Source organism: Mytilus californianus, unplaced genomic scaffold (genome assembly GCF_021869535.1).
Source record: "Mytilus californianus isolate M0D057914Y unplaced genomic scaffold, xbMytCali1.0.p SCAF_5, whole genome shotgun sequence".
Classification (NCBI taxonomy): Eukaryota; Metazoa; Mollusca; class Bivalvia; order Mytilida; family Mytilidae; genus Mytilus; species Mytilus californianus.
This window is the reverse complement of record NW_026262701.1, coordinates 117,872,371-117,944,459: the sequence shown is the minus strand read 5'-3', so window position 1 is coordinate 117,944,459 and position 72,089 is coordinate 117,872,371. Positions and strand designations below refer to the sequence as shown.

General features: G+C 32.8%; 3 protein-coding genes across 3 annotated transcripts; 2 read left to right on the top strand and 1 right to left on the bottom strand.

Moving 5' to 3' along the window:
- The first annotated feature begins 17,454 nt into the window (after window positions 1–17,454).
- Window positions 17,455–28,057, top strand: LOC127700827 (uncharacterized). The gene is made up of 11 exons (XM_052204512.1): window positions 17,455–17,490; window positions 18,891–19,020; window positions 19,301–19,443; window positions 19,641–19,745; window positions 20,495–20,621; window positions 21,175–21,728; window positions 22,401–22,556; window positions 24,118–24,289; window positions 26,534–26,636; window positions 26,928–27,073; window positions 27,809–28,057. The coding sequence occupies exons 3-11, from the start codon at window positions 19,354–19,356 to the stop codon at window positions 27,934–27,936; spliced, it is 1,581 nt and encodes a 526-aa protein (XP_052060472.1). The 5' UTR covers window positions 17,455–17,490; window positions 18,891–19,020; window positions 19,301–19,353; the 3' UTR covers window positions 27,937–28,057.
- A 5,336-nt stretch (window positions 28,058–33,393) lies between these two features.
- Window positions 33,394–40,976, top strand: LOC127700835 (testis, prostate and placenta-expressed protein-like). The gene is made up of 7 exons (XM_052204521.1): window positions 33,394–33,758; window positions 36,371–36,432; window positions 37,072–37,130; window positions 38,553–38,638; window positions 39,131–39,192; window positions 39,738–39,802; window positions 40,457–40,976. The coding sequence occupies exons 1-7, from the start codon at window positions 33,536–33,538 to the stop codon at window positions 40,518–40,520; spliced, it is 621 nt and encodes a 206-aa protein (XP_052060481.1). The 5' UTR covers window positions 33,394–33,535; the 3' UTR covers window positions 40,521–40,976.
- A 4,598-nt stretch (window positions 40,977–45,574) lies between these two features.
- Window positions 45,575–58,204, bottom strand: LOC127700830 (uncharacterized). The gene is made up of 11 exons (XM_052204516.1): window positions 58,036–58,204; window positions 55,692–55,734; window positions 55,245–55,416; window positions 54,356–54,525; window positions 53,604–53,665; window positions 53,249–53,298; window positions 50,721–50,880; window positions 49,898–49,969; window positions 49,360–49,421; window positions 47,944–48,047; window positions 45,575–45,978 (listed from the first exon to the last, which is right to left on the bottom strand). Exons 1-11 carry the CDS (start codon window positions 58,132–58,134, stop codon window positions 45,797–45,799), a joined length of 1,176 nt encoding a protein of 391 aa, XP_052060476.1. The 5' UTR covers window positions 58,135–58,204; the 3' UTR covers window positions 45,575–45,796.
- Window positions 58,205–72,089: the final 13,885 nt, after the last annotated feature.

The following is a 72,089-nucleotide window of genomic DNA, read 5'->3' as shown; positions in this document are numbered from 1 at the left end:
CGATTTAAAAAAAATTCTGATTTTACGTTTTTGGAGTATTGGGACTTTATTCATAATAAAAGGGGGGATTTTCCAGTTTTCAGACAATAACTCAAAAATGCTTCGAGCAGTTTTCATGAAACTTTGGTTGTTTGTTTATATCTATTGAAATAAGCTCCCTTCTGTATTTTATGAATTTCTGATATGACATTGCGGAGTTTAGGAACTTTCGAGATAAAAGGGTGACTGGCGTATCATGCGCTCAATTGAATATAATTTGTATAAAGCAGAGACTATGCTATAGTATTAAAGTGAATTTATTTAAACATATCTTTTGTATTCCAAGGATTGCAGTGTTGATATAAATATATACATACAATTTTATGCTGTTTTTCATTTAGGAGATTTTGGTGCATGATAAGTAAAAATCATTAGCTTAGACTTGGAATGATTTACTGTAAAAGTTGCCATTAATATTTATCAGTTAATTTGTGTGTGTTTCTGTAATTCCTGTTTGCCTCACATAAATCCATGGATCAAATTTTTTTTCAGAGTCATATACTCTAATTTGTGTTACGTATATATGTACCTAGGGGAGAAAAGATAAAAATTCTAATTAGCTTTTTAAGGACCAATTGATACAACTGACATACCAGTCAGAACTTATCAGTTCATTTCATTAGAGAGGATATTAAACAAATAAATGAATCACCTTGTGTGTACAAATTCAAATTTGATGGAATTTTAGCCCTTTTGTGAACCTTATCCTTAAAGTTGTATCTGTAAATCATTCCAGGTTTAAATGATTTTGTTTTTATTTTGTGTACGTTGCATTGTTTATGTGTGGAAACAAATGTAATATATATTCATTATATTCTTATGCATGTTTTACCGTTTTAGGTCTTTTTATACTTGTATTTAAATCATTTTATATGAGACTAGCCATATATGTTATTATTTATTGTCCAAAATAAATCTGCCCTAGAAATTGTCCCTATTTTTAGTGGACAGCCGATGATATTCTAATTAACAGCATTTTTCATATCACTTCGTCAGTTATCTCAATCTAAAAACTTGTGAATTCATGATTTGTGATTTTGTGAAAATGAAAATATCCTCAATTTATTTAATGGATTTTTTATTTTAAAAACAAAAGTGTTCAATATAGTGATAGTGTATATAAATGATTTTCACACTAACTTGAACATCTTCTTTATTGATTTCCTTTTTTCTTCAATAGGTATATGAATCAAAATATATACATGTATATGGTTTATGATAATGTATCATTGGAAAAGTAAGGAAACCCAAAGAAACAAGAAATAGTTAATGGTCCAAATTGAAGGATGTTTATATGCTTATAAAATGTTAGCTCAAAATTTCCTGACTTAAATCTACCATTTGTTTAATAAATTTCCTTAATGACTTCAAAACCTTCTTTTATTGTCCAAACTGTATATATAGATCAACCTAAACTACATCAGTAATTTCATTTATTTTGATCTTTTTGGAAAGTCATAATGTTTATAGATAAAACAGCAATACAAAAAGAACTTTATCTAGTCATTGTAAAAATTAGTTTAGATTTTTTTTCTTCTGTAAGCCATTAGACAGCTAGCTAGATTTAGAAATGCTTTTATAAAAAAAAAATTTCTTTCATTTTTTTTCGTTAGAATTAACATGTATAATATATTGATGATGCTTCCTAGGTACTGTATAGTCTTAGAATTGAGGTACACTGTATATTAACAGTGAGTTTTTAACATAAAGTCTTACATTCCATAATATTTTGCCAAATTTTCCAGTCCAAACATTCTTTCTGAAAACAAGAGATATATCCTAATTATACCCACACAATTTTTGCTTCTGGTATAATGTTTTTGACCCGTCTGTCCGTCAGTCCTGTTCTTGTCATCGCAACTCCTCTGAAACCACACAACAGAATTTCATGAAACTTAATAGATAATAAGCACATACTATGTAGATGTGCATATCGACAGGAAATTATGATTCAATTTTTTTCTAGGAGTTATGCCCCTTTGCACTGACAATGTGGGGGCGTGGGATATGTGAGCGTGCTCACAAAGGTTCTTTAATTACAAAAAAATGTATTTCTACATGAAGTTTTGAGGTTATTGAAAAATTTATCGTACTAGTCAGAACCAGTTTAAATACATTGCCCTTTTTCTCTGGATGAATGTATTGTTTTTTTCTGATGCACATTTTTTAACCACTCCCCACTCCCACTACCCTAGGTGAAATATACAATATTTTGTGTAATGCAATTATACATATTAAGCACAAATCTACAGCAATAGATGTTATAATACTATAATATGAATTTTATAAAAAAATGCAAAAAATATATTCATATAATATCAATAAGAAAGGGGTACATAGGGAAACCCTTAAAACTATTATTTTTTTATTTTGGCCTAATAAACCAGAATATTTTTTATCATAGTCTGATCAAACTGCCATAACGCTAGTGTTGAGAAAAATATAATCAAACAAGGAGAACCTAATATTCTGTACATGGAGATACAGATAACTTCAGTGTCTACAGTGGCTTGTTAAAATATATTGATTTTTCCCCTTCTATCTACCAACCAAAAGTATTTCACCAATATTTGATGAAACTGAACTTCTAATGATTATAATTTGACTTTTACATAAAAGTATTTAGTTTAAGAGTCCCACGAGTTTAACTTCTAACCATCCACTATTTAGAATTAATGACAATTGCTCAACAGAGGGTAATTTTGAATAGTAAAATGTATGTTACTTAGTATCTAAAATTGTAGGTGTTTTCTTGTCAATTAAACCCAGTTGGAAGTATTGAACGTATTATAAAATGAAAGTAAAGAAAATGATAAGTTTTAATAATACACTATTCCATATAATACTTTTTTCATGAATTTTATTTAGTTTTCATTTAAATGCTCTGAACAAGAAGTATTAACATTTTTTTCATACTATTGCAATTATAGTTAGAATTTCAGACCAGCTATTTTTTTACTTTCATTCATTCCTGCCAACTTGTAAAGAACTATTAATTTCAATTGTATCACTCACAGATCCACTGTATTAAGTATTTTAATGTAAGACTGAAGTTATTTTACATGTGAACACAGCCAGACTGTTGGTTTTAATCCATTGTTTTACTATATACTGTTGTTACTTGGATCATAATTTGTAAAGTATATTTTAATAATAATATTCTTGTAATATTAAACCATAAATCATGAAATTCTGTGTATTTCTTGAAGCAAAACAGCATCAATGGACATTTTAATAAGAGAACTTTTTTATTGGACTGAAATGCTTGGTGTAGAACTAGTATTCATACATAAGTTTAACCACACAACATGTTATATAGCTAGTCCTAACTGAAAACTTGTTATCCTCTGATTCATTTATTATATCCCTGCTTTCTGATGCTGGAGGTATCCATCCATTTTTTCGTCCTTCCTTTCCACTTTTTAGCTCACCGGGGCCCGAAGGGCCCAAGTGAGCTTATGCCATCACTTGGCGTCCGTTGTCGTCTGTCGTCGTCTGTCACTGTAAACTATTTCAAAAATCTTCTCCTCAAAAACTACTGCGCCAAATACCTTCAAACTTTAACTCAATGTTCTTTAGGGTATCTAGTTTATAAATTGTATCCGAAGTTTTGATCCATCGACAAACATGGCCGCCATTGCTAAAAATAGAACATAGGGGTCAAATGCAGTTTCTGGCTTATATCTCAAAAACTAAAGCTTTTAGAGCAAATCTGACATAGGGTTAAATTGTTCAGTTGGTTAAGATCTGAAATTTTCAGACGAATCGAACAACCCATTGTTGGGTTGCTGCCACTGAATTGGTAGTTTTAACAAAATTTTGCAGTTTTTTGTTATTATTTTGAATATTTTTATAGATATATATAAACTGTAAGCAGCAATAATGTTCAGCAAAGTAAGATCTACAAAAAAGTTAATATGACCATAATTGTCAATTGACCCCTTAAGGAGTTATTGCCCTTTAAAGACAATTTTACACAATTTGTTCATCAAGTTTGCTTACATTTAAAAATCTTCTCCTCTGAAATACAGGTGAGCGATTCAGGCTCTTGAGAGCCTCTTGTTTATGAATCTTCTTTCAAACAAAAATAAAAACTGACTGCCACTGAAATAGCCAGTAGTAGCTGGAAGTGGCTTTAAACACCAATCAATCAATCAAACTTTCAAAATTTTAATATCTATTGAGTTTTATTTAATATTTAAATCTCTTAAATTATGATTGTTGTCATACAGGGGTGATATGTCATACCAGTAAATATACCTGTATACACATTCCCTTTGATCTTTGTGTTTATAAATCACATTGTCAATAATTTATTACAGATAATAATTTTATTGACTTTTAAATACTTACTTAACATACTTTGGATTAAAATGTTATAATGTATAGAAATGGATTAAAAGTTACATCTTCATTAAACTAAAATCTATTAGTCACTTGGATATATTAGTGATTTTCACCTGAGTTAAATCATGTGTTGAAAAGGGGGGGGGGGGTCTTTATAATATTGTGGCATAGGTTAATCAACTTATAGCTAATCTTGTTGACTTTTTACTTTGATGTATAAACATTCTAAAAAATAATAGGTAAATAAAAGTGAAATAGAAATCAGATGAAATAGCAGTGGAATGGTAGAGTGCTTTCAAGTTCATTTACAGTAAACCATTACTATGTAATGAATTTACCATAGCTAGGGACAAGATAGCTTTATTAACTTGTGATGGATTTCATCTGTGTTCATTGCTTTTGATTGTTTGAATTTATTTTTTTTGGGAAATTATGTGATAATTATGGGAAATGTTACATTGTTGAGAGTGAATGTAGGGAACTTGTTATTTATTTATTAACCATTATGGCAGCTGGAATATCAGGGAAAATTAAACATAAAAAAAGGTAGGCTTATATTAAACATAAAAAAAGGTAGGCTTATACTGAACATAAAAACATTTAGGCATATATTAAACATAAAAATAGGTAGGCTTATATTTAAATATTCTAGTTATTTATATTGATTCACAGATTACCCAGGGTAGTAGCAGGAAATATAAAAACATCAAAACCATAAATGTATGACTCCCTAAATAACTATGATGAGGTCATCTATGTCAAAACAGTAGATATAAATAGATATTGATATAAATATAGAGACAAGGGTACAAGGAAGTTATAAAGTCAGACATCTTTAAATCTTGAAATGGCATTCGCAAGTTCAATACAAAAAGGTCAAATTCCAGTTGGATGTCAGTTATGTGAAGGTGGAAATAAGATTCAATGGAAATGTATCACATGTGACTTGCTTATGTGCGACAAGTGTAAGGATGGAGTTCATCTAAAGATTGCTAAGGACCATAAAATACTGAATATAAATGACATAGGAAAACCTGAAGGGCCAAAGGACACAATTATATTCAGTGATGTGAAGTGTGATGAACATCCTCACCAGGCTTGCTGTCTATTCTGTAATACTTGTAATAAGCTAATCTGTCCAAAGTGTATCACTAAAGTTCATAATGGACACGAGTTAATTGAAGAAGAAGACTATAATAAAGGCAAAGTAGAACTGAAGCATAAACAGAAAAGTGAAATTAGTTAGAAATATCCAAAGAATATACAACAGATCTGAACAATATTCACCTTATAGCAGCATGTTCTAATGGTTCTATGTGGATGGCAGATAATATCAGATCAAAGTTACAACATGTCACACTAAGGGAGAATAGAACTAAAGTTATAACAAGTTTAAACACCAAGATTTATGGAATAACAAAAACTCATTCAAATAACATTCTTGTAACAACAGATGAGACTAAACTCAAACAAATCAACACAGTGTCAGGGGAGATAACAGATTCCAGGTTTGATGTTAAACCATTGTACCCAAGAGCTATCCATGTAACCAGTGATCACAGAGTCATCATAGGAGCCAGGTCTCCAGGCAAGGCATTCCCTGCCACAGGAAGACGTGTAGTGGTGGTAATGGACCAGGAAGGAAAACAACTACAGGAATATGAACATGACAAACATAACAAACATTTATTTACCTACCCTGTACTTGTAACCTGTACCAGTAAAGGTAATATCTATGTGGTGGATTGGTTAGATATAGATTTCAGAGGTAGGGTAGTAGTGTTATCACCAGGAGGAGACATACTAGGGATTTATACTGGTCACCCTGATGTCAATACTAAGAAGGATCCATTTATACCTTCAGGAATACTAACAACACCATCAGATAATATTGTTGTTACTGATATGAACAATCATTTATTACATATACTGACTGACCAAGGAAAAAGTATTACCTACTACAATTTCCTTGATATGGGAATCACACGTCCATGCTCCCTGGCTCTGTCTACATCAGGAACTATCTATATAGGATGTGCTAGTGCTGCAGATAGTCCAGACACTACAAAAGCCAAACTTTATGAGTTAAACTATTCTGGATTCTAAAGATGTACCTTGCTTTGTCTACATAAGGAACTGTTTATATAGGATGTGTTTGGAAAGAAGAAACTAAAAAGACCGAATTTTATGAGTTGAACTTAATTCTGGATTCTAATGATTTCCCTTGTACATAAGTAACTATCAATATTGGATGTATTAATTATAGCATGAGTTTGAATAGACTGCATTGTAATGATTATAGAATTTGATTGAGAAATTAATCTAACAATGGAATATTTTGAAAAAATCGTTAGCATAATATAAAATTTCAATTGTAATAGTAGTAAATTTTGGTTTTAAACATATTATATTATAATTTTACCATGACACCAGCTATAGATAATTACTTCAGATTTCATAACCTTTAATAATTGTTTTCGTATTCATTAAATTATATTTTCATTGCTTAGACTTATTCATGATACTCTTTACATTCCAATGCATCAAGTTCACATTGAGTCTTTTAAAGTCTTAAGCTTTTAAATACTGTTACAGTCTGCAGCATCTCGTTAACAATAGCCATATTATACAGTGTATATTAAAACAAGAAAATGTGGTAGGATTGCCAATAAGACAACTCTCCACAAAAGGCCAATTGACACAAATATTAACAACTATAGATCCCCTAACTTCCTTCAACAATAAGTTAAACCCATACAGCATAGTCAGCAATAAAAAGATAATAGATAGAATACTGAAGGAAATTTCCTTTTGATAGATGACAATATTGATTGAATATATTTAATGTGGTTTGAATATGGAGTTCAATCTTTCTTTAATGTTTACTCCTATGATAAAATACCTCTCTGTAAATGTCAATGAAACTGCATTTGAATACTTTGAGCATAATAACTCATCCATTATTGATATAAATTAAAAGTAAGCATTGGGAAAGAGAACTTCATATGTTTTATTTTCAAATGTCCTATCTTAAAATATGTTTGATGTTTTGTATAAATAAAGGAGATGATGGGTATGTACTTCAATGGGACAGCAATCCAACAACAAAAATAAACCAAGTGTTCATGATGAGCAATGTGATTAAATTGACACTGAAAGTGATATTTAATGTTTAACTTTCAGAGGAATATTTGAAAGACTAATAGATAAACGTCAAATGAAAGAGCAATAACCTGTTATTTAGTATGATATGACTGTGTGACTTACTTTGCACTTGATGAAACAGTGTGTACAAGGATTCAAAGACTGCAAAAATATTTAAGTTTGCAGGAGTTTCTAAATAATATCTATCAAGGAAATTGCTATCTTAAGTTATAAAACTTATGAAGGGAAAATTGAGATCAGTATTTAAACATAAGTGATCTCTTGTCCTTGACTTTTAAACTTCAGGAAAATTGTACAAATATCTTTATAAAGGTTTAATTGAATGGGATATATTATCAAAAGAATGTCTTAGCTATTTGATGAATTTCAAATGAAGTATTTATAGTTTATTAAAGTTTTCTATGGACTACATCTTAGATTTTGAGTTATCTCCCATTATATTCATCAGATAGCATTTCTGTTATATCTTGAAAGATTTATTCGGACAAATTTACACTATTTTGTAATAAGAATTAATCATGTTGATGTTTAAAAATGTAACCTCTTGTTATGTGTTTCCGTTAATATTTTTCTTGTGACCATGAAATTAAAAGGAAAATCAATCTGTTAAAATATCTGTTTTTTAAAGACACAAAGTTTGACTACGTATTTATTTTTTATTGGTGAAGGACAAAAGGTCCATTTTTAGCTCACCGGGGCCCAAAGGGCCCCATGTGATCTTATGCCATCACTTGGCGTCCGTCGTCGTCTGTTGTCTGTCGTCGTCTGTCGTCGTAAACTATTTCAATAATCTTCTCCTCTGAAACTACTGGGCCAAATACCTTCAAACTTTTAACTAAATGTTCCTTAGGGTATCTAGTTTATAAAATGTATCTGAAGTTTTGATCCATCGACAAACATGGCCGCCATGGCTAAAAATAGAACATAGGGGTCAAATGCAGTTTTTGGCTTATATCTCAAAAACTAAAGCTTTTATAGCAAATCTGACATGGGGTAAAATTGTTCAATTGGTCAAGATCTATCAGCTCTGAAATTTTCAGACGAATCGAACAACCCATTGTTGGGTAGCTGCCACCGAATTGGTAGTTTCAACAAAATTTTGCAGTTTTTTGTTATTATTTTGAATATTATTATAGATATATATAAACTGTAAGCAACAATAATGTTCAGCAAAGTAAGATCTACAAAAAAGTTAATATGACCAAATTTGTCAATTGACCCCTTAAGGAGTTATTGCCCTTTAAAGACAATTTTACACAATTTGTTCATCAAGTTTGCTAACATTTAAAAATCTTCTCCTCTGAAATACAGGTGAGCGATCCAGGCTCTTGAGAGCCTCTTGTTCTATCAACTCCTGAATTTTGTAAAACTTTCACAGAACCTTATTCACATGATGTTCTTTTGCACCTTTAATTTCATTTCTTTATCCTAGTTAGTACTGGGGTTTACTTTGGCATGACATAGACTTTGTCATATCCACACAGTAAAGTACCGGTACACATTTGTATTCACTTCTCTTCCTAAACCCCTGATCATAATTTAATGAAACTTTCTCAGTATCTTCGCCATATAATGCCATTGTGCACATATAATATTTCCTTTTTTATCCAAATTATATATTGAATGAAATCAATATTTGCCCCTCAGTGCTCACAAGAGCTTAGACTACTATAATTCTATCAACTACAAACATATAGTATGCGGTTATCTATCTCCTTGTTTTAGATTACTCTAGTTACTATGGCTGAACCCTATAAAACTTTTACATAAGCTATCTATCTCCTTGTTTAAGATAACTATAGTTACTATGGCTGAACCCTATAAATTTTACATAAGCTATCTATCGTATTTGAAGATGTTGATGTTGACTTATTAGGAAACTTTATTTAAAAAATTGTGTTTTCCCTACATTCAGATTTAATTAAAAATTGCATTCACCAAATCTAGTGATATATTTACATAATAATTCTGCTTTTAATTATAAAAATTAGAAAGAGATTGTTCACATGAAATGTTTAGGGAATCTGAGTTTTAAGCTTTAATTTGGCATGGAACTATATTTTTATATTTGACCCCTTTTTCACCCAAATCAGATTTGTATCTAGGTTACTTATGGTGAATATCTCAATATTTAAGTCTTTTGATACTTCTAATCTTAACAAAAAGTTGAATATGTTTTATATATTTGAATGGCTAAGTTCTACTATAAAACAAGTGTACATGGACTTATTAGTGAAAGAAAATTCTTTATCATATCAAAATCTTCAGAAATGTACTGCTACTGAATTATTGTTTTCCCGTATGTTTTGACCTTAACTACCAGACATCTCTTTTGAACTTCAACCACCGCACAGTGCATTAGCGAGGAAAAAATCGTGAAGAAAGAATGTAAACAAACATGCACTGGAAGGTAAATAGTAATAATTGATTCTTTAAGAACAAATTAAATCCACCACTTCATTTAACAACTGTTATGAAAAAGTTTAATATACAAATAGGAATACATGGAAAATGTAATAAAAAATATACATAGCTCTATTAATTCACTATTTTTTACGTGCTACATGATTCTATGTTGATTGTTTATCAGTGTCACAATCTAGTAAACTTCAACAACAAACACAAAAGTTAATTAGCTTGCGATTAACAATTACTGAATGAAATCATATTTGTTGATAATATTTTATAGATTCATAATAAATGTAAGAAACGTGCATAGAGGACTTAGTTTAGTATATATGCATGAATTGGTTCAATAATTTCCTTAACATTATAACTAACAGAAACTGGTTTCATATGACTAATATTCACTGTTTTCGAACACTTATTGAGCTTGTTATATGATGTGGACGCTTATCCATTGTTGACTCTGGATGCCTATATAAAAATAAGGAGATGTACAAATGTATGATTGCCAATGTGACAACTACTGTTTATTCAGAAATTATTGCGAGGTTTTTATTAATGCGAAAAATGCGAGTGGATGAAGATCGCAATAATAAGAACTCGCATTTTGATATTTGATACTGATATCTGTATGCAGATTTTCCTGAAATCGCAATAATTTCTGAATTTACAGTATCCACCAGAGATGTGGTATGATTGCCAATGAGACAACTATCCACCAGAGATGTGGTATGATTGCTAATGAGACAACTATCCACCAGAGGTGTGGTACGATTGCTAATGAGACAACTATCCACCAGAGATGTGGTATGATTGCTAATGAGACAACTATCCACCAGAGGTGTGGTATGATTGCTAATGAGACAACTATCCACCAGAGATGTGGTATGATTGCTAATGAGACAACTATCCACCAGAGGTGTGGTATGATTGCCAATGAGACAACTATCCACCAGAGATGTGGTATGATTGCTAATGAGACAACTATCCACCAGAGATGTGGTATGATTGCCAATGAGACAACTATCCACCAGAGACCAAATGAAGTGATTGCTATGTTGGTTCTTGAGTATTGTTGGGTTGCTGTTGCATTGTAGTTTCCCCTTCATTTCTTTTTGTTCATATTGATCTAATGCATACATTTATAACCATGAATCTTTGACATCAAGTGAAATGATAGTTATAATATCTGTAAAAGAATACATATTACTGAACATTTAAGTGCAAGTTTTTACCTTGAATGTTGCAGAATGCAAGACATGGAAATGTTGATGTGACAGCAGCTCTGATGGCCTAAACTATTTGTACAAAGATTTTTGTTTGTAAGAGCTTGATACTCCATATCTTGTATACTGATGTCTTATGGAGGCTGCCTTATAGTTTGAAGTTTCTTTCTGGCTTGTGTCCATTGTTCTTTACCTCATTTTCACATTTCAGTGACGTCATGAAAAATCATTGGATCTTTTAGTTATTTTGAGTAATAGAACAACTATATTTGGTATATAGAACTATTGCAAGGTAAAATGTCTGCTTTACATGATTCTCCTAACTTTTTATGCCCCACCGCTAGGCGAAGGGGGCATTAATTGTTACCCTTGTCCGTCCATATGTACGTCCCAAAATTGGTTTCCGTTCTCTTAACTTAGTTTGCCTCAACCAAATGTTATGAAACTTATACACAATGCTTATTAGCATAAACACAGATCAAGTTTGAGTTTGGGTGGCGTCACTTTTACAGTTTTTATTTTTTGCGGTCGTATATTGGTATGACGTTGGCGTCGTCGTCGTTGTCATCCGAAGACACATTGGTTTTCGCACAATAACTTTAGTTTAAGTGAATGGATCTCTATGAAATTTTACCATAAGGTTCAATATCACAAAAGGAAGGTTGGGATTGATTTTGGGGGTTATGGTACCAACAATTAAGGAATTAGGGACCAAAAATAAGCATTTTTGTAACTTACAGACAATAACTTGTTTGTTAGTGTATGGATCTCTCTGACATTGTACAACAAGGTTCCATATCACAAAGGAAATGCTGGGATTGCTTTTGGGGGTAATTGCTTCAAAATGTTAAGAATTAGGGGCCAAAAAAGGGGCAAAAAACAAGCATTTTTCTAGTTTCATGACAATAACTTGTGTGTATGTGTATGGATCTTTCTGATATTGTACTACACGGTTCCATATCACAAAGGGAAAGCTGGAATTGAGTTTGGGGGTAATTGCCCAAAACGTTTTGGAATAAGGGGCCAAAAATAAGCATTTTTCTAGTTTCCAGACAATAACTTGTGTTCAAGTGTATGGATCTCTCTGAAATTGTACTACAAGGTACCAAACCACAAAGGGAAGGCTGGGATTGATTTTGAGGGGTAATTGCCTCAAAATTTTAGGAATTAAGGGCCAAAAAGGGGCAAAAAACAGGCATTTTTCTAGTTTCAGGACACTAACTTGTGTGTAAGTGTATGGATCTTTATGAAATTGTACTACAAGGTTCCATATCACAAAGGGAAAGCTGGGTTTGAGTTTGGGGGTAATTGCCGTAAACGTTTAGGAATTTGGGGCCAAAAAGGGGCAAAAAAACAAGCAATTTTACAGTTTCCAGACAATAACTTGTGTTCAAGTGTATGGATCTCTCTGAAATTGTACTGCAAGGTACTTTACCACAAAGGGAAGACTGGGATTGAGTTTGGGGGTGATGAATCATAAGGGGGTTCAAAAAATTTGGGGGGGGATTTTTTTTTCCTTTTTCCTTTTTTTCCTTTTTTTTTCTTTAAAATCTTCCATTTTAAGTTGGTTATTTTTGATTTATATATAAAAGCAAATAATAATTATATGGTTTGATTTCATCAAAAATTGAAATATTGGGGTTCTTTGATATGCTGAATCTAACCGTGTATTTAGATTCTTAATTTTTGGTCCTGTATTCAAATTGGTCTACATTAAGGTCCAAAGGGTCCAAAATTAAACTTAGTTTGATTTTAACAAAAATTAAATTATTGGGGTTCTTTGATATGCTGATTCTAACCTTGTATGTATTTAGATTTTGGATATTGGACCATAATAGGTAAATTAAACATTTTTAAGTTCTTAGACCACATTCATTCTGTGTCAGAAACCTATGCTGTGTCAAATATTTAATCACAATCCAAATTCAGAGCTGTATCAAGCTTGAATGTGGTGCCCATACTTGCCCCAACTGTTCAGGGTTCGACCTCTGCGGTCGTATCAAGCTGCGCCCAGCGGAGCATTTTATCTAGTTATGTTCCTTTATAACATTATATGCAAGCGGGGGCATCATCTGTGTCACATGGACACATTCTCCATATATTTTCTTCTGGTATACATATAACTTCATCATAAGTGTTGGCCATTCAAGTTTGTAGAGTATAGTTGTTACTCTACTGGTGTTATGGTAGTTGTTGTATTCACAACGAGCGGTTACCGTAGGCTTCTATACCATTGCAAGTTTGTTTATGTGTTCTGCTGTGTGTGGGTCACAAAGACTGTAACTACATAAATTTTGTGGTTTCCCTGATTTGTTTGCACTCTATATAGTGGTTGTTCCATTTTAATTTCGACTGTAATGTTTCATCCTTGAACTCATCCCATGGGTCAACGATTAAGTGATTCAAGTTTTCCGTAATTAGGTCCGTTTTCTCTAAGACTACTAGTAACTGGTAAACTATATTTGATATGTAGATTGGTTGTAAGGTATGTCTCCGCTTAAACGCTTTCATCTTACCATGACCTTATTTTCTTGGTTCATTGATAACGTTTAGTTTTCGTAATTTTGGTAAGTATTTCTTACATCGGAAATAATAGTTTAATCTATATTTGGTGTTTAAAATAGCTGTAAGGAGTAAGGATCTTGGATCCGTCTAAAAAGGTTCATCTGACCGTGACCTCATTTTCAAGGTTCACTGGTTAACACCAAGTTTTCGTGATTAGGTTAGTCAAGGATTTTGTGCAGATGTATACAAATCCTTGGGTTAGTTTCTTGTTACTGCAACTGAATTGGTAGGATTCGTTTGCTTATTCTGTAGTTTCAGTGAACTTGCTTGTCTGTCGTCTTTTTCTTTCGGTCATGTATCTGTATCTGAAATCTTCACCTCTAATATAGGAGATTGAGGAACTCCTCATTTAATCCATGATACCCCAAATAAAATCGTACAATACTATACATTTAACTTTAAAATATTCATGGTGATATGTTCGTCTTGACTTTTGATTTATACTGCACTCTTGGTATCTCCATCTTATTTTTCTCTCAAACAAATCCAATTTAAAATTTAGGAGGGGTTTTCAGAAGGGAGGATTAAATGGAGGAATATTACCTCTTGTACAGGCTGGTATCGTCAGCATTTAGCGAAGAACCATCTGAATCCTCTTCTCTTAATACGATAACATCCCATATCAAATTCCATTTGGTGAACAACAATATCATTTTTTTCATATTGAAAAAAGGGCAATGTTCTGTTGGTACTAGCAGAAGTCCATTACTAGAGCTCTAGTAATGGACTTCTGGTACTACTCAGTATAGTGTTTCAGTATAACAAAGGTACAACATGGCTCATGACTTCAGAAAATAACAATTTCATTTTATTTTGAAAAGAGAAACTGTGTAATGGTTATAATAAAAACTGGCGGTTTTTAGGGGTAGCATGACCAGGTTATTTGTCCGGTCGGTCATATAATACATTTTTTGGGGAAACTAGCGGTCTCTAATATAAAATCCAAGACGCTGGAAAGTTTACATATTTATTGACGTCCATATATTTCAATCTCAAAAACTTAACTGAATAACAAAATAAAAACAAATATAGAATATAAATGCAAAGTCTGATTGACATGCGGAAGTGAACCAATCAAAATATATTCTTACCAAATAATATACATTCGCGTTTTTCCGAAAGCGGGGATTACGAAATTTACCATAAATATTTAGTGCTACATGCAATCATTTCTATATTGAAATATTGCAGTAATTGTTTGCCTTAACAGAAACTCGTATTTCAAAATGCAGCAAACTCATATCAGCGTGCCAACGAGGTGATAACTCTGTCAACAAAGATCAATCTAATCTTATTACAAAAGTTGTAAACCTGACCTGGGCTAATATACATATAGTGACACACATATCGCAGTATCACATGACAATATTTCTCAATTAATAATACAATCACATGCTTTTCTAGCGGATATCATTCATATAAAAGTGAATAATAAGTATAAGGATATAAACTTTTCAACGATGCCTGAAAAAATCAAGTCAGTGACTGTTTTTCTAGAGGGAGAAAAACAGGTATACCGCCCCGGTGATGAGGTTAGAGGGTATTGGAAATTGACATCAGAAAAAGAGTTCACTACTAAAGGAATACTTTCAACTTTTCAAGGAGTAGCTTTCGTTAAATGGACGGAATATAACTGGAATAAAAGATTCGAAGACGACGAATTTATTTCCTACGAGGTGTATTTGAAAAATACCGTTCAATTACATGGAAAAGGGGGTGAGTTTTCTTACATATATATAAGGTTGTTATACTATAGATGGACAAGGGTTATGATATTTTGATATCATTAATATGCATTAATAAATTATTGTATTTCAATATTTGTTTTCTGGAAAATCAATTAAGGGATTTATCGTTTTTATACGCCCGTCAAAATTTTGACGGGACGTATTATGGTATACAAATGTCGTCTGTCCGTCTGTCCGTCTGTCTGTCCGGCGTAAACATGTCGCACCGTAACTTGAGAACGACTTATCCAAATTTCATGAAACTTATCATAGTTGTTTCTTATGATGGTCAAACGATCTGTATACTTTTTGGTGAAAATAAGATTAAAACTTTTTGAGTTACGGGACTTAGTAACTAAAACAGGTGTGTGGTTTTTTTCACATGTCGCGCCGTATCTCAAAAACAATTTATGATTATTGCTTAAAACTTTACACACTTCTTAGTTATATTAATCTTAAGATCTGTATATTTTTTGGTGATGATTTAAAATTTTATTTTTGAGTTATTTAGTATTTTGTAAAATAAAAAAGGGGGTAGGGTTTTTCACATGTCGCGCCGTATCTCAAAAACGATTTATGATTATTGCTTAAAATTTTACACACTTCTTAGTAATATTAATCTAAAGATCTGTATACTTTTTGGTTTTGATTCAAAATTTTATTTTAGAGATATTGATTTTTTTTTTTAAAAGGGGGGTTTTCACATGTCGCGCCGTATCTCAAAAACGATTTATGATTATTGCTTAAAATTTTACACACTTCTTAGTTATATTAATCTAAAGATCTGTATACATTTGGTTTTGATTCAAAAATTATTTTTAGAGATATTGAGTTTTTTGTAAAAAAAGGGGGGGGTTTCGCATGTCGCGCCGTATGTCAGAAACTATTTATGATTATTGCATAAAAATTCACACACAAGACGACGGGCGTATCATGCGCTCATGGCGCAGCTGTTTATTTACCTGGGAGTCGGGTGGGGCTGGATAAATGTAAGGGGGGTCAAGTATTTTTCTGTAAGTCGAAAAGGGGGGTTCAAATTTTTTTATAAATTCAAAGTGGGGGAAGTGGGGGGATCAATTTTATCTCTAATGAAATATTTGTGAACTTATGAATCTTCAAGTATATATCATGTGTGTCAAAGGTAAATGTTTTGCATGTTAAAATTTTGGCATGCTTAATAGAGGGGGGGATCACATTTTTTTTAAACGTTTTTAAGGGGGGGATAAAATAAAAATAGTGAAATATTATAGGGGATGAAGAAAATTTTGTATGTTTGATTTCAAAATGACCAGCCCCCTCCCAGGTAAAAAACGATAAGTCCCTTAAACTGCTACGATATAGTTTTTTAACAAGAAGCTAGGTAAAGACAGTATATCATATAATTAATTAGAAAAAGAATATTTTTTTTACTAAGTTTAATTGAGTATACAGATACATTTTTATATAATTGATAGTATATTCTTTAATATTAATTCCGCAGATAGTATATTGTATTGCAATCCAATTGATAAACATGATTACAATTTAAAGACTTAGAAGTAAAACATACATTTATAGAAGAAAAATGACGAATGAAAGGTAAAAGCTTTATGAATGTTAGAATATTAAAAGCGTAAATTTTCAAATATATTTTATGCAGACACTAACGAAAACATACAACCAGGAGTCTACAAGTACCCTTTTAAGTATATAATTCCTTTAAGACTACCATCATCATATGAGGGACACAAGGGAGCCATTCGATACATGATACAAATCCGTATCCGAAGACCGATACCCTTCCCAGATGTAACTCGATATAAATGCATCACCGTACTACAGGAGATTGATGTCAACGAAGCTTGCTATAAGGTACTATATATAACTCACTCACTCACTCACTCACTGCATCACCGTACTAGAGGAAATTGATGTCAACGAAGCTTGCTATAAGGTACTATCTATAACTCACTCACTCACTCACTCACTGCATCACCGTACTACAGGAGATTGATGTCAACGAAGCTTGCTATAAGGTACTATATATAACTCACTCACTCACTCACTCACTGCATCACCGTACTAGAGGAGATTGATGTCAACGAAGCTTGCTATAAGGTACTATCTATAACTCACTCACTCACTCACTGCATCACCGTACTAGAGGAGATTGATGTCAACGAAGCTTGCTATAAGGTACTATCAATAACTCACTCACTCACTCATTCACCCACTGCATCACCGTACTAGAGGAGATTGATGTCAACGACGCTTGCTATAAGGTACTATATATAACTCACTCACTCACTCACTGCATCACCGTACTAGAGGAGATTGATGTCAACGAAGCTTGCTATAAGGTACTATATATAACTCACTCACTCACTCACTCACTGCATCACCGTACTAGAGGAAATTGATGTCAACGAAGCTTGCTATAAGGTACTATCTATAACTCACTCACTCACTCACTCACTCACTGCATCACCGTACTAGAGGAGATTGATGTCAATGAAGCTTGCTATAAGGTACTATCTATAACTCACTCACTCATTCACTCATTCACCCACTGCATCAACGTACTAGAGGAGATTGATGTCAATGAAGCTTGCTATAGGGTACTATCACTCACTCACTCACTCACTCACTCACTCTCTTTTGTTATACGAGATGACAAACTGACTAGCGAACACACAAACTGCATCTTCGTCCGATGATCTCTGGTGGATAGATAGTTGTCTTTTTGGCAATCATATCAAATATCCCTACATGTAATAACTAACTGGGAATTTTCTGCATAATCTTTATATGGATTAGCATATACATTCATTTAAACTTGAGTTAAAGTTCTAGCCAGTTTTCCAACACAACATTCACAAAATTGCAGAAAACAATCAATCTAAAAAATGATTATATTACAAATATCTGATTTTTTCTGAATACCATAGATATACAATGGTCTAAACTATCGTGTTTCAGTAATAACTATAGATTATTGTTGGTTACCCAACGAGATTGATTTTCTCGCTTGAGCCGGTACGGCGAAAGTGAGAAAAGCAATCGAGTTGAGATGACCAATGATAATCTGTTTATCGCTATTTTACTTATGAAGACGTTGTTAATTTCCTTGACAACGGCACGTGTTCCCTTAGTTTCTAGCGATAATTTTCATATCACTCGACTCCGTTTTCATATCACTCGACTCCGTTTTCATATGTTCGACTCCGCTGAGAACGGAAATTATCAGTCAGCAAGATCAAAGGGAAAATTCGTAAAATAGCGATAAAACACAATATTCTCCAGAAACAAGCCAACTAAATAACTAACGATAAACTAAGTTGTATGTTAGTGGTAAAGGATGAATTTACAATCAATTAATTTAAATTATACATTTTAAAGCTTTTGTTGTTCGAACACAGTATTCCTTAAATTTCAGAAACCACGGTGCTACAAAAAAGATTGCCAGGTTCCAAAAGCTTTAGGATTAGGAAATGCTGGAAAAGTAGAACTATGGGGAAAGATAGATCGTTCAGCCTACTGTCCAGGAGAACAAATTGCATTGTCTAGTGAGTCTCAAAGTAGCCACACCATATTACTTAAATATTACGATGTCAATTTGTTTTAACTATTCCATTTGTATCATTATTGATGTTGAGTACCGAAGAATGCCTAATATTGTCACAACGCCTTCATTTTTCGTATTTTCTGTCGAATTTGTCTTAAAAACACACTGCACTCTACTTGATTCATTTATAAAAATATATGTAAGTGCAGTTTATAATTAATGTTGATCAGTCAATGAAACATTATCTTTTTATTTTATTTCCTTTTTGTTCTAATGTACAGTCGTTGTAAAGAATGATTCCACACAGAATCTTGGAAAGATCAAAGCACAGTTAATGCAGTATGTGACATTCATTGGGAATGCCAAAGAGGAATACTCAAACGATACTATTAAAGTCATAACCTCCACCTCAGAACTGGCAGCGGTAAAGCATTTATTTTGGTTTAATGTTTAGTCATATGTTGCAAAATTTAAAAAGAATGGAGAAAAATGGCTTAAAATATTAAAAAATACAGAATTGAAGGACATCCCCATAATTGTATAAGAAAGTTACAGTCTAAATACTTAGTCTCGATATATAAAAGAAGCAAACCATCTCAAGTTCTGAAATTTTGACTTCAGGGTAAAGTTATTAAATGGGACAACCAATTGATACTTATAGATGGAATACCAGCCACCATAGAGAGACCAACATGTCAGTGCATCAGTGTCAGATATGTACTCGAGGTTTGTATGTTTTTGCTCAGGAAAATACATTTTTAAAAGGAAAATACCACAATAAAACTGATCAGAAAAAGACAACTTTTAACAGTAAAAGTATATTAAAAACAATATGAATTCAAATACTATTTTGCACCACTGCAAGCTGCAATTATCAACTCGTTCATGAACATTTACATATGAGACAACAACCCAACGACAAAACTATCTAGAATTCAACATACGATCTTCAGGAATAGGCAATTGTCAATGTAGTATCTCAGACTTCAATTAGCCAAGACTTTGATACTTAATAATAAACTCGTTCAAAGGGTATCTACACGTCTCAATCTTCAAAATCAATTATCTAAATTGTTTTTAGAAGATTTCAATTTGGAATTGATATACAATCTATCATCAACACCAAATTCGCTCAAAAACAATCTTAAAAGGCATTATTATAAGTTGATAACCAAAGAGAACCGAAGTGCTCAAAAACAATACTAAAAGGCATTAAGATTATAACCAAAGACAACCGCAGTTTTGACTTTAGCTATCTTGACCATATGTTGTTCATTGTTGTTGCATCTATTTGTTTCGAATAAGTCCTTTGTTGATATTTGATATGGTCTATTATATTATCCAGCATCTATCGTGTTTCCTACTATTAGTATCTTTTTATGTATTATTATTTTGGACAGACTTATGACCATATCTTGGGGTTAATTTTTGAGTAGGCTGTTTTATTTGATCAATTTATTTATTAACTATTATAGGTTATTGTATCAGTGCCCTTTTTCACTGGAAGTGATATGAAGTTAATCTTTCCTGTTACCATAGGAACGGTTCCATTCGGGAAGTCTCTAAAGGCATCTAGTCTTAGTCAAGCTGCTGGCATTCAAGGTATTTTTATTTGGAAAATCCATCAACTATAGTAAGCATTGTGTATGTACATGTGTATGTAAAAAAAACTTAATGGTCAAGTCATAGCAATTATTTGTATTTTATGGATTCAAGTCTTGCATTCTGTCATATTTGTTGTTAAAAAAGAGGCATACAATAAATAAAGGACAATAAAAAAGGGGGAATAACTCCCATAAGGAGTAATTGACAATATCAGCCATGCTGATTATTTGTAGATCTTACCTGAACAATTTTGCTATCTACTGTTCCTCTCTATTTGTTACAGTTTCAAAGGTTGTAATTCATCTGAGGGGACAATTAATGATTTCAATCATGTTGACTTATTTGATTTTGCAGAACATTTTTGCTATATATTGTTGCTTTCTATCTATCGTAGTTTTACCAAATTGAGGAAAAGAGCACAGGGTAATAAAAAGCTCTCATTTGCGCTTTACTTCAATGTTTCTGATAGAATTCATAACAGGAGTGTTGAATATAAAATTACCTTTTTAAGTTTTGACCATTATTTATTTTTATGTATTTTCTGTTAAAGTTACTGATGCATCAAAGGCGATTACATACACTAACTGCAATAAAGGGTGGAAGCCATTCAACCAGTCTTCGAGCTCGAGGAATTTTCCAAATATGACTTTCACTCCAATGTGTGCTTATGCAGTCAATTATCAATATAAAAATGTCACTACTGCAACAAAACCAAAGCAGAATATTGCAGCATCGGCCAAGTCTAACGCAGCGACAAATACCTCGTCCAATGATGCTTCTACAAGACGTTCATCTACTAGCCCAACTGTAAGAGTTACCAAAACTCAAACACCGTCCACGATTGCTTCTAAAACTGTTTCGGATAGCAGCACAAGTATACAAGTTACTAAATCTTCAACTCCAACGGCAGTGCAACCTTCAGCACCACAGCTAGACTCACTCTCCAAACAAACTGGTGCCACCGGAACAGGACAACACCAACCACCGATGAACAATCTAGCAATTAGTGCTGCCAGTACTAGTGCAGCTATCATTAACCAGGTAGAGAGCAGTATATTACCACCTTCATATGAGGAGGCTATGGGGATACAAGATTCCAGTGTAGTATGTATATTTTGACAATAGTATATAGTATAGACTAAAGTTTACCTATAGGTGTTTTTATCTGTTTTGTGTTTTTGGTTTGCTGCTTCATTTATGTAAATACCACATCTCTTCTTTTATTCTTTTAATGAAAAAGTACCGAAGTTAGCATGGTGCACAATATATGCATATTACTTCTCATCAATGGTGTTTGAAATCAATAACTGGAAAGTTTAAAGAAACAAAATGAAAAAGCAATAACCTTAAAAAACGAAAATAAGACGCCAAAACCAGCTATGAAACAATTGTTCATTGAGAGAATGATCTTGCCAAATTCATGAGACAACAAAATGATAATCTAAATATATTGCATATCCAATACTGTGTTTAATGCACATATTCTTTGGTGCTTATATTTATTTTGTAAAAGTAAATTATATTCAGGTTGTTACAAGAATAAAAAGTGATAGCTGAAATCAAATTGCCTCCTCGGTGGAACATATGTATACTAAAGGAAAGTCGTCTGATTTCTGTTTGAGACGACTAACTCACAAGCTAATATCTTTATTATAAAAGCCTCAGTAAGAAATACATTCAACCATTTGAATGTATGTTAGAATTTTGGATGAAAGATTCTGAAAGATGAAGAATCCTTTCTCGTTAAAACATTTGAAAGACTACTTCTGCTTTCAGGATGTTAATTCAGATGATGACGAAGAAGATCCAGGAGTATGTTATATGGTAGTACGGTTTTCAAAAGATATAATGGAGGATTTTCTAACGTTTTTGAAAAATAACAAGAAACTTCTGGAAATTCAAAAAGGTCGCCTTATTTTTAAAAGTATTAAAGTGAGTTACTCTCTAAACGCTTTTGTTTATGAATAATATATATATATATATATATATATATATATAAAAAAAACAGTAGGTCAAAGTTGTATAAGCATGTACGTCAGAGGTGACTTGCAACAGCTTACTTTGAATAGTTACAAATGAACGATAAATAAACATAGATGATTCAAAAGAACAAAAGTTGCTCCAATTTCTCATTCCTGAAATTACTTTTACAAACAAATTTATATCGGATACATTGGATCCTGATTTTTTTAAAGATTTAAGTGATATAAATTCAAGAGTCACATATTTTGCATACATGTCCAACACAGACGTAGATTAACTTGATTTTTGACCGTGGCAGGGGTTTTGGGTGGCCTAACCCCCTGAATCTAGTGATGATATGCAAATTAAACTGTTTGATTTTTGTTATTTCAACAAAAAAAGCATCTTAACAATCAATGTTGTAATCGAATTTCATATGATATATGAAAACTGGTAACACAACCATGTGTTTAGCCAGAAGAAAATATACTGAGTATATCAAATGTAGACTTACTGTAAATACATGTATAGCAATTTATAATGATGTAAAGGTAAATATTTTATATGAGAGAGAGAATAAGAATGCAGGCATGTTGTTATTTATGTATTATTGTCATTTTGTTTATTTTCTTTGGTTACATCTTCTGACATCAGACTCTCTCTTGAACTGAATTTTAATGTGCGTATTGTTATGCGTTTACTTTTCTACATTGGCTAGAGGTATAGGGGGAGGGTTGAGATCTCATAAACATGTTTAACCCCGCCGCATTTTTGCGCCTGTCCCAAGTCAGGAGCCTCTAGCCTTTGTCAGTCTTGTATTATTTTTAATTTTAGTTTCTTGTGTACAATTTGGAGTTTAGTATGGCGTTCATTATCACTGAACTAGCATATATATTTGTTTAGGGGCCAGCTGAAGGACGCCTCCGGGTGCGGGAATTTCTCGCTGCATTGAAGACCTGTTGGTGACCTTCTGCTGTTGTCTGTTCTATGGTCGGGTTGTTGTCTCTTTGACACATTCCCCATTTCCATTCTCAATTTTAGGCATGTAAAAGCCTTATCTAAGTCAAAGCCTGAATTATAGACCAGACCGACCGAATATAAAGGCCGATGAAATATCAAATTTAACTCAGCACTGTTTTGCCGTACAATCAAAAGTACTACACTATCTTCACGGAGACAAAATTAATCTTTTGATAAATATAAATTATTTATTAAACCTCACACATAAAAAGTGTAGAAGAGTGTATTTGACTAGCATTATATACGTGAACGGTGGTGGCAGGCAAGCTTGACAGCACACATCAAAAAACAAAACAACCACACCGAATGCTTCAATAACATCAATAGGTGAAACTATTTGAATAATCTGTTATAAAGTCACTATATATCTAAAACACAGTTCTCTAATTGGTGTGCAATTAATTAAAAAAAATAGCGTTTATATTAAAACAAACGGGGACCAAAAACCCCACGCCTCATAACTAGCAAAATGTAAAACTATTCAAACATGCATTTTGTTTTCTTCATTTAGCCATATAAATCTATTGGTAATTGGCCGAAAGGTAATCAAGTTGTACTTCTTAGTTTCCCTTCTAAAAAGGAAGCATCTGATTGGATAACGACTTCTCCTGGTATCCAAGAAACAAAATGGTTGAAAAATTCAGATATAGCTGTAACTGGTGTTAAAGAACAATTTCAGTCAGGTAAAATGATTGCGGAAAATATAGTTCTTCTGCTGTGATGAAAAATAAACAAGTATCAAAGAATGAAGCTATATTGAGTATCACCTTGATTGTGTACAACTGCTGAAACACTGACCCATCCATTTATCTTTTGTGTGAGGGGATGGTTGTTACGTTAAGTTGTTGTTTATTTTTTAATAAATCGTTTGATTTGAAATTTCTTAAAAAGAATAATTTCCTTCTGAAGGGAAGTGAAAAAATAAGTATTATTAAGTTATCTTATTAATGTGGTAATAAGATCTTTGAATATTGTTTTCATTGGCACTAACATCGATTTTGTCATCAACAAATTAAAACATAACTAAATTTGTTTTCTTTTCGAATGGTTGTTTGGGATGTATATATACACATCCACGTTTATTTTCTATTTAGAAATTGTTTTATCTATATATAACATCATACATATTTATTATAAGGTTAAATCCTAACTTTCCTACTGCCTGTTGTTACTTTTATTTTGGAATTGCACTAGTCATGTATTCTGTGACTGTCCATTGCGTTAAAACACTAAATCCCTGCCTGGGATGTGTTTTAATTGATTTTAGTCTCTGATGCATAATTTTTTTATTATTAATTCATAGATGCCAACAGAGACATATAATTATATAATAATTGCTTTTGGCTTTCAACTAGCTTTAAGTAACTGAGGGTCGTAATGGGGGTACCTTCATGACGAATAACGGTAAAAATTCTTGCCAAATGACGTTAACGGTAATGTTTGGTGCATGACGATAAAATGTACATTTTCTTTATGACGATAAAAAAATCATCTGATTTTGACGAATCACGTTAAATTTTTTCCACAAATTACGGTAACGGATAGTTATTTGAGACCTCTGACGAATCACGATAAGGATATTTTTTGACGAATCACGATAAGGATATTTTTTGACGAATCACGATAAGGATATTTTTTGACGAATCACGATCAAATTTTAACCAATTTGACGCTAACGGTAGCCGAAATTGACCGTTTGACGCCTGACGGTAAAGGGCATACCTACCCTCGTAACTGTGAGTACTCTCAAATCGTACTTTCGTGTTACTTTGACCTGTTGAAACAATTTGTAGTGCATTTCTGTTATTCAATGTTTACTCATATTGTGTTATATCTCGTTTTACTATTTTTAATATGTACCACCTTTGATAATTATTTAGTATGACGATAAATTTTCACTTCTGTACTCGTACTATGAACAACAAATTTATTTTGTAAAAAATGTTTCTGTACTCCCAACAACAAAATTATTATATTCAAATTTAACTGTGTACATTACTTTATTTAACTCCATTTTGTCCTAGGTTAAAAATGTCTTTTTGACATTGATACATCTTTTTTATTTATATTGTGTCATAGATCAAACTTATTCGTTCAGTGTATATTTACTTGTTTATGTGTATGTCTTTTTAATCGAGCTAAGCCATTTCAGTTGATATTTTATTGTGTGTCTGTTTATGTTGTAATGTTACACCACTGTTTCAGCTTAGGGTGAAGGTTGGCGCCTGTTAAAACGTTCAAACCCGCTGTATTGTTATGCACCTGTCCTAAGTCAGGAGCCTGTTGTTCAGTGGTTGTGGTTTGTTGGTGTGGTTCAATTTTTATATAGATTTGACCGTTGATTTTCCTGTTTGAATTGTTTTACACTAGTCATTTTGGGGCCGTTTATAGCTTGCTGTTCGGTGTGAGCCAAGGCTCCATGTTGAAGGCCGTACGTTGACCTATAATTGCTTACTTTTTACACATTGCGACTTGGATGGATAGTTGTCTCATTGGCACTCATATCACATCTTCTTATATATAATCATTGATTACTAGTAAAAGAAAACTTTTGCTTGTATGTTGTTGAAACAAATTACAATATTTTTTGGATAAAAATTGAGAAAATAAATTTTAGTCCCAAAAAAAAAAGACCCGTTTGCTCCCCCCATTTCCACAAAAGGTGAATTGTCAGTGCTTATGGTAAAGACTCAATAGTTAATCGTAAAGGGCCTTCAAGAAACTGTTAATAGAAGAGTAGGAAATAACAAACATTATAAGTAAACTTCAAGGTTTATTCCAAAAAATAAATGTCCATATATTCTGACTATTTACTATGAAGGAAACGTGTGTAAGACTACACTCATGGTAATAATTGCTAGTTGTAATATAAAGCAGGTGTAAGGAAAGTCCTGTTTAAGAAATAAAAAATTCTATTGTATTTGCAGAAAAAACAATGGTTACTATAACCGAGATTTCAATGATCGAAGAGAATGTAGAGGCTGTAACTCGATATAGAAACCTAATTGAAAATATACTTAGACCTTTAAGGTAAGTTTGGTCATGTCAATCATTCGATATTGAAAGAGATGTTGTTTATTACATATAAATGCAGGAAGAACTAGAAGTTACAAAGGCTCAAACACCATAGACACTATTAGATGGATAAAGAAGGAAAGCCACTAGGCAAATCATAAATATATTTCTGTAAATCAACTTGGAAAAAAAAATATTCAATAAAACATAAAAATTCGAAATTTTACTTGGCCATTGTCTTAAGAACTATTCCATTCGTAGTAAAAGGGAATGTTTATTTGAAGTTAAGATTTATTTTATTTCTAGAATTGCTCATGGTGGAATTCTGAGTGTTAATACACCAAAATATGAAGTACTTCAGGGTACTTGGAGAACAGCAGCTACTTCCAAACTTAGTATCATGGCATGGCCTGATTTAAAAGCAGTGAAAAATTACAAATCAAGTATTACAGGTATGAAAAAGTTTATAATAAGAACATGCATTTAAGTAGTTGCTTCAAAGACACTTTCCATCGTTTAACCGTTTAACCGCAACAGTGGCTAAGTGCTTCACGCTTGCTTCGAGTGGGGAGTGTTATCGGTTCGATTTCCGAAACAAAGAATTATTAGCATGTGGTGCCTCTTCACCAAGCTCATACTCATTTGGACAAAGAGCAAAAACTGATTGGATCGGAATCGAATAATATGTTTGTGTACGCTAGCAAGTTTTTTCTGCGGACTATTGCCTTGTAAGACAGGATATCAAAAATCTATCGCAGCAAACGCTTAAGTACCGCATAAGGATCTTCATGTCACATTTAGATGTCGCCATCCTGAATATGAATGTTATATTTGCTGATGGAAGATCAATAAATCCAGGTAAAACAATTAATAGAAATAAATCAAAATTAAAAGATCGTTCGTAAACTGATTTATGCGAAATTCATGCGCGTTTGGCGGTCTTAAAAACGCATAAAACACTGTAAGAGATCGTTAAAAATTAAACTTGTATATGAAGCATAGTGGTCATCAAGATAAATGAGTGCGCTCATGTCTTACCCCAACTTTTTCTTCGTTAATAATGATCCTCCAGTCATGCACACAGTCTGATGTACATAAAAATCCGGCAAACAATAGAAAATCATAGCTACACGATTGTTTTAAATGTGTATTTCGATGCTATAATGATTGACATTTTTTCAATACAGAACTACAAGCAGTTATTGATGAACTAAAACCAAAGTGTATGGTAATTCATAATTCAGCTTCTTTTGACATTGACAATATATCTACGGAGGACACACAGGAGGACGATACAATGTCTACTTCACAATGATTAACAAACTTGATGCATTACAAATAATAAAAATCTTGTTTGATATAATTTTGTTTTATGTATATATTAATGAGTATGTTTTACTTTATGTTTTACTTTAATAAAAATCTATTTTTTATAATTCTGTTTTTTGTCTCTACTTGATTGAGTAAAAAAGCGAGGTATGCTGTTTCCGGCGGCGGCGGCGTCAACAATGTAGTAGTTTGTGATTAGGTCTAGTTTATGGTGAACCACTAGTGATAGGTCAATGATATTTAGTATGCAGTTGTATAAGCATTGGCATATCTCATTTCCATGGAGAATATTTGGCCCCGCCCCCTAGTCATGGTCTATTGATTTTGAAACTTTTGTTTATGTTACATGTATTAGTTTGTGATTAGATCAGTTTATGGGGAACCATTAGTGGTAGGTCAATGATATTTATTATGCAGTTGTATAAGCATTGGCATATCTCATTTCCATGGAGATTGTTTGGCCCCGCCTCTCAGTCATGGTCTTTTGACTTTGAAACTTGTGTTTAGTCTACATGTATTAGTTTGTGATTAGATCAGCTTAAGATGAACCACTTAAGTTAAGGATATTTGGTATGCAAATGTATTGGCATTTGCAAGTCTCATTTCCATGGAGGTTATATAGCCCCAACTTTCATTGACTTTGAAACTTTTACATAGATATAAGAAGATGTGGTATGAGTGCCAATGAGACAACTCTCCTTCCAAGTCACAATTTGTAAAAGTAAATCATTATAGGTCAAAGTACGGCCTTCAACACGGAGCCTTGGCTCACAACGAACAGCAAGCTATAACGGGCCCCAAAAATGAATAGTGTAAAACCATTCAAACAGGAAAACCAACGGTCTAATCTATATAAAAATTGAGAAACACTTATGAACCACATCAACAAACGACAACCACTGAACATCGGGTTCCTGACTTCGGACAGGTGCAAACAAATGCAGCGGGTTTAAACGTTTTAATAGGCGCCAACCTTCACCCTTCCTGAAACAATAGTGTAACGTCACAACATAGAAAGACACACTATAAAATATCAATTGAAATGGCTTAACTCAATCAAACGACATATTAACAAAAACAAGTGAACATACACTGAACGAATAAATTTGATTAATGACACAATTTAAATACAAAATTAATAAAACAAGGGGGTTAGATGTAAAACAATATCAGAAAGACAACCATAACCTTGGACAAAATGCCGCCAAATAAAATAACGTACACAGGTAAATAAAAATAATTTTGTTGTAAGGTATACATGGAGAACGGAAATAATTTTTACAAAATAAATAATTTTATTGTTAGTTTACAAGTTAATGTTTGTGTTTAGGTTTGTTTTTTTTAATTACATTTTTTTAATAGAAGTTTGGATGGAATAATGGTACAAGGGTTATGATATTTCTAGATAGATTTCGCCATTTATTTAATGTAAAATGTTACTTCACTTTTCAGAACATACATTGTCAGTGGATATCTAAGTATCGCTTATTCGCTTACTCAGAACATACATTCTCAGTGGATATCTAAGTATCGCTTACTCAAAACATACATTCTCAGTGGATATCTAAGTATCGCTTACTCAGAACATACACTCTCAGTGGATATCTAAATATTGCTTACTCGGAACATACTTTCTCAGTAGATATCTAAATTTTGCATTCTCAGAACATACATTCTCGGTGGATATCTAAGTATTGCTTACTCTTTAGAAACAATATAGAGTAACAGATGTAAAGTACAGGACCATTTTAAGGTCATAGTTCAATACAATCTAGCAATGTCTGAAAAAGGCAACGACAGTAATACTCCTGATTCAGAAAGGAATACTTTAAATCACATTATTTACTCAAAATTTGCAATTTGTTTTTGTAATTGGTCCTCCTGAAATTCCACTGTTCCCTTACTAAATATATCTTTTAATGATAGCGAATATTTCCTTGTCTATGGATGTAGTAAAAGTTTTACAAAGATCACTATAACGTTTTCGGTTCTTCATAGTGAAAGTCAGTCTTACATCTCAATGGCAATTAACTCATGCTTTATCTATGGCAATATTAATATAATTTGTAGTACCGGTAGATAGTTTAAGATCCTGATCAAGTTTCTACTTTGCATCGACAATGGGCAAGGATCCCATTCTATATAGTTAGAGTGCTGTCCAAGTTGTTGATTCAAATATTTTTAACATATGGACAAGAATTATTTTTTTGTCGATCTTCTCTAAAAATTCTGCCATAATTTTGTCTCTACGTCTTTGGCTGACTTTTTTTTATCGCATAATAGTATCTGCCGACTTAATCTGGATGCTATTTCCCCGTTCACTGTTTATACAACTTTTGCATTCAAAAAGTAAGATCAACAAGCCAGTGATAAAAGAGAGGCGAAGGATACCAAAGAGACATTCAAACTCACAAGTCGAAAATAAACTGACAACGCCATGGCTAAAAAACAAAACAAACAACAGTACACAAAACACAACATAGAAAACCAAAGACTGAGCAACACGAACCCTACCAAAAACTGGGGGTGATCTCAGGTTCTCCGGAAGGGTAAGCAGATCCTGCTGCACATGTGGCACCCGTCGTGTTGCTCATGTTAGTACAAACCCGGTAATAAGTCTAATTCGGTAGGTCACATTCGGGGAAAAGGGGACGGGATTGTAGTAACGACAATTTGAACATATCCGTTGTCATCTGTGAAATGGATTATACAGTGGCGGATCCAGAACTTTTTATAAGGGGCCCACTAACTGACCAAAAAGGGGGGGCGCTCCAGTCATGCTTCAGTGATTCCCTATATAATCAACCAAATTTTTCCCACAAAAGGGGGGGCCGGGCCCTCCAGCCCCCCCCCCCCCCCCCCCCCTGGGAATAAATGAAAAGGTAACTTATTAGTGGATATCAACTATTTAGTCAAATGCGTTTTGTTAAAATATACTTTTTTCACTTTTTTGATCTTTTGGAAAATGTTGTTTGTGCTGTATTTAGACTCCTCTAACAAGAAATTTGTTTTGCATGCACACGTATAAAAATTGCGGTTTTTATCCAACGCAATCATAGGTTTGAACGTTGTTTTCAATTTAGACTTGTAACTAATTAGATGATATACTCTTGAGTATTTGTGATTCTATTTGTACCTAATACTGACCACAATCTGTTTAAATAGTACCCGTAGTACTTTTACAGGAACAACACATGGTCCAGATAGGCTGACTTGGTACAGGAACAACACATGGTCCAGATAGCCTGAATTGGTACAGGAACAACACAAGGTTCAACCAGTTTTACGTGTACCCCCTTTTTTGTTTCGGCTGGACCATATGTCGTAAAGGTCAAATACACAATAAAAACATGCACAGGACGACCACTAATTCAAACAAGGAAATAAAAGTCAGCACGGCTAAGGTAGTCACAATTGTTTGTTGAATGATAATGTCGATCAACAAAACAGAAAAATCAGAAACACACACTCCTAACAGGTTTAATGAAGTCTCATATAAAAAGAAATCGACAGTATTCGCTGTCTTCTGACAACTGTATATTTTTGTTATCCTTACAAATGTACCCGAAATCTGATATCGGTTATTGTGATCTCTTTTTCAAAACTTTTGGACATATTTATTGTACTCGAAGCGTTTAGATCTATAGATTAATATTTATAGTGAGCACTCAACGGCAACAGGGGTGTAGTTTGAAAGAATTTTTTTTTTTTTTTTGGAGGATAACAAGTAAAGATGACGGTATGTGGATAAATGTTTAACATCCATTTGGTAATATCTCAACCATATTTAGGACGGGAAGTATGTAGAACGAAAATATACCGAGTGGAGTATTTGAGTGATAGCTGACAACGTAACAGTCCACAGGAAGGTGTATCATCGTACAAGAACAAGGTATTCCTATTTCCGGTTCGATTTGTCCTTTGTCATGCTCCTAAATTCAACATAGAGACGTGAATTATTTCCCATTTGTCATCCCGGTACTTTTTATAGCTCACTATACGGTATGGGTTTTGCTCATTGATGAAAACCGTGCGTCGACCTGTAATGGTTTACATCTTTGATGTTAACTGGATAGATGTCTCATTGGTAATCATACCACGTGTCCTTATTTTTATAATTTTTATAATAAAAGGCCAGATGCATGGACTACATGGTCATAAAATTCAGTACTCGGAGTACAAAAATCCAGCATTTTGGTTGGTTGATTTCTGAGTCTGAGTACGATAGTCATGCTCGAACCTTTTTGACAGAAAAGCCAGAGCGCAATGTTTCCAGCAACACTGGTACTTGGAGCGATCCAGTTGTAGTTAATTTCAAATGCAGTTGCCACATGTCTGGCGTTCGACTGAGCAAAAACATTTTCAGCGTCTGAACCCAAATAAGTATAACTTGAAAAGACAGCTATTGCTTTCTTTTTCTTTTTCATATTTTAGGTATCTTCAAAATCTGAATTGTGCTAGTGATGCTGTACATTCTTTTCGATTGCTAGACAAATCAGTCGGTTTCTTAAACTGAGACTACTATAACACATATTAATGGCATGAAGATTTGCATAGTGACACTACTAGACGAAAGGAACCAGGGGGTAACAAACTACGTTCATATAGAACATTTAAACAGGATGTATATACAGAACTTTACCGAAATAAACTTGTTATACATCACACCGTAGAGCGTATTCTCAGTTTCGCTGCGGTGTTGCCCCAATACGGATGGAGACAGGACGCTTCGAGATTTCTCCCAATAAATCAAAGAACTTGTTTTGTTTGTGAAGATAATTTTGAAACGGAGGAGCATATATTGTCTGAATGTCCGCTGTACGGCGATCTTAGAGACGAACAACTGAATACATAAGATTTTAAATTTTGAAAACGAAAATTTCAGTCTTTAGCCGAATTCCGTGAAACTTTCATCTATTTTAGCCAATGACAATATTAATGTGATACAAAAATGTGCCAAAACCTGCAAACTTATTTTAGACCGTAGAAGACGTTTTTTATATATCCGATAATAGATGTAAATAGGTTTTTTTTTATTTAACTTTTGTTTTATAATAGCTTTTTGAAAATGTATAAATATACTAGTTCCTTTTTAATCCGTCTCTCATAATTCTTTTTAGAATGGCTTTAATAACTTTAAAAAGTTTACTTTTACAATGTGAAATGTATTATTGATGGTGAGACGATAATAAATTATTATTGTATTGTATTGTATATATTTTATAGTAGTCTTAGACTTTGATTGTAAAACTGACTATGAACTGATTAGCGTAATTGTTATATCCAAACAATATTTCCCGTAGTAATAAATAATTAACTTTTTTATTGACGAGATAAACAAACAATATAATCAGAAGTTATTGTTGTAACGTTTTTTACCTTTCATTAGGAAATCCTCGGCAGTGAACCTTGTAATCACATTGTGACGTAACCTTTTGTCGATAGTTGCTCATAGCGACGTTAGTAGAGTTGAACTATCGGTACTGTGGAACGAGGTATGTTTTGAAGACTGGGATTTAATTTTTATTACAAAAAAAGAACAATTAACTTTTTCTTAATTACGGTAATTGGAATAATCAGCGAAAATGACAACTGTAGGAGTAAAACCAACAACTACCGACAAAATTAACCCTATTAATATTCCCAGTTATTCTTACCAATACCCGTCTCATCGGAGAGTACAATTAGCGGCCGTTAAGACGGGCTTGTTTCATCCAAAAATACCTAGCTTCAGGAGAATGGATATGGATACAGCTGGACACAAATTACCAGATGAACACTGCCGAACAACTACATCTGTAGGACCAGGTAAGATTTTCATTTGTTTTATTTTTTTTTTCATTTTCGTTTGATGTTAATCTGAAACACGGAATTATATTAAGTTTAATACCCCTCCCCGTATATTTCATGAAGATACGAAATAATATGTATCCGTAGTTTACAGGAACACTGAAAACATTTTCATTTGACTTTTGTTATCACATAATTCTTTTAAGCTTAATGATCCTTGCCTCCCTTAAAATTTCTAATATTAGATATAAGTAAATCAATATTTGACATGCAGAGTAGATATACACGATTTATGACGGGGTAACGGTTTTATTGATATTACATACCATGTTCTTTAAAGATATCGAATTAAATATTTAAATAGTTTATTGTGTTACCTTATAGCAATCAATATACATACTCATTAGACCGGTGTTCATTATCTAAAATGTATATGTCAAAAGATAAAATAAATTTGGTCAGTTCTAGAGTTCGATTAAAACATATTAATCTATTTGGGGCCACGTATAGGGAGACTTGCCAAAGTTTTAATTTCCTTATTTACAAGCTTTTATACGTCTAAAAAACTGTCGGAATTGAAAGACATAAAATGCTCTTTTGCCGTAAAATTGCAGAAAATATAATACCAATACCACTTGTTCTCTTTTTTGAACTTGAGACAGTTTTATGTTACCTCCCGTCGATTGATAATTTAAAATAATTTAAATACTTTGTCAATGCTATTAAAAGGCCATTTAATATTTTATTGTCGTGTCTCAAATTTATATTTATTCAATTCAAGTAGGTAGATATGCGAATTCTGTCGAATTTAAAGGCTTTTATTTTCTTTTGGGCTTTTGAAATTCGAATTAAATGAATCGAGTTTTTACATATTACATTTATTACGACATTGTGATATACATTGTACAGTGTTTGTGCCTTCACGTAAACCTGAAAAAGGCAATTAAAGTAAACTGACAAAATAGGATAGAGTTTAAACGTCCCTTTACACATATTTAATTCAAAACGAATTGTACCTTTTGAGATCTGGGACTAATAGATATCATGCAAAAGTCCCTATGAAGCAATTAAACTATTGATTTGCATGTCTGTTTCAAGAAAAGGAATAGTTAAAGGTCCTATTAATCTGCATTTACATTTTATAATTATTGAAAACAAATTGATTAATAAAATAAGCTACTTAAAAAATTTATTTTCGAACAATGATTTTGATCTGTTACTTCAATTGAAAATGTTTTAAAATCAGTACATGGAATAGAAACAGTAATAAGACTAGTTTATGATAGTTGTAGGTTGGGTTAGGTCTTGGGTGTAATTGGGTTCATGTATAAGGCCAACATTGTGTTTTTAGTTTGCGTCCACTTTGTCAGTGGCGGATTCTCCCTTTGATTTGAAAAATACAATTTTTTGGCATAAAATCGGCAAAAAAATGTATACCGTATATATTCTATTTCATGGAATTACGCCCCTCCTTTTTCTTAAGGTCAAGGTACTATACAGCAGATGGGCTGTACCACAGATTTTGATAAAATTTTGAATACAACATTTTAATTATGTAAAACAATAATAGGGACACCGACTTCGTTTTTACGGTATACATCATTCAAAGTGGCATTCAAGGTGAAAATACCACAAAACGTAACGTCATCACGTTGTAAACCGGAAAACGTCCAATTTTTACGCTTTTCACTTCCAACTATAGGTGACAGATTGGTAAATACAGCAAAAACGAAGTTGGTGACCATATGAATCAAACGTAAATTTACATATAATTTCAAAGCTATGGACTTGAAATTTGAGATTTGATGATTTTAAGACAATTTAATTTTCTATACAAATTGTCACCTATTTTAAAGGAAATCAATCAGAAATATTTCAGAAAATAAAAGAAATAGATGCATTTTTTTTCAATTTTCAGTTATAGTTCAACAAGCCTAAGTTGCATGCAAAGTACCAAAGTCTGTGACATAGCCTATTTACTGTTACAAACTTATTGTTTAAAGTTTACATTGCGATGAATTTGAATTTGAATTTGTAACTTGACCAACATCGCCATGTAGTATTCCCACCGCACATCACAACGTAACTTTATTTGTGTCTGGTACCAGATTCACTAACCTGGAACATAATGCTTCGTAGTACATTTATTTTGTTTGCAATTACTTTCAAATTAACGCAACTGATTTGATGAAATCAGCGTATTTTCCGCAAATCTGAATGCCTATTATCGGCAACGTCGCAAAAAACAACGCGTCAAGTATTGATGACTTGATGCGTTATTATCTGCCCCTGCTACTGTTTCGTTTGCCTGATATGGACGACTATCTAACTCGGATGTATAAATTCAAAGATGTATTCAGAAAAGGCATAGCCTCCGGTCAATCCCATTATACGTTTGTAGAATTTTCTGCAAGCAAAGTTATTGGACAGAATTAATCTTTACGTAAGTGTTGTATTTTATATTTTAATGTATCTGAAAGGTACAGTAAAAGGAATATACATAGTTATAGTTTTTATGTTCTTTCATTTGCTAATTCCACTATTTATCATGATTTAACACATCCTTTTACATGTACATACTGTAAATGTTTCAGTTGATCCTTTTAACAAATATATGTATATTTTTACAGAGGATTTTAAAAGGTCTTCATCAACATTGTTTGACCCACCTACCAACGCCATGTCTAGTCTGGTAAGTACATTTTCATACATACAGGTTTGTCTATCATACGTTTTTTAAACTTAATTCATTCAAAAAATTTCACTGCGATTTACAAAATGGTATCGTATATGGATCCAAAAGAGATACAGTTGGGATATACACCAATGATACAACAACGAATGGTTTAGACCAAAACAAACACCTATGATTTTCACCAACGAATAGAACCTCGTATCGTACGCTCGGAGTAGCTTCTGAAGTAACCAGTAATGATAAAAAATAATCGCGGATAACAAAATTGGCCATACTATTGTCATGTTCTGTCAATTTAAAATGCTTTCTATTGTTTATTACCTATATGATGTTATTACACAATTTGTAGATTATGTTCATGATGCTGAAAATATAAATTCTACACTGGGTATTACTATATTTAAGATATACGGTTTACGATTTCCTATATGCATTCCTTGTATAGAAGACAGAGGGCTTATCATGCATGTAGTTCAAAAAGTGGCAACGATTATAAACAAGTGGTTGACATGACAACTCTGTCATTTTATTTCCAACCAACGACTTGAAAATCTTACCGATACGTTAATTATAATGTCTATTTCATTGTTCATCTCCATTACAGATATAAACCGTTCTGTAAACTTTTTATTTCAGGAAATAACAGAAACAGGTCGACAGTTACACAGACACTACACAACTCCAGACGAATTAAAGTAAGTAATATTTTATATGTTTTTGCAGTGATTTGCTGCACGATGGCTTGTTAAATGCAGGCTGTTGTGTGTTAAATTTTTTGGCGAGCTTTAGAAATCTCGTTTGCTTCTTCTTCGCTCTGGACATACTATCTACTTACATAGGTTAGTTCCGATTGATCTATAGGCGCATTCCTTCCAAACTGCTATTTCCTCACAAAACTAGCGTTTCCGGGATCTTGACCATCACCAATAGTGATGTGAAAGTCCGTCCGTTCTTTCGTCTTATCGTCCATCTTTTTTTTTATCTGCAACTGTCAAACCGCTCGACAGAGTTATGTTAAACTTTCACATAAACTTTAGTCAGAGACATACCATACTACCTGGAACCCGGGCCCGTCTGGATACCAAAGGGGTACAAAATTGAAACTTTACTTTGTCAATTTTCACCCTACAAGTACACTTTTATATCCTCCTCTCCCCCTTAAACCCTAATAAGAATGTTCACCGTATAATGCAGTTGTGCACCTGCTTTTATTTTTGATCCAGATTTTATAAGGTATCTCCTAGCAGATCATGGACTTTGCCATTGCTTTGTCCTGGGTGAACCATTTTTTTTTATCAACAACTCCTCCCAATCACGTTATAAGTATTTATTAAATATGATGTAATTGTGCATCTCCCTTTTTTCCTGAATTACTTTTTGGGGTTTCCCCAAGCAAATTATATACTTTGGAATTCCTTTATGTGCGGGTGAGGATTGTCATTTTGTGAGCTTTGCTTACAATACCTCTAGTTTTATTAATGCTAATAAGAAGGGATCAGTTCAGAACAATGGGATATACTTTTTTATACGTTTACACCATGCTTGAATTATGTATGATATATCAATTCAACCGCTGTAGATACAGTTTACAAATATTAACCTTAATAACCACCTCGATTGTCTCGTGGCAGCGAGCTCTCATTGAGTGTAGGAGATCGTTATTCGTGGATTCGATCCTCGACTGGGTCAAACCAACGACTTGTAATTTTGTATTTGCTTTCTATTTAGAAGAATAAAGACAGGTTGGCCCGATGTCATAATATTGTGTCAGGGTATTTTGACATGTCTTCCTGTTGACTGTTGCCGTGAACTAGCAAGTTAAAAATCCGGCTCATCATGTCGGTCTAGTACAAAGCAGGGTTCATAGATATAAGAAGATGTGGTATGAGTGCCAATGAGACAACTCTCCATCCAAGTCAAAATTTATAAATATTCATATCACAATAACATATTAAAATGACCAAGCCGACTTTAACTTTCTGACTCCTAACTATGGTGTATAGATGACATAAAGTTGTTTCTATTCTCACGAGCTTGTGTTTCCATTGCAATGATTTTCTTTAGAAGACACAATTACTGCGAAAAAATCGATTTATTTTTTTGGATTTTTTTTTAAGGAAAACACGTGATGAATGGTCAAATTTCCTGAATAGATCTCCAGAAAGATACAGTATCAAATTACCGGAATTACCCGAATCTAAAGGTAAATGTAATTAAAAAGTCGACCTTGTGTCAGGAGGTCAAGGTTTTTGACATTTCAAGGTGAGAAGGGTTAAAAGGTCAATCAAAACTATACGAGAAACTCATGACATTTAAAAAAAAAAACTGTAATTTTGTACATAATTCTCGTCTCATGTTGAATCTAGTCTTTTCATATTCATTTTTGTTCCAGTCCTCTTCAGTAAGCATATATATAAATACGGGAAATATACGTATGTTTGTATTTTATCTACTGGCCATGATATTGGCACTCTTCCTTTGTCTTATGATGGTCAATATGTCTAAGATCAACTTTAAGGTCATAGCTACCAATAGTTTATTTGTGTTGTACTGTATGAAATCATAACAGAAAAGAATTATACCATAAAGTAAACAGAAAAAAACTTTGCCATTCGGTCACTATAAGAATTTCCCCTTTATATGGGTTGTGTTGAGTATGAGCTTCCTCACTAACATTTCCTGATCGTTGTTTCAGATCAAAGATTTGTAGGATATGCTGTCCGATATCTAAGACCAGATATCACTAAATCATGGAGAGTAAGTACACTTTTTATTATTCTTTATTGTACGTTTGATCTGTAATGATACTCGATGTAGATTATGTTAATAATTCTTAAAATGGCCATCTAAACCGGACAACGTTATGACTAGAATATACGGTTGTCATAGAAGTGAATTATACGTAACACATATGTCAGTAAAGGTTGATATACATTAACTTTTTTTAAAGTATACAAAGTCATTGAGATAATGGAAACTTTTTTGCATTCTTAAGTTTATGAGCGACTATGCAAAAAAATACGCGCTGTTTACCATTTCTTGTCTATGCTCTACGGACAGTTTACCCCTAACACTAAGATTAGAAAAAAAGATTCTTTAAAGAAAAAGAAAGCATGATTACAACATTGAATATAAGAAATGCATTTAATAATAAAATATTGTGATGTGAAATGATTGCCAATGAGACAACTATCACCAAAGACCAACGAAGAAGGATATAAACAAATGCAGCCTTGCAATTACATGATTATTTTATCTTAGAAGTATAATTTCAATATTTAAAATCAATTTGTATTTTACAGTATACACTTCACCAGGAACCAACATTAGATCAATTTGGTCAGAAACCTATTCCTGCTAATATATAGTATGTATGCTTAAATTAAAGTCTTAAAAATACCACGATTGAAGTTATACAAACAAATGAAATGAAACAAGTAATGCACATCATACCGTGGATGAGATAGAAACCACAGTTTTGGAATATTGAAATAAGATCAAAGATTATACAATTCAAACAAGATCATTTATATAACAGAGACTAACAAAAGACTGTTTTTTTATTTTTTTTTTGCGAAGAGATCAACTTGTTTTTTTTCTAAATTCATCCAAATAAAAAGGAAGATCATATTAAAAATCATTTGAAAAATCTGTTTTTGTTTATTAATACTATATAGATATAAGAAGATGTGGTATGAGTGCCAATGAGAAAACTCTCCATCCATGTCACAATTTGTAACAGTAAACCATTATAGGTCAAAGTACGGTCTTCAACACGGAGCCTTGGCTCACACCGAACAGTAAGCTATAAAGGGTCCCAAAAAATGACTAGTGTAAAACCATTCAAACAGGAAAACAAACGATCTAATCTATAGAAAAAACGAGAAACGAGAAACACTTATGAACCACATCAACAAACGACAACCTCTGAACATCAGGTTCCTGACTTAAGACAGGTGCAAACAAATGCAGCGGGTTAAAACCAATATATAACCAATTTACATATATTTTATTCTTGCAGTGCTAGATACAGAGACACCTATCCACAGTTTAGCAGAAGTATTTCATCAGAAGCATGGAGATAAACTACCGGAAGTCAAATCTAGGATTCAAATGAAGTCTTACGAAACATTCCTTAAAGTAAATGACAATTTGAAATATTCCCTTACCCCATAATAAAATTATGAATTTATATAAATATAAATATGGAAGAAAAAAATTCCTTCTATTTGTTATCATACGAATATAAGTATGAAAAAAGTATGAAATTTGCTCAGAATGTATGAAAAAAGTATTACAAGTGAGCTTACATATTAAGTGCTTTGTAGCTTGTTTTGACTATCAGTATTCATTGTTACATGTTTAGTAGTTTGTATAACATTTAAAAGAATATATGTTGCTCAAATTGTTCAGTATTATCATATAGTTTATCGTCGTTGTAAATATGAGAAAATTTTACATCAGTATTAAGATCTGTATACTCTATTTTTATTTGCTGTGATACTTTTTATTTTGTAAATAAACCAATTTCATACTTCAAACTTGTTCATATTGTATAGTTGGTATAAGCTTGTGTTATATTCTTTTATCTCATTTTCCATAAAGAAGATGAACCAGTTAGTCACTAATCACATGGTGTATGACAACCTTTCTCTCTAAATATCGTACATGGAACATCCTAACGGATGTCCTATTGAAATTTTTATGAAAACGAATATTGACCTGAAGCTTCTGAAGACTTTCTGAATTACTGAATGAAAATTTTCTCTGCTAAACTGAAATCGCCACTTCTGATGTTTGTGATGGGGTCGTATTACTTTAGTACACCTGACCGGTCGTGGTATCTACTGTCCTTTTATACTCAGTTGTGTCAGTTTCAATGTGAAAAAAACTGAAAATAACTCGATGGACAGACAACACTACGTGCAGGCAAAAGACGGAAAAAATCACAAGCAATAAGTTTAAAAATATTACATAGAAAAATACTTTAGCATCATGAACCGTACCAAAATTCGGGGCCGCGAAACTCAAAGTGATTTCTAATTCTGTGAAATCAATGTCGTGCTCAACAAAAGTTTACCCTTTTATTAAATAGAACAACATTCAATTACGTACAGATCTGTCCAATCAAGAGAAATATGTAAAGATGCCTGCCAGTGCTAGGCGGCGTCCAGCGGAAGAACTTCCGAATATTGCGGATATCATCACGACTCGATCATTGTGAATTCGACTTTTCGGATTTGATTAGAAATTAATTTGCATAATGGATGATGCCATCTTGGTGCCGTATACGGAGAAACTTTTAGTGATAGGGGATCAGGCGATTTTTTTATTTCTAGTATATCTCATTTCATTTTCATTTAAACATATTATTACATATAACAAAAAGGATCAAACACAAGTTATCACAACTTAGATAGTCCTCTCCTAAATATAATAAGTTATAATATATAAATATAAAGACATGCAACAACAACATTAGATAATTATAGATTTGTACAATAGTTAAAAAAAGAGAAGAAAGTTCACGATTTCCCAAAAAGATAAACAACAGTCCTACTTAAAAAAGCTTATTCATCGACATACTTAACTATATCAGTAAAAAAAAAAAGAAAAAGAAAAAGAAAAATACCTTTCTAAAGGTCAAAACGTTCACTTTTCCGAATAAAATGCAAGACTTCTTTAATTAAAGATGTATTTTGACTGAGCGTTAAATTTTCGTTTCCATTTAGTAAAGTACCAAGATCTAAAGACGGACAAAAAGTAGTTTGTCTAAAAGGTGAATTCTGATTTGTGCATAATGCGGACTTTCAAAGAAAAAATGAAATTCTGTCTTCAGTCAGACTGCCGCACCGACAGCTTTGATAATCAATTATATTGAATCTAAAAAGGTCAGCATTTAGAGTTGAACATGCATGTCTAAGCCTTGTTAATATAATGTTTGCCTTACGTTCTCCAACATAATAGTATTTTGGGGCTTTAGATTGATATGATATCTTTCGTAGATAATACTTAAATTTGGAGATTGAATCTACATTTCTAATTGCGCTATCGATTTTATTCCATTCTCTTATAGTATTGGGAAAATATGAATTTTTTGTTAGTTCTAATCTACAAAAAGGTACTATGAGGTCAGGATTGTTTCGAAGATTATATCCAGAAATAGTTGATACAGGAGGTGGTATAAGTGTTCGTAAATAATTAGGTGCTTGTCCATTATAAATATTATAGAATAACTGAAGTTTTCTTCGGTTTCTTCTATTAGACAAAGGTTCCCAACCCGTTTCAGAATATAAAATTTCACCGTTGCAATAATAAGGTAGGCCTGTGACAATTCTTGCAGCTTCACGCTGAAGTTTTTCCAACAGTTCAGTATTAGTAACACCACAATTATCCCATACTTCGCAACCATACTCGAATAATGGTCTTTTTTAATTAAATAGAGTTTTTCTAAATTTGAACGATTGAGCTTATATTTTAATTTTCTTAGCACGCCTAGATGATTTGATATGTTTTTAGAACATGATCGTTCCATTTACAATCTTCACTTAAAGTTATGCCCAAGTGTTTGTGATTAGACACTATCGGAATTTCTTGATTGTTTAATCGAAATGAAAGGTCATCTGGTCGTTGTCTGTTTGTGAAATATAAAATTTCTGTTGTTTTTTTTTGGATAAAAAGACATTAACCATGTTTTTGACAAGTTATTTTGTTGAGTTAAATCATTTGAAATATGTTCTTGTATTAAGGCTGGATTTCTACTAGAATAACCAAAGGAGGTATCATCCGCAAATAATCTACAGAGCGACGTTAAATTTACGCTAATATCATTTGTGTATATCAAAAATAAAAGGGACCCTAAAACTGAACCCTGCATGGGGAACCCCTGCAGACACTTTACCCACAGAAGAAGCACTGTTTTTATTGGCAACCTTCTGCTCTTGATTTTCTAAATAGCTGGAGAACCATTTTAATAAATTACAAGATATTCCATAGGCTTTTAATTTGAGAAGCAGGCCCTTATGCCATACTTTATCAAATGCTTTTGAAAAAATCGGCAAAAACAAAGCAAGTATCTTCCTTATTTTCAAGTGATTTAAAATTGAATTATAAATTTCCAAGAGTTGATGTGTAGTAGAATGTTTGGCCAAAAATCCAGACTAGCTGGTAAAGGTAAAATAGGCCATGTTCAACCATAAAATTATAAACCCGTTTATAAATAACCCTTTCCATGACTTTACCTACACAACTGATAAGTGAAATCGGACGATAGTTAGAGGGAATTGAAGGATCTCCATTTTTAAAGACTGGAATAAAATTAGCCAGTTTCCATTGAGTAGGATAAGTGCTTGTATGTAATGAAAAATTAAAAATAATACATAAAGGCACTGCTATTTCTTCTTTACAGCTGATCAGTAGCTTGTGACTAATCAGATCTGGTCCAGTCGCTTTCTTCGGATTTAAGATTTTCAGTATAACTACTTTTTGGCCCTGTTCAGGACCATATGCTCATTTGGTCCGACCATACGTGTATAGTCCAGGTAATTGGCACGATGAACGTTAAAAAGGTCTCACATAAATCAAGAGTTTCTAAAAATGAATTTTGACTTATTCAATCATATGGTAGTCATTTTTACATGATTAATTTAATAGAGTGAATATTACTTACAAGTAAGAATTATAGTAAACTAGTTTTAACATGGTCATTATCGATTTGTCTATACGAAACATAATATATCGACTTTGGAAAATTACTTCAAGAAATATCAAAATGAACTGTTAAACAATAAGTTAATTGCTTAACTCACAGGCACTTTGGTCATTGAACCCCCTTTCTTTTCTTTTTAAAATTTCTTTTGGTGCTTAAATTTGTTTTTATTAAATTGTAAATTCTTAAAATATTCTTATTGTTTTTGAGTAAATTTGTTATTGTGTTCTGTCTCCTATTCATACAATCATACAATGACAGTAAGATCGTATGAATAGGAGCAAGAACACATCAATTTAATGAAAATAAGTAGAAATAAGAAGAAATTTTGTTTCTGAAATAATAATTTAAACACTAAGAAAATAGAATAAAAAATCAATGCCCCAAACGCATGTCACGGTTTCACTTACGGACGAATATCGGCAGTATAAAGGCGATTTGAATTGACTCTTAGCGAATGCAAGACGACAGATACACCAAGATTTAGACAATATGTAAAAGATAACCGAATTCAGATAGTAACTTGTGCGGTTTTTTGTTCAGAGAATGAGCTGTGGGTTCCTGCAAAGAAAGATAGAATTATTCGAAAAATACCTATATGGTCTAAATACCCGTATATTCCGGCCCGTTAATAACATTAACAAGTATAATACTCATATGTTCCGACCATACGCGTATGGTCCAAATACTCGTATGGTCCGGAACAGCCCTATTGATGAATGATTTTGAAATAATTCCAATATATTTCTTTTCATTCAAATATATATCTTTAGATTATCAAATATACTTTATCTGAATATGTGAGAGACAAAATAATTGTTTACGTACGTCTACTTGTAAGTTTCAAATTAATACATTTTTGTTTGTATTCATAAGAAATTCACCTCATGGAAATGTATATCTTTCCTTCAAATATGGCCTATATCATAATTTTCAACTTTATCATTTCAATCATAATATCATCGCCATTAAAATTGCTCTTTTGTAAAATATGATGTATTGGTGTGTCATGAATAGCCGAGCTTAAGAGTTTTCATTTGAACAGTGTTGCATGAAATATTCATCGCTTTTATAGACATTGATCAAAATAATAAGGTCTGCAGCAAATTTGTGTAGGTTGGGTTTTAATTATTATTTTGTCCTTTTCTTTTTTTTTTTTACATTACCAATTCAAAAAAAAGTACACGAGTAAATGAGTACAAAAGAAAAAAATCACATGAGATACCTGGGAAAGATTAAACCAACTGACTGCATTTCTCACCAACAACTGTCATACTTGCATTGGGTGATGCTCATTGTTGAAGTTCGTACAGCGACCAGTAGTTGTTAACATCCTTATCCTTTAAATGTGTCTATGAAGGATAAGTAGTCTCAAAAGGCAATCATGCCACATTCTATCTTTGAATTATTCTGTTAAATTAAATAACTACATAAATAAAATTCGTTTATTACAAATTTAAGAACAGAAACAAAATTAAGTAAAATGCCTAATTAAAGAATGAACAAAATACATATGAATTAAAACAACCTAGATAACAAGGAGAAAGTCGTAAGTACTATTAGAAGTTTTCTATAATGATAACTTGGGGAGCACGTGTTATTTGAAATTTCAAGATATTCCTTTACTCAGTGAAATAGTCATTGGATACTTTGTTATAATTCTTCGTGTCTGTGTATTTTTTCATGGTGGTGTTTATGTGGGCGTGGTTCTTTGGCTTTTACTATAGGTGACTGTTTAGAATTCCTCTTCAGCAACTGATCTCCCATTATATCAAAGAACTGCCGAACAACATTTTGTTTCTTTAGCAATAATTCCCGTTGTCTTGGTCCTTTTGCTGAAGTATAAGAGTAATACGCTACAAATTGCCATATAGGACAGACATGATAGACACATATTTTATATATACCGGTATGTTAAGTTTTTATGTTAATAAGAACCAGACATTAACTATTTATAACCCAAATCTATATCTCGATGAAACAATACATATAAAGCCAATGTCATAGAAAAACACATTGTTTTAAACTTCACAATGACAATGTAATACTTAATGACAATGTAATACTTAATGACAATGTTGGTATCGGTTCTATGAAATTGTCATGATTGTGTGCTGTAACTTTTTCAATAGTGCATTATTTTCAATAAGTTTTAAAAGTAAGGGAGCTACTATTTGATTTTTATGGGGGGGGGGGGGGGGGGGGGGGGGGGGGGGGGGGGGGCTAGGATGAAATTTGAAAAAAATAGGCAGGACAGGATTTTTGAGTATAAAAAAAAGGCAGGATGAGATTATTTGCAAAAAAAAAAAGGCAGGATGACAATTTATGTAAAAAAAAAAGTCAGGATAAACTAAAATAAAAAGGGCAGGACCGAATAGAGTGAAAAATAAAAAGGCAGGACCGAATAGAGGGGAAAATAAATAGGCAGGACAACATTTTTCATCCTAGCCCCTCCATAAAAATCAAATGGTAGCTCCCTAACAACACCAGTTTTAAAAACTGCACATGGTGCGCACGCATAGACTTTCTGTGTCTAAGTAATGCTGGAGGCCAAAATATTTAGCCACCGTAAAGGACATAAAAGAGGGACGAAAGATACCAGAGGGACAGTCAAATTCATAGAACGAAAACAAACTGACAACGCCATGGCCAAAAATAAAAAGACAAACAGACAAATAATAGTACAGATGACACAACATAGAAAACCAAAGACTAAGCAACACGAACCCCACCAAAAACTGGGGGTGATCTCAGGTGCTCCGGAAGGGTAAGCAGATGCTGCTCCACATGTGGTACCCGTCGTGTTGCTTATGTTATTACAAATCCGGTAAAAAGTCTAATTCGGTAAGTCACATTCGTGAAAAGGGAGGGTATTGTAGTTACGACATAAGGAACATATCCGATGTCATCTGTGAAACGGTTATTCCATAACGGTCAACCAACTCGTGATGGCGTCCGTAAAATTTACGAAGGGATGATTTCAACTTCACCATTTGGAACTCTTGGTTTAATAGCTTCCTTGTGAGCAACAATCCTCTATCAAGGAAATCATGATAGGAAACACAAGCCCGGGAATATCGTATCAATTGGGAGATATATACTCCGTATGCAGGCGCTGCTGGAATGTTGCTACATAGAAATGGAAAGTTCACAATTGGGAAGCTGAAATCATCTCTTTTGTCGTAAAATTTTGTTTTCAACCGACCCTCATTGCCAATTTCTAGATGTAAGTCAAGATAGGAGGCAGACTTAACTGTATCTGTAGTATCCTTTATCTCTAGTTCGATGGGATAGATTCGTTCAACATAGTCACCAAATTTTGTATTATTTAGTGAGAGAACATCATCTATATAGCGGAACGTAGACTTAAGGATATTGCTAACTTCTTATCTTTCTTCCTAAGAAGTTCCTGTATGAAGTATGACCAAACTGATACAAGGAAAGTGAGCTATTCACAAGAGAGACACATTTCATAATTTGTATCAGCAAGTTCCAATATTAAAACAGTATGTCAGTACCGAAAAACAACACACAAGTACCGATTGTCATGCCAGGACCGAAATACTGAACAACTGGACTGGTGATTCCGTCGGGGATAATCAACCAGCAGAGGTATCGAACCAGTGGTAATAATAACATCAAAATGTACTTATTTTAATGTAAAAGGCTATATTAAAAGGTATAATTGTAGAATCATGATTAAAAATAAAATTGATTTAAACTATATCTTTATAACGCATTCCATTATAATTGTTATTTTGTTTGCTGTTGTTTTATTGAAGTTAAGAACTTGCACTTACGATCGACTAATTCTCGGATAAGATAATATCGTTCATCATCTATAACTGATGTTTCCTCGTGGTATTCAACCTCTTCCAATAAGTAAACATAGTATTCTGCTAGTCTGAAATAAAACATAAATATGACCAAATGTGTAGGTTAATGGTCAGCTAAAAACACAGACGATTCTGCAAGAAATACGTCTTAGTAAACAGGTTTTAGACATGAAAGCAAGTTATTCTACTTAAATGTGAAAAGGGAACATTATTTCGTCAAATTATTACTTTTCTGTCATTTTTAAAGACAATCCGGTACATGCATGTTTAAATGTTTCTATGAAAACCTCATGTTTCACCATTACTGTGTTATAAGCTTTCCGTAAACATCTGTGTTCACAAAGTTTAACTTATCGGAATTACATTAAGAAAAAATACCAAACAATTTCCTGCAAATAATATCAATGAAATGGTATTATAATCTTATAGATAACATTCAGATTTGAATTTGAATTTTATTTATTGATTTGAAATAATTGGTGTGACCCCAGTACTAAAGACCAATTTGATTGGGTAGGAAACTGTGTTCAATATAAAAACAAGAAGATGTGGTATGATTGCCAATGAGACAACTCTCCACAAGAGACCAAATGACACAAAAATTAACAACTATAGGCCACCGTACGGCCTTCAACAATGAGTAAAACCCATAACGCATAGTCAGCTTTAAAAGGTCCCGAAATGACAAATGTAAAACAATTCAAACGAGAAAACTAACGGCCTGATTTATGTACAAAATAATGAACGAAAAAGAAATATGATATACAGCAACAAAAACAACCACTGAATTACAGGCTCCTGACTTGGGACAGGCAAGTCCTGATAAGATTTTAACATAATGTCCGGAAATTAAAAACATTCAATTAAATAATCAATCAATCAATCAATCAAAATAATGATTATCTCCTACATTCATGCCCAAATATGTGCATCTGCTAAGATGGAAATATAGATTACACCACAACAACAAGTGTGTTACGATATTCTCCACTCGAGACAGTTATATTTTGATATTTAAAGCGCGAGGCTTGCCGAGGTTTTTAAATAATAAAAATTTAACTGTTGAGAGTGGAGAAATATCGTGATACACGAGTTATAGTGGTGGAATCTTTTTCTCTAATGATTTTTATCCTTCCTTTTCAAAGATTTGCAGAAGGATGTGTTCTTTATATGTGACGTCATCAGGCATGGTCGCCTTTTTTCATGACGTCACAATAGGAAATTCGGAGGAACCAAAAATATTTGACCTCATAATCAAATTTCGACCTATAATTTTGCCGAGAACAGATATTTCACTAGTGAGGAGAACAATTTTTTCACAATCGGTTGGTAAATGTGAAAATAGTGAAAAAATTAGAGAATAGTACTTTTGATACATACTCTTGCATGTCTTTATCGTCGTAATATTCCATAATTTCTTTAGCTTTCTGTACAATCCTTTTCTATAGAAAACAAAACAAAAACATTACCATTTTAGCCACCATACTTTTCGAATTACTACATTTTCATCTGTCTGTGTAATCTTTTGTTGTGTTATTTTTGTAACTTTTCAGGCAATGCAAAGTCATTTAAGCTACTTTTAATTGTATCTTGGGGTGATTTTTGTATTATTAATGGTTCCAAAATTTCTCTGAGGAAATATTTTGCTTCTGGTGATTAAGGCTAATCCAGAAGCAATAAATAAAGAAGGTTTGTTTGATTCAGAATACAGATATAATTTTGTGATCTCATAATGTTCAAAATGAATTCCACAGAAATGATCTTTTGATATCTACCATGACTTTAAATAACTTTTTCAGACTTTTCAAAATACAACACATAAAAAACAACATTTCCTTTGGATATTCTTACTTTTAAGAAAATCATTAAGTTAACCAAGTTAAACACATAAAGACCCCCATTAGGATTTTGTGCTTACCATTTTCTTCCCACTAGCGATTGTGTTCTTATTAGCTTTGATCAGCTCGTCCATTTCTTTCAAAAGCCCAGCCTACAATAAAATATGTGTATTTTAGAAAAAAGAAAAACTACAACTAATCTGTTATAGCAATAACTTATTCGACATTTTCTGACTGAAAGTGATTTTAATTCTCCCTGGTGTATTATTACAGAATTTTGATTGGTCTTACAGTTACAATTGTATGTAAACATTAACATACCTAGAACGTTAAATACAAAAAAAAGGCGATGTGGTATGAATACGACAACTATCTTCCAGAAATTAAAGAACGAGTATGTTATCTTTAGAAACTGGAAGATTGAGTGATTGATAGTTGTATGCTTAACGCACAGTGGAAAATATTTCATACACATTCATGACGACAACAAATTAACAATAACCACAATAGGTAGCTTTTGCCACGTGGTTGAATGAAGTGTAATTTTCGATTCCAAACTCCAAATATCTGTATCTTATAGCATCAGTCTTATAGACGCAGAAATGAAATTTTCTATTCAATTATGACATCGTTTCAACTTTAAATAAACGGATAAAAAATTCATATATTTTTTAGCAGCAGAAGATTTCAAACAACATTCAGCATCGAAATTGTCTTTTGTACACAATAGTTATTTATATAAGACCTTGGAAGTATGACTACATTTACAGTAGGTATGGAAGTCTGTCAAACAGTTTTGTTATTCTAATTCCACAGAGTATTGTTAGTTCGACAGGTTTCCCAATTGCATGCATTGTGAATAGTTGGTATATCTCAGAAACTGTTCAATCAAATTTGACTTACCCCTTCTGGTAAAGCCCCATTTTGCTGTCTTGTTATCCCAGTTTTATCAGTAATAAATGCCATTATTTCTATTTTATCGAATCTTCCCCCGTACATGCTCTTTCGGGGAATTTCATCATCGCTGTACCAGTATAAAGCTGGGAACGCCCTCGCTTTGAACCTGATCAAAATATTTACAATATACATACATAAACTCAATATACAACAAACTGTACTTAGACAAATAATTATACATATGTCAGTTTATGAATTTTGAAAGGGGGTTGGGTGACATGGGGAGGCTCATTTCTCAAATACCATATTTTTTGGAATTTCTTCTCGCTCCCCACAATTTTCCTCCTTTTTTCCCCAGACCCCACTTTTTTATGTATCAACCATCCCAAAACGGTGTCATCCCCTCAATCCTCAAATGATGTGAATGAATAAAAAAGGGACTGTTTTAAATCTTTCATAAACAAAAAATACTTACAGTCTCTAAAAGGGCAAAGTATTTAGAAATAACTAATGACAACCACTGACGAGGATCCTGACTTGGTACACCAATACGACGTGGTAAAACGGATTTTTGAAAACACAAACTTTTTAATCTCAACTAATTGAATATCAAAATGTCAAAAGAAAAATGTTCACTAAAAATAAATACGAAAAAAAGAATACCTTTATTGTTTGATATCGATAAAAAATGTTTTAAAAATTAGAAATTTTTGACTCCGCTTCATTTGTTGGTTTTACCACGTGTTAATTATTCGGAAATAAAGAACTTCAAATGTATTGAATAAAGCATTTAGAGACACACAAGCAAAATATCAAATGTATGTTTAAAAAGATGAATAATTATGTCCCGGACAATATATCCTTTAATAAGTTGATCTTGAGGGTTTAAGCTCACAAATAGGTTTAACCCAGTTACAGTATGTTTGTGCCTGTCCCAAGCAAGGATCCTGTAGTCCCGTGGTTGTCGTTGGTTGTTGTCCGTCATAATTGTTTTTCGTTTATTGTTGTATTATAAATCAGACCGTTGTTTTTGTATTTTGAATTATTTCTTCTTTGACATTTTTCATCCCGTGATCATATGCAACTATTCCAGTCATAATTACGTTCGATAACTCTGCATGTTACTGGTTTAATTAGGATTATGTAAAATTTACTAGTTACCCGATGAATGGTTTAAAGAAAATTGAAAAATATAGTTATTTCACCTCGGTTAATATCCATTCGAGGTCTACTTTTATAAATATAAAATAATATCGTAATGAATTTCATTGAGAATCTGACAACACTAATCAACATAGGTATTGTCAAAACATACATCTACATAGGTATTGTCAAAACTTACATCGTGATTAGGTGCCATGTTTGTTTTCTTTGATTACGTTGATGTTATGACTTAATATCTCCTTAGTCTAGCTATGTCCTTGGCTATCATTATAGTGACAATAACGTGTCATATTTAATTGCAATATAAACAGTGAAATTAAATTGAATTATTTGCATGGACAAAATAAGTGTCGAACATCGTCTACGTTTGAAAATTATTTGGTCGCCATTTTTTAAATTTTTTATAAAAAAACAACAGCATGTATCAGCTTTATCAAAAGGAACCAATGTTTGATTCTATGCTGCTTTAAGGTAAGACAATGACTGAAAACGCGAGCATCCAACAGTTATTTGATTTTCATTGTAACAATCTTACAAAATATATTTTTACCAAGTCGGCCCACGCTGTCAATGTGGTCGCCATCTTGAAAAATAATACCCGATTTTCTGAAAATAGCTAATTTTCAAATCAATTTGGAAGGGACGTAATAAAAAATTAAACTATTGCATGTACGATATTTCAAATATTTATGAATATAGTAATAAGCACATATTTCCACAATTTTTCCATCTGTTTTGTTTAAATCGCAATTTTAGGTTTAACACGACAGAAAATCCAATATTTATCGGAGTTGGATGATTTAACAGTGTGAATTATCGAGGCAACAAGACAAATTTTCAAAAGCAATTGGAAGGGAGAAGACCAAAATTTAAACTTTTCCAAAAGGCATAAATATATTTCTAAATATATGAGGAATTACTATATATTTCCACACTTTTTTTTATCATGAACTTAAAGTAATTTATTTTATCGATTCCTGAAAGCCCCTGTGCATTTCTATACATTTTACTTGGGCATGATACGGGTGATGTGTGACGTCGCCAATGTCACGTGATGACTGCTATAGTTGGATATGCCTTCCATAACTTCCTATACGGTATTGGGTTTGTTCATTGTTGAAGGCCGTACAGTGACCTGAAAATGTTCACATCTTTGTCCTGTTTTCTTTGATACGGATAGTTGTCTTATTGGCAACCATACCAAATCTCACTATTTTCATATATAGAGAAGGTTTTCACTCTGTGGTTAATGTATATTTATCAACTATCTGCGGTTGTACGTCTCTATCTTACTAATGATAATTAATGCAAATACCACACTTTCATCCAGGAAATATATACATGTATCTAAGAAATATACATTTGTTTACCTATCCTTTAGTTCGCCTTCTCTGTGGACATCCAATCGAGCAAACATTATCTGGAATAGCATTTTTAATTTTTATCAAACTTTATTTAAATCAAAATAAACAAATAAATATATGAATAAATAAATAAATTGAAAAAAAACCGAAAATACATTTTCATATTCCCATTTGGTGATATCTGAAGGTTCAAAATAAAATTAAAGATAAAGATTACTTGTATACGTTTTTGATATTCTTAACTAAATTTATTTAACAACATAATTAACCAATGCAATTGAGGTTTGTTTTAATAATCACATAATCCAAACGAACTAAGAATATTGTTTGAATAATAATATCTACTGTATTTACGTCTTACCTTCTCGTCATTTTTAAACAACTCAGCTAAGTCATCAAACCATTCTACTTTGTCTTTATTCTCTACAACATACATACTTCTTTATACTTATTGATCATCAGGTTTGTACTTACACGAGCAACACGACGGGTGAAACATGTGGAGCATGATCTGCCTACCCTTCCAGAGCACCTGAGATCACCCTCGGTTTTTGTTGGGTTCGTGTTGTTCAGTCTTTAGTTTTCTATTTGTTGTGTTTTGTATACTTTTGTTTGTCTTTTGATTGTTTTTCTTTTTTTTTAACCATGGTGTTGTCAGTTTGTTTTCGACTTGTGAGTTTGAATGTCCCTTTGGAATCTTTCACCTCTTTTTTTACTCTCCTCTCAAAGTTTTCATATTTTATTAAAGTTCTAGACCGATTGTTTTCTGTTAATTAATAATCGAAGATGGTGGAAGATATTCGATTTACCTTGTGGTGACGTTTTATAATTCGTGCCAGGTTTTAGTTTGCGTTGCTCAATCACTAGTATTTGCTGTTCTGTTTAAACAATCATTGTATATCTTTGTATTTTTTTTTCTGTTTTAAAATACAACATTTTTATATAAGCCCTGACGCTTTGTTACTTTTATTTTCATTTCAGTTGTAAGTATGGTACACGGAGAGAAAATTATGAGCATTTGTTTTAATCGTAAACACTGTTGGTATCATCTTGATCGGAAAACTGTTATTTTAGTACTTTATTTAAAAGGAAATATAAATAACTATATCATACCATTTGTATACAACAGCAATAATTTGCATTGGCGAGGTGTATCAAGTGTATCATCGAAATTGGCTTTATTTATTTCCACAGTGTAATGTTTGTCCATATAAATAAAGTCTCTCTTTGTGACATCACTGATTAGTTGTATAATACTATCAACTGTTATATCTATTTTTGCCCTGGAAAATAAAATATAGGCCACAAATGATTACACATGTTGGTGATTCGTTTGTTTTTACGTTGAGTCGTCTTTCAAGCCTAGTCTGTTTGTGGAATTTCATTATTTCATCGTGTGTTATTCGGCGATTACCACTTAAAAGACTAATCTTTCAAATGAGGCTTGGTGAAAAGTTTTATTATGTTACCTTGTAACTGAATCGACCTACCGAATACGTTAGTGCTAAGTATTGACCTTCTTACACTTTTTTTCTTGTTTGTCGTTCTACTCGTAGTTAATTTAATCTGTTTTACATCTAACTTTGACTGATTAATAATTATCTTTGTCTGTTTTACTTTGTTCTATAGACCATATTTTGACAACATATGTACGTTCATAACATTTGTATGTGTAGCTTTTTGCAATTTGCTAAAAAGACTAAGGATGTTATATATACATGTAGGTGGCTGCAAGACATTTTAACAATGAGCTAATGAATATTCACACTTTTCCCTCTGAATTGTTTTTTTTTAATTTTAATTGATTAGCTAGATATTAGATATATAGCCATGTTTTGAATAATTGCGTTTTGATATCAAAATTAGTATTACATTACTCCTTGTATCATTGACCTCTGCAGCAAAGAATCCAAAGAACTGGCCAAGTCTACAGATAAATTGTTATATTTGCAGTTAGAGTTATCATTCTTTTATCATAAACACGGTTACCTGCCGTACTAACCTATTAACTTGATATGAATTAGCTTTGAAGTAGATTAGCGATGGAAATGTATCAATTTCTAATGTTGCTGCAAGTCCAGTATGCTGAATTCTCCCAAACCTTATTTCCTCTCTGTCAAATGGTTGAGAAGCAGCCACAAACTTTGAATAAGCAAGATTGCATTCATGACAACCTGAAAAATGCAACCAATCTGCTTATGATACTTCTTTTTTCCTTCATAAACATGAAATCAATTAAATATCGATAAGTCTAAAATCATATATTTCTGAATTTTTGTTTTTAGGCACCCTGTGGTTTGTATGTATTTTACCGTCTTAACTTTGATAAGTTAGTTTAAAAAAAACCTAAATAATTTGACTTATCCGGAATAAATTCCCCGCAAAACCCATAAAATAAAGACGTTTCTGTTTGAACCATAATCATAGAACGAGATTAAATTGAACTTACCATTTGTTACATATATTATCAAGAATTTCCCATCATTCTGAAGCTGTGAAAAAATAGATATTCAAATAATTATAATAATAGCAATTTATACTTTTAACTTGAGAACTAGTTTTTTTAAGTTGTGTACATTTTACTGTTCATTAGTATCACCTCTTTCAGTATTGAAAATATTTAAATACCTGACAAAATAAGTTAAAGTAAGTAGTAGGTAAATATTTTATTATAGTGTCACAATCAAATATACATTATCATACACAATATAAAAATATTCAAAACCATATAAGATCCCTCCTTTAAGACACATGAGACACTTTCATCCTTTTTAAAATAAAAACATATATGCTATAATGAAAAATTCAAAATCAATATCTAGATAATAAAAGTAGATTTCATACGATACTTAACATGTCAAATACTCGTTAAAATTCATTTATACATTTAAAAAGATACAAAATTTACAAATTTATCTTCCTACGTTTAAACATAAGATGCAATGTCTTTACTAATAAAACTTGAGTATAATCACAGTTCATAATAGAGTCAAACTTGTCATCAGAATTAAAACCATTAAAAGAGTTGCTCAAAACATCAATACAGTTAACAAGTTCTTCCCTTATATCTGAGTAAAATTTACAGTCTATTAAAAAATGTGTTTCGGTCTCTTGTAGCATCAGTTATGTCAAGTTGCCATTTTTTTGTCGTATATCTTAAAAAAAATTGATGCAATAAACACACCATAAACCTTTTCAAAGAAGAATATCAAGTTTTTTGGTAAGGTTTTTACGTATCTTAAGTGAGATATGGAGTATACGTAAATGGGATGGCAATCCAAACAACACATTTATCACAAGACATCTTGGGTCAACATGCAGACTTCAACAATAGAAAAGTGTCTATATATGTTTATAATAAGTAAAACTCTAAATCGACCCAGGTCTAGAAATGATGTGAATTTATTCAACAGAGACTATATGAACGATCAACAATTAATACCCTTTTTTTTTTACTAAATTACAAACGAAATTAAGATACAAACAAAGACAAGCACTGACGAGGTTCCTGACTTTTGATAGATCAATAGGTGTTTGTTTACGTTCAGTGGCAAACAGTTCATGCATTGTCGGTCCGAGAACCAAAGAGGCACTAACGAGGTTTCAGACTATGGCTAACTGATTGCTTGTTGTTTGCTTTACGTCCAGTGTCAAAATGTTTGCGCATATTCAGGAAGAGATCAAATTCAACAACAAATCCATGTATAAGTTCTATTCAAAGTAGGTCGCCCGGGATGAATGATTTGGATTTCGATAGCAGCTAGAAAATGATATGTTGAATAGGGATAGAAATTAAGCCTTGCAACATGCCACCTATGGACCTCTCAAATAGGTGTTACAAGAGTTTTTTAACACGCAGAGAGTGTGACCCTCTTCCTATATACAGAAGGCATTGGATTAACGTCTTCACTCCGACTGAACGTAGCTACGTATTTATACAGTCAACATTGCTAAACGTGGGGCTCTCTTTAGCATGTTCTTAAAACCCGAATGGGAGAAGTCCAATAATAACCATATTTCTATACCCCAGTCAATTCTTTGGATTTCTGACTTCGGACATGCAAGTCAACAAGTATATAAAAATAAGGAGATGTTTTATGATTGCCAATACGACAACTATTCACCAGAGTTCAAATGACGAAGATAAAAGCAATTATAGAATACCGTACTACCTTCAACAATGAGAAAATCTCATACCGCATAGCATGTGCATGAGTTTTTTACACGTAGAAAAAAGGAAAGAAGATACCAATTTGGCAATAAAAAATCCTTAGTCGAAGAAAACCGATAACACCATAACAATGAAATTGAACTTGCGAATAACAAACCACAAAAAATTACGGAAAACTAAACGGCAACACAAACCCCAGTAAAAGAGTGAACTCCGGTGTTCCGGAAGAGCGACCAATTCGTGCTCCACATGTAACACCCGTCATGTTACATAATTCATGACGGTCAACCAACTCAAGATTTAGTTCGCAAAATTTTTGTAGAAATGAGTTGAACCTTACCATTATAAACTCGATTTAAAAGATTGCTTGCTACCATCTACCCTCTTTCGATTAAGGAAACCGAAGTGCTCTTTTGGGATTAACCGCCACAAGGGAACTTCATTTATAGATACATTTGTAGTTTTCCTATCAACAACAATCTATAAATAAATCATGGTCAATTTGGAAATCTACAGGTCGGATGATACCTTTATATATACTTGACAAACCGTTCTCATCCTAAAATGGTATAAATCCAACGGAGAAGTTAATTTTTACATACAAAATAATAAAACCGCTTACCTTTCGGAGAAGGTTTGACCCAGATATCTCAATTATTTTCAGCTCTGCTAACTGTAAAAAGTACACTAAAATAATTTTGAAATAAATATGAAAATTCATTTTGATTAACTGAAATGACCAAAAATATTATAAAAAGAAAGCTATCCACGTGGTTATTGATTATGATAACATTGTGGACATCTGCTGCAGCCTTTGTGTATACCAACTCCACGTGTAGCCCTACGAAGTTTTACACACGTAATCAATACAAATAGATATGATTTATAGATTTTGATTTTCTGCTATAAATGAGATGTTATATTGAATATTTTAATCATTTAATTTGATTCTTCTATAATGTATTAAAAGGATTAAAGAAATAACTGGTGTTCCTTCTTGAAAGTTTTAACTAATATAATATCTTTGTTATGTATTAATAGAATTTAAGAAATGATTCATGTACCTTAACATTTTTATAAAATTATCTTCATTATATTTAAAATAAGTAAAGGTAATATTATTATGTGAACCAAGACCTGGAATAATAATGTTGTGTACATTAGAATAAGCAGTCGCGGTATGATTATCAAAAAGAAGGAAACTGTAGATACAAGTGGGCCACTTAAAAAAAGACGGAAAAAAACCACAGATAATAAAATGAACAAAATAAAATAGACAAAAGTACAGCAGTTCACAAAACTCTTCATGATAAACTAAAAATGAGTAATACGATTTCATCCAAAACCGGGAGTAAATTCGGTGCTCCAAAAGGGTCAGCTTGCATTTCGACTTCTCAAATGAAAGACGAAAAGTTCGTAACAGCTTTTGAAAATATCCAAATCTTTCCAAAATCAAAAAATCCATGCATTTTAATGTTGCATATACATATGAAAACATATGAATAAAAAGAGATGTGGATTAGACAGCAACGCAATCACACAAAATACCAAAAGACTTCAAAAGATCAACATACCGGTCTTCAAAACATTGGCAAAAACAATATATCAAGCTTTAAATCGCCACAATTCTATAAGGTTTAAATCGCCACAATTCTATAAAGGTTTAAATCGCCACAATTCTATAAAGGTTTAAATCGCCACAATTCTATAAAGGTTTAAATCGCCACAATTCTATAAAGGTTTAAATCGCCACAATTCTATAAAGCTTTAAATCGCCACAATTCTTTAAAGGTTTAACAGAGACTATCAACGATCTGCCATTAAATCCGAATTCCTCAAAGTACAAGAAACACTAAGACATAAATAAAGACAACAAATGGACAGATTCATGAACGTGCGGAGGTGTAAGCTAGTTAGTTAACATTTAAACCCGCCATCTTGATCTGTTTAATAACGAAAGGTACATATAGAGGGAAATAATGACAACTCGGATCAAAGACAACTCAGATCAAGAGAACTCAGACCAAGACAACTCGGACAAAAGACAACTCAGATCAAAAGAACTCAGACCAAGACAACTCGAACCAAATACAACTCGGACTAAAGACAATTCAAACCAAAACAACTCAGACCAAAACAACTCAGACCAATGCAACTCGGACCAAAGACAACTCAGTACGAGAGAACCCAGACCAATACAACTCGGATCAAATACATCTCAGACCAAAGCAACTCGGACCAAGACAACTTGGACCAAGACAACTCGGACCAAAGACAACTCAGACCAAGACAACTCGAACCAAAGACAATTCAGACCGAGAGAACTCAGACCAAAGACAACTCAGAACAAGAGAACTAAGAACTAGACAACATGGATCAAATAAATCTCAGACCAAGACAACTCAGACCAAGACAACTCAGACCAAGACAACTCAGACCTAGACAATTCAGACTTAAGACAACTCAGACCAAAGACAACTCAGACCAAAGACAACTCAGACCAACAGAACTCAGGCCTAGACAACTCGGACAAGTGACAACTCAGACCAAAAGAACTCAGACCAAGACAACTCGAACCAAATACAACTCGGACTAAAGACAATTCAAACCAAAACAACTCAGACCAAAACAACTCAGACCAATGCAACTCGGACCAAAGACAACTCAGACCAAAGACAACTCAGTACAAGAGAACCCAGACCAATACAACTCGGATCAAATACATCTCAGACCAAAGCAACTCGGACCAAGACAACTTGGACCAAGACAACTCGGACAAAAGACAACTCAGACCAAGACAACTCGAACCAAAGACAATTCAGACCGAGAGAACTCAGACCAAAGACAACTCAGAACAAGAGAACTAAGAACTAGACAACATGGATCAAATAAATCTCAGACCAAGACAACTCAGACCAAGACAACTCAGACCTAGACAATTCAGACTTAAGACAACTCAGACCAAAGACAACTCAGACCAAAGACAACTCAGACCAACAGAACTCAGGCCTAGACAACTCGGGCCAAAGACAACTCAGACCAAGACAACTCAGACCAACAGAACTCAGACCTAGACAACTCGGGCCAAACACAACTCAGACCAAGACAACCCAGACTAAGACAACTCAGACCAACAGAACTTACATCTAGATAACTCGGACCAAAGACAACTCAGACCCAAGACAACTCAGACCAAGGACAACTCAGACAAAGAGAAAACGGACTATTTTTTAAAACAACTCGGACCACTTTATAAAACAATTCGAATCAGTTTGAAAGACACCTTAGAAAATGTTGAAAGATAGCTCGGACCAATCTGAAAGACAAGTCAGCCCATTTTTCGGACTTTTTACTAATGTCTGAGCCTAAAAAAGGATCTCATCATTAGTTGGATCGAAATTTTTCTCCTCATGTGTAATGTATAGAGAGGCGATAGATACCAAAGGGACAGTCAAACTCATACGTCGAAAATAAACTGACAACGTCATGGCAAAAAAAGAAAAAGACCAAAAGACAAACAACAGTACACTAAACACAACATAGAAAACTAAAGACTGGGCAAATTAAACCCAACAAAAAACCGGAGGTGATCTCAAGTGCTCCGGAAGGTAAGCAGATTCTGCTCCACATGTGGCACCCGTCGTGTTGCTCATGTAAGTACAAACCCGGTGATAGTTCGGTAGGTTACATTCAGAGAAGAGGGGGGCGGGATTATAGACATATATAAAGTTGCATACATTTTCAATGGGTTGTTGTTTTGTTGAAGCAAAACTGTTTTCCCATTTCAGAACATCGCGATTCATTCCTATTAGTCGTTTTACTTTTATTGGATAATAGTTTATTCTTAGTAGATTTGTTTCTTTTTTTTTTCTGTTCGTATTAAAAAAAAAGTGCATTTCTTTCTGATCGTTGTTTCTTTAAGACTGAGATTTCGGTATCGTATTATATGTTTAAAATAGGGTCATTAAAATACTAGTATTCAAAAGTTGAATATAATAAAACTTCTCCGTGAAAAGTTTTTTTTTACGACTGACGAGGTCCAAGGTGCTCAGCGACCATTCTTTACACTGACGAGAAAAATCAATCGCGTGAACGGATACATTTATAAGTACAACACATGTATCTTTATTCTCAGATGTATGGTCGTCTTTTCATTTGGCAAACCACTCCAAATTTATAATACGTGTTCTAATGAACCTTTCAAGACTGTCCATCCTGTCTTTTATAAGTGGTACTAGTTCTCTTTATTAATGGCCCGAGTATTTTTCAAACCGGTCCGAGTTATCGTAACGTTGTTCCGAGTTGTCTAAGGTCATAGATAGAGGGGCACAAACTAAGTATCAGTTCAGAAAAAGCAGTTCTCTAATTCTTCGTTAATTCATCCCTTTCTGCACCCATTATATAAAAAAATTTAACCAACGTGTGGTTCGTTTGATCTCAGTTCTTCATTGCTTAAAATCCGATTATGACGTCGAATTTTCTTGCTTTCCTCTGAATTTCCTATTGTGACGGCATGAAAAAAGGCGACCATGCCTGATGACGTCACATAAAAGGAACACATCTTTTTGCAGATCATCCTAAAAGAAGGAATAAATTTGCCTGCATATTGTTTGAAAATCGTTAGAGAAACAGATTCCACCACCAAATCTCGTGTAATACGATATTTATCCACTCTCGACTGTTAAATTTTAAATATTTAAAACGCTCGGCGAGCCTCGCGTTTTAAATTTGAAAATTTAACTGTCTCGAGTGGATAAATATCGTATCACACTCGATGCAGTGGTAGAATCTATATTTCTCATATGAGAATACGGAAACGTCACACCATCTTTTGAAACAAGCCAGATATTTCATACAACTTTTACAAGTGAAAAAAATCTGTCAAATAGACGTCGTTGCACGCCAGTCTTATTGACGCAAATGAAACATAAAATTAGCATTTATACAGATAGATGGTGGTGCTTAATGAATGCATGAATGGTGCAAACGGATATCGACCGATCTGTGATCCGAGTGTTTACTGAAGTTACTTGGTTAAAAAATTATTTTCAGCAGTTAAACTGTCCTTCATCAGATTTCCTTTTTGGTAGTAAATTTTGCAACAACTTTGGGACTGATTTTTTCTCTCTAATTTTAACTTTCTTCTATTCCTTTTAATTGGTCCGCAATCGTACAATAGTTTAAGACAACAACGGTTAAAAAAATAGTTTTTCATATGTATTTCAAAAGAGAGGCTATAACTCGTTATAATTTGCCATCAAATCACATTTGAAATTGAGAGAGATTAAGATGACCACACAAACTCTATAAAGTAATATAAAAAAAGAAACACGTACTCGGATGACACGGAATTCAAGAGAAACATCAGCTGGTATTTGAACAATGAATTACAATTCAAGACGCAGTATATATTTTATCTAAAAATCTGAATAACAAGCACAAATCACGAAATTTAACCAAAGACATCTATTTTCTTATTAATAATTCATGTTAAACGATCTTTACTTGATGAAACAAAAACTAAAATACGAGAAGATACCCATCTAAGTTTTAGCATGAATTAATCTACTGATGACATACATATCAATTTTGTGATAACTGGTACCTACAGCAAGCATGGTGAACAAGTACGATGCACATCTAGGGTATGATAACTGGTACCTACAGCAAGCATGGTGAACAAGTACGATACGTATCTAGGGTAGAATAACTGGTACCTACGACAAGCATGGTGTGATAACTGGTACCTACAGCAGCATGGTGAACAGGTTTTAGCATATATATTTATGAATTATTTTTGAGAAATTAAATTTCCTTTTTTGTAACCGAATTAAAGTATAACAAAAATACCCAACTCAAAGGTAAACTCTAAATGGGAAAGTCCATTAAAACTGATAAAAATCAAAACATTATCAACTAACGGAACGAGTGAATATCAAGTCATATTCCTGACTTGGTACGGGAATTTTCCTAGTTTTGTACTTAGCTAAACCTCCCACTTGTATGGTAGTTGTTTATAATTCCTTTAATGGCAATTTGGGTGAGCAACCCAAACAGACATAATAGGTTAATGTGACAATAATTGTAATCCAGCTGCCAAAACTGTGTAAACACACACAGCAAACATACAACACAACACACAACTGACTTAAAAATTCTAACAAACATACAAATAAATTTAACAAAGACGCCAAGAAAAAAGGTGTTGTTTACTTGATAGTAAATTTGAAACAAGACACCAACAAAAAGTATTCATGGTGATAGCAAATTGACAAAGACGCAGATAAAAAAGCTTTTGTAGATGATATTACATACAGGATATATAATATAGACTTTGTCAATTAAGTACAAATTAATTAAAATATAAATACATTGGTAAAACAAAATCGGGAAACCACACTGTAAAAACCTCTTGCGTCCGAATCGTACTTCAGGACCCACATGAATCAGGAACGCCCAAAGTAAAAAACCCGATAGCGGGATGCATAAATACCGAGTCACGTCAAAATTCATACGACCTAAAGAAACGTAACAGCACGAAGGCAAATAAAGGGACAATTGTAAAGTATATAAAAAGATACACAACTTTAGCACCTTGAATCTATAACTCAAGACCATCTTGTATTATTTGTCAAGTAGACACTGAATATTAATTTTAAGTTCTTGGTACTCTCCGATGAACGTTTTGAGAAAAGGACGAGACGGTCTTTAACAAAACCCTGTTACTTATTTCACAAAAATATCTTACGAGTAAAAGTTCTCGTAAGTCATGATCATTTCAGTATAACTTACGATCAATTTTAGTCGTAAGTCATGAACATTTCAGTATAACTTACGATCACTTTTAGTCGTAAGATTTTTTGTGAAAAGATCCCCTGGCTCATTATTTTTTTTGCTCAGATACCGATGACGTTTTACAATGTCTGAGTAGCAGCTGCAAGCTCCAGGATATCGCACGAATGAGTTGAGAAATGTATACTCCATACTCGTTTAAAGTTGGTATATTGCTGCTAAGGTGAGGAAAATTTATAATTTCAACATTGAAATGGTCTCGTCTGTCTGAGATACTGAGAGTACTGACGTTCTTAAGATGAACGCTGTAGTTAAATTTGAGGTAAAATGTCGTCTAGAAATGAGGCGGAGGAAGCTGTATGCGTGTTTTTTTTTTTAATTTTATATTAAAATTTAACTGAGTCTCACCGTCTTCGTAAATGACGTTTTGACAAAAAAAAAAAAAAAAAAAAAAAACACCTTCAAAAAATCTTAATTGATATGACTTTGACACAATCATCGTAAAGTAAATACTATAAACAACCGGTTGAACATCCTTTCCCCGGCAGCACTAAATACAATATAACCTCTAATATGAAAAAAGTTTTAAGAGCTATATCTTAAGAAATATAACATCCTAATTAAATAAAAAGCATTATATGCTCACAGTAATTCAGGCAAACGGAATTCTGTGAGCTGAAATGGACATCTATGTTTTAATAAGGAAACTTTTCAATTAAATAGAAAAGTGAATTAATATTTGTTTTTTACATTTTCCTGACAATATGTACTTGGTATATAGAAATATGTACCTGGTATATAGAAATATGTACTTGGTATATAGAAATATGTGGTTGAAAAATTCCTGGCAATCTTAAAGGTATTCAATTACTTGTATTTCAAAAAAGGAATATCATACGAAAAATTGCATTTATATGCTAACATATTTATTAAGTTTAAATTTGTTGACAAATTATTTTTGATTATGATCAGAAGTGTTTCCTGTATTTTACATGATGATTACTGGAATTTCTTTTGAAATGTTTTATATTTCACTTTCCGGGCGAAGTGATACTTTCCAAAGAAAGTTACATCTTAAAAAGTCACTAATCAAACATTACATTATGAAAAACAGATTTATCATTTAATCAACGAATAGTCCTCTAGTCTTTTTGACATGATTTTTTTTCTGTTATGTTGGTAAACACACGCCAATTTGTCAACAAAGTGGTTTCTGATAACATATATTGGATTAATATTATGTATCACAGTTTATTTTCAAATGCATGCGATTAAAATGTCACAGCTGACTCTAAACTATAAAATATCATCTTATTGAAATACTCAATGTTACAACATTTGATACAAAAGTGATCGCATAATACTATTCTATATAATTAAAAATAAAAATAAGGAAATGTATACCGGTATGATTGCCAATGAGATAATTATCCACCATTGACCAATGACGTAAATATAAGCAACTATAGGTACCTGCACAATCTTCAATACGATTAGCTATTCACAAGGACCCAATTAATTTTAAATTGGAATTATTATTATATATATTATAAAAAACCAATTTGATAATCTTTAAAGCATTGCCTTTTCTTGAATAGAACATTATTCTATTATATACATACTATATAGATACTCGAATCATTCCTGAATACGTCAAATATACAAAGTAATATCAACTGTGGAGATACCAAAAATGAAGGGCCATATTCCCCTAAATTAATTTCAAACCAGGGTAATCTTTTATAAAGTCTTTCAATATTTACTTAAATTCACAGAAGCACAGCTCAATGTGCTTACTTTAAGGTTCTTAGAATATAATGTTTTTTTTCTAACATTTGACCAAACTATAATCTCCCGAAGAGAGATCAAAACTGCAATTTGGTAATGGAAATATGTAAAATTGATGAAAAAAAGTCTGGAGCCTGTTGTTCAGTCGTTGTCATTGGCTTATGTCTGTCATATTTGTTTTTCGTAAATTGTTTTGTTATAAATTAGGCCGTTAATTTCTCGTTTGCATTGTTTTGCTTTTATAATGTCTGGGCCTTTTATAGTCGACTATACGGTATGGGTTTTCTCATTGTTGAAGGCCGTACAGTTGCCAACAATTGCTTACATCCACTAACTACATCTCCTCATTTTTATATTCCGTGGAATTATCTGTTTACTACCTTTATATTTTACTCCTGGAAGATATCTACGACTACACAACTCCTGTTTGCATTTCGTCTGATAGACCGACAAAGGAACATAGGGAAATAAAAATATCAAAATGTCATGTATTTGGTATTTTTCTCCCTAAATGTTTAATGTGTCTTATTAAGTTTGACTAAATGCGGGTCTCACAAAAGTGAAATGTAGTTTTTGAATCCTCTATTCTACTATTGTTATATCCGACAAATAAACTTCAGAAACAAACATGTCTTGTTAAAAAGAAATCGGTGTATGCTGTAATGAAAGTATAGTGATTTTCTGTTACGATCATTTCTGTACCATAGCTACTATTTTGAAATTCAGAATTTATATCCGTTAGTGCGAAAATAGCTGACAGTAAATGGTAATCTCGCCACTGTTCTTAATATTTTATCTCCAAGTCAGTGAAACATGAAGTACATTTTGAAAGTAAAATTTAAACTTACGACTAAAGCAAAACTGTATTTTCAGACATTTCACACATACTAAGGACAAAAAAGACAATGACAAATAAAGACAAACAAGACTCGGTTTTCATATGATACCGATCTCATGAAACAGCTTCCATAATGACTGCGCTAAAAATCTTCGGCAGATTACCTCAACATGAAATAACGATGCATAAATCCGAGTTCTTGATAGGTCTCTACTAGTTCCAGGTATATAGAGCTGTTCTTTCTTCTATGGCTTTTCGCAATACTATTTCTATGCTATTAGCAATTCTACTAGATAAAGTATAGACTTCTGTTAGCAAGGTTGTCTAGATCTAGTTTTCGTCCCAGATCTACTTTAATTACTATATTGAACCCGCAAGGATACTTGGTGGATGTTCTGTTGCTTGCTTAATTTTCTCATCTGTTCTTACTATAACTGGATGTACATGAGTTTTTTCTCCGCTGATGTTTTTGGTCTTTTTCTTTCAAGGGTAATGTTTCTCCTAATCCCCTTTCCAGTAGGTTAATAGCGGGTTGTAATACGTCACAAACTAACCTTAACAAGAATGAAACTCGGAATGGTTTCAATCACTAAATAGCTTCCCAGGTTACCTTTCTCTCTGGTAAGTTCTACTTAGTCAATGCTCCCTACTGACCATATCTACTGCCTTAGAACATTGGATCTTTTCTTCTCTCTTTCTTATTTCCTCTCGCACCATGTCACACCATGTTTTCCCTCTTTTTCAACTGTTTGTATCTTGTGCTGCCTAAACCATGGCGACCTGTACATGTATTTTCGATGTCTCTGATTTCAACCATGTCTTCCATCCTGTTTATTGTTGTACTGGTTAACCACTTGCGACCTGTTCTTGTCACTTTACCTGCTTCATGGATCTTTTTCCTTTTAATGAGTCCTGTCTTGTCGATCTTCCTCTGTCAATCTGTTGACCTTAAATCTACGTGCTTTCTGTTTATGGTGTCTCCTAAGGTTTTATCGTACTATTTAGTCAGGTTTTGAACACGGTAGTTTACAATAGCTGGAATCTTGTCACCTTGCACCTTCAGCTTGAACCTGTCAGAGAGACTTCCTCTATTCCAATGACCATGCATCCTCTTCTTTACTGTAAATATAAATCTGGTCCATGTTACTGTGTCAGGCTAATGCTACAATGACTAAGTGTACCTAGACATATGTTGTTGTTGCTACTGATTATAGCTGATTCATTCAAATTGTTGTAAATAAGAAGCAATGGTCCAAACTCGTAAATCCATTTTACCACACAAAGCAAGCAAACAGAACAAGACCAAGTGAAGCGACAAAGACAGCGTCTTTTAACAATTGCCAAAACTACTTCTACCGTCTTAGGGCATTCCTCATAGAGCTTGCATGGGACAACACCTAATTCACGTGCTGATCCTGTCCTTTCTTTTTTTTTACAATATCCTAAACTTCCCTCGATGAAGGTTTTTTTTCGTCCAATTCTCCTGCTGGTTACTCCACCAGATCTATCCTTTTACAGTTTGGTCATAGTAAGATATAACAATGATAAAGTGCATATTTCTTTGATTGTTCTCTATAGACATAAAATAAGAAATTTTATTAGTATACAATGTGATATTTCCAAAGAACACAAATAAACAATAAACAAACAAACATGTAACATTGACAACCAAAACGAGTGTGTTTTTTTTTCTTTTTTCTTTATTTCTATGGTGGTGCGAGAATAACGGGGGAAAAACGCCATGGCCGCGCTTATGGCGATAGTCTTTTTTTTTTTAGAAATTGTATAGTGCTTAGTAATTTACTTCTCCTTCACCTCACACACATACACAATTGAGCTGCGTCGGATAGAAATCGACCTTATGCAAGTGCACGTATGAAGGTACATGTATTCGACTTTGATTGGTTTTGGAACATTTAAATGCGAAATAAAAGATGAATTTTGGTCTGTTTTGTAGGTTTCTTATATGAACTCAATTTTCAACCAGTTACAGGCTTTGTATATATTTTTTTTTAACCCGAAATAAAATAACAGATGTATTGATATTAATTTGCATAAGGTCGATTTCTATCCGACGCAGCTCAGTCATGTAGACAAAAGTAAAATATTAGTTGCTGGTATATCTAAGTGGTGTTTTTCTATTCGAATTATTGATAAATATATTTATGAGAATTCTAAGTACTTTAATCAAAATGTCGACCTTATATAAATTATTGCCACTTTTTATAACTTTTCCATCGATACATTTAATTGTCTTAATAGATTATGGTTACAAGTTACCTCTTAACTTTATTTGATATTTCATCTCAAGTCAGATTAGCGGTCATTTTCCTTATTACAGGTTCTAATTTATGTACAACGAAGTTCATTAAAAATGCTCTCTAAAGGTTAAACCAAACGAAAGATATATACAACCTTTCAAGAATCAACACAGAGGACTTATGAGTTTGAATGTCCATATCCTGTCAAAATGTTACTAGTGTCTTTCGCTTCTCTTTTAAAGTTGGCTGTCTTGTTAAGATTAAATTATGCATGTAGATGCTCAGATAGTACTTCATGATTTATTTCTCTATTCTTGATGCACTTGGTTGCCTGTGTCTTTGACATATGCGCGACATCTCCTTTTATTTGTAAGCAATTTTGATAACAAGAATGTTTTTATCAGGTTCTTTTACCGACATTTTTCATCTGCCGTTTTCTTAGAATACTGGCACTAAATGAGATGTAAAGGTATAGAAAAATTCACTACTGATTGTAATAAAGAGCTGGGTCAAGGGTGTTGTATTGACGAAAAGTGTTAACTCTGTCACGTGAGTATGTGCCTGTCTCAAGCAAGGATCTTAACGTTTTTGTCTATGAAATGATTATATGGAATCCATTCCTAGTTCATATAGACACAGGGACAGTTAGATCTTAACGCATGTTATATAATATGGACACTTTTGTAGCATCTCAATATAATTTTGGGTTTTATTGTATTGTAATTGTGTTGTAATTTTATTGTATTATAATTGTGTTGCAGTTTTATTGTATTATAAAGGTGTTGCAGTTTTATTGTATTGTAATTGTGGTGCAGGTTCAATGACGTAACCCGACGTTTCATTTAATATTTCTCCCTACTAAATCTTCTCTATTGTTCAAATTTAACTTATCAGATTTTCAGTTAATGTTTAAATTATTTTTACTTTGTACTTTAAAGATAAATGCAAATAATAAGATGATAGAAAGGTTTATTTTTCAGGACTATTGAATTGACTTTGTTCTATGGTTAAAAATTGACTGGTTTAATTTTTGATATAACATACAAGTTGTATTTGATGATGATGATGATGATGATGATGATTAACGTCCAGCGGCAAATTAATATGCATATTCAGGACGAGAACATGTTAATGTAATATGAATATTAACCCTGCTTTGTACTAGACCGACACGCTGAGCCAGATTTTTAACGTGCTAGTTCACAAGGTAACAGTCCACAGGAAGACATGTCACCTTACCCGGACACACTATTCTGACTCCAACCCGATCGGTCTTTATTCTTACTCCTTAATTCCGCGTGCTTAGCGGAGAAGCAGCAAATTCCATTTAAAAGTCTTTGGTATAACCCGGCCGGTGTTCGAACACACGACCTCCCGCACTCGAGGCGAACACGCTACCACGAGACCACCGAGGCGGTTGTATTTAATGAATGAAATAGCTCCAAGCAGTAGCAAAGTAATAGAAAATACATTGTTTGTATAACTATAGTTTATTTCGAACAGTGCCCTAGGGTAACTGGGAAATAGAATTATGGTCACTTTTGGTTTTCTTCCAATCGGCAGTAAAACACCTGCAAAAGTGTAGCGTCCGTTTGGCTTTGCGGGATGTATGAATACGCAGCAACGTCAGGTCAGAAAGCGGACATTAAATCCGATGCATCGTGTCGAGAAAGTGCCACGCTCTCTGAACATTAATTACAAAAACTCAACTTTGAGAAGGTCCGTAGGTGGTCTGTTGCAAGGCTTAATGTCTGTCCCTGTTAAATATACCTTATTTGCATGTGGCACTTCAAATTTTGAGGTTTAAGCACTTGGGTGTACATTTTTTGTAATGATTACCCTGTCCTTTTATGAATGTTTTCCAAAAGAAAAATAAACATACAAATCTTATTCATTCTTAAGTATTCAATATGTGAGTTCTGATGAAATAATTTCAATGTCTGTTAAGAATATATAGATGGGAATTACACACAGCCTTTGAATTTAGCTGTCGACTTTTTTAAAGCTCATATCTACCATTCTGAACTTTTCCGTCGATACCTCTAAGTGCAGGCATAGTTTACGTCGACCACTTATCTCTTCTCTATATTTCATATGCCATCTCCCAATTCAGTTTAGCGAGAAAGGTTCATTGTTACATTATCAAAATTCAACCCTATGGCACACGGAGAAATTGCATAAATCAGACAATTTTCATGTTCACACTAGAAAGATTGCATTAGATATACTAATGAATTTGAAAAAAAAAAATGTCTGCAAAAAACTTTGGTTTTATAGATAGATACATTGGTCGTGCGACTCTTTACTTAGCTGTTTAAATTATGCATGTAGATGCTCACTGACACTTTATTTCGTCATTTTAATGCATTATGAGCTTGTTTTAGTGTAATTCATAAGTTGATGACAGAAATTTTCTTTGATCTTTTAACTTTCAACAGTATCTTTTTACTTTGAACATTAAATGTGAATTGATATTTTCCTACATAATTGCATAATATTGATCGTCATGTTACTTGTTTTCTGAATAAACTATCTATGGTTTTGGTAAACACATACAAATTTGTTAACATATTTGTAAGTAATGTTCACATATTTTAAATTCGTACTATGAAATATTTGACTTATCAGTCTGATTATCAAATGAAACCCAAAACGTTTCTTATTACATTTAGGTTAAAATCAGTTTATATGTATAGTGTAACTAATAGGAACAATACCTTCTAGATTAATTATTCGTAATGCAATATACAAATAGGAGTGCTATTGATCAAAGGCCAAACGAACAAACCTGTAAACAACTATATATCGGGCAAGGAAAATTATTAAACAAAAAGTAAAATAACAAAAATATCGAACTCCAAGGAAAATTCAAAACGGAAAGTCCTTTATCAAATGGCAAAATCAAAAGCTCAAAGACATCAAACGAATGGAAAACAACTGTCATATTCGTGACTTGGTACAGATATTTCTTTATGTAGAAAATGGTGGATTATAGCT

Bases quoted from the DNA above. Each gene is read 5' to 3' on its own strand.
- LOC127700827 (XM_052204512.1), top strand. From the start codon at position 19,354: ATGCAGTATGTGACATTCATTGGGAATGCCAAAGAGGAATACTCAAAC. The intron at 22,557-24,117 runs GTGAGTTACTCT...TTCTTCATTTAG, and splicing joins TTATTTTTAAAAGTATTAAA to CCATATAAATCTATTGGTAA. The intron at 24,290-26,533 runs GTAAAATGATTG...TTGTATTTGCAG, and splicing joins TAAAGAACAATTTCAGTCAG to AAAAAACAATGGTTACTATA.
- LOC127700835 (XM_052204521.1), top strand. From the start codon at position 33,536: ATGACAACTGTAGGAGTAAAACCAACAACTACCGACAAAATTAACCCT. The intron at 36,433-37,071 runs GTAAGTACATTT...TTTTTATTTCAG, and splicing joins CCAACGCCATGTCTAGTCTG to GAAATAACAGAAACAGGTCG. The intron at 39,803-40,456 runs GTATGTATGCTT...TTATTCTTGCAG, and splicing joins CCTATTCCTGCTAATATATA to TGCTAGATACAGAGACACCT.
- LOC127700830 (XM_052204516.1), bottom strand. From the start codon at position 58,134: ATGAATTTTCATATTTATTTCAAAATTATTTTAGTGTACTTTTTACAG. The intron at 55,417-55,691 runs GTAAGTTCAATT...TGCATTTTTCAG, and splicing joins GATAATATATGTAACAAATG to GTTGTCATGAATGCAATCTT. The intron at 53,299-53,603 runs GTAAGACGTAAA...ATGCTATTCCAG, and splicing joins TGTTTAAAAATGACGAGAAG to ATAATGTTTGCTCGATTGGA.